Genomic DNA, 72089 nt, shown 5'->3' on the forward strand with positions numbered 1-72089 from the left:
GACAGCAAACATGAACATTTTATTTAAACGGTAGACAATATTAAATCAGAGTGCGATCATGAGCATTCAATCAGTGTAGTCATTAACATTCCATCAGTGCAACCATAAAACATTCCTTATTCAGAAATTTGACCATTACTCACTCACTCCCTAAACCACCTACTCTCGCAGTAGAGGCTCTATCCATCAGGCTAAGCTAATCCCATTGCTTATGACCTCTACCATCTCACACGAGGGAGGATAATGTAAAGTGGGGTAATCCACTTCGTAATACCTTCAACACACACACATAGTCCCCAGCATGCATTGGGGGTTTGATAAGCCCTTACCTTGCAAGGCATCCATCATGTATCTTATCTCATTTCATTTCATGAATCTAAGGTGCGACCCTCTATCCTCATTATGCAGGTTAGGAAATATGCAGTCATCACTGTCCTTACTACTGATGAGTGCTCCATCACGTAACAGGAGATATCATAATAGTAACTACTACCGATGAGTGTCCCACCGCGTAGTGGCCAATATCCACATGAGCGGTGGCTATTCATCACAATATCATAACAGTATCCACTACTGGTGAGTGTCCCACCGTGTATTGGCCAATATCGCGGCATCATATCATGCTCAAGCATTTAATTCATTCATGCTAAATCAGTGCCTTATGATAGATAATTCCAAGTTTCATCATGTAGAGTTTGTGTTTTACTCAAAACAATCCAGCAGTCACATAATGTCATGACACTTGGCAACACCCATTATATGAGAGCTATAACATTGCGTTTACGCTTGACAATCAGCATTAGCATTACGACACTTGTCATGTAACATTCGTCATGGAGCTATCACATAGGCATATCATTTATCAATTTTTACATAACGCATAGCCACATAGCACCGTTTACACAATACTATCGCATTTAGTATTCATCACATGAAAATTATCATATAGCATTCACGCTTATTACTTATCAAAGATAACATAGACGACTTTACACAGGCAGCATTACCCAGATGGCATTACACGCATGGTGCTACACGCACGACATTGTGTGCTTAACGTTGTGCGCAAGATGTTGCGTGCACGGTGCTACATGCACGATGTTACGTGCATGGTGTTGCGCACACGGTATTAAGCTTTCTGCTATAGTGAACCATGACATATCATCATATTTCAGGGAATAACTCTCAATCTATGGGAAACTTCAAAATGAGTTCAACATGCAACTTTGAGTACATTCAAAGATCTTCCCAATGGTAGTGATTTGAAGGTTTTTGGACATTGTTTGTTAGGCCCAAGGCGTGGCTCAACAAGGGTGGTCACGATTGCTGGAATTTACAGCGACTATGAGCAGTGACATGTCTCTACATTTTAGGCTATATCTTTTGGTATGTACGAGATTTATCATGACATAAAAAGAAAACTTGAAGTAGACATACATATCTTCTATTTGAGACCAATTTGGTCCCATTTGGATACTATTTGGTCACTGAACATTTTGTTGCAAAAACAGTCACAGTCCTAAAAATTCTTATTCTCAAGTTAACATGTTTTTAAAGAACACTTAAATGTTTCATGGCCAAGCTACCCTTGGGGCGGGGGATCTTGTTCATGTTAACAAGTCTCATAATGAACTATTTCATGAGTTTTCATGAATAACAAGATCATTTACGTGGTTGAATAAGTCATGGTATTAAGAAGCACGAATCTAAAATTTCAATCTCCCATCAACCCATTCATATATCACATTTTCATTCTATCATCCTACCCACCATGGATGCATAAGAGTTGGACCCCCTTACCTCGCCTCTCACGGTACCCTTGACCTTTCCTCACGACCTGTGATGACTTTCCTTAACTCCAAGCAAAGGCTTTCCAAAAACACAGTAGAGGCGGAGGGCTCATGCTTGAGCTTTAGAGAGAGAAAGCAAGAGTCGAGAAAGTTGAGAAAATGAGGGAGGCGGAGGCTAGAAGGGAGGGAAAGGGCTTAAGTACTCAGGGTTAGGTGAAGGTCACTATAGCTGACGTGTATGGTTTTCACAGGCGCAACGCTGACACGTATGACACTTGCAAGTGCGGCGCTGGCAGCGGTCACATCTTCCTTTTTCACGTGTAGCGTCAACCCTTTTCTACCTTCTCGCGTGACAATGCTTCAGTTCTCACATGACAGTGTTACGTCTCCCGCCTTTCATGCGCGGCGTTACCCCAATCGGCGATGCTCAACCTTCTCCGTTCTCTCTCTAAATCTCAGACAGTGTTATCTCATGCCGTGCACGGTGTTACTCGTTACGCTCGCGGCGATGCCTCCAATCACGCATGGCGTTAGCCTAGCCTTTGCATGGCGCTAACCCTTGTACTCGCGGCAATGCCCTCACTTGCACACGATGTTGCTTCCATGTTATATGGACTACACTAGGCCAAAACATGCAGACGATGCTATCCTTCCCTTTTAACATCGGGAGTGCGCTTCGTCCCTTTCAACTTCCTGCTCTCTACTGCGACGAGTGATCTGGCTCAATTGAATTTTGGTCCTTACATTAGCGGTCCGGTATTTGAAGTACCGGACAATAAAGAGCATTGCACTTAGAAATAGCCCCTTATGCGGTGTTTGCATTAAGGGACAAAGGGGCAACTTAGAAAAAAAAAATCATGCAGGAGGGAAGAGGGGTGATGCTTGTAATTTCGAGCAAATGACATCTTATTTGATAATTGACATCCCATTTGATAATTGAACCCCCCTCTCTAAAAGTGTCTGCATGTAGTTTGTTCTTTTATTTAAAAGCTACTTGACTGAATAATCTTCCACTGCATTTTTTATTATCTCTTAAAAGACATCAGAAAACTAGATGTCCCTTTTTTTGGTTTTTGGGATCTAATGGATATCCTCTTTTTTTTTTGGGGATATATGTTGGGGTATTTATACATAAGTCTTTTTTATAAGGGAAAATTATGTAAATATCTATTATATTTTTGAGAGAAAATTATGTATATATTCGTTATAGTTTTCGTTATTACGAAAATACCAAATAGTTTCAGTTATTACAGGAATGTCTATTTTTTTCACTTCATAACAAAAAAATTTAAAAAAAACTTTTTAACCCTCTTTCATTCTTTGAACAATCGAATTGGCTGGATTTTCGGTTGCCCAAAAACCAAAAATTTGGAATTTTTTGATTTTTGAATAACCGATAATTTTCCCGCGAAAACACTACACATATGAGCATAAAGGAGCCTTTTTTTTATTTTCAAATTTTAGGGTTATAAAAGAGTAATGATACTATGAGATCCTCTCACACCCATGTGAGTAGGACCCCAAAGGATTACCATTAAATTTTGACACAGATATCTAGAAAAGTTATCAATAAACCTATTCACCCAAGTTCCACACCCATGTGATAACTTTTTTATAGATCTGTGTCAAAATTTAATAGTGATCAATTGGTGTCCTACTCACATGGGTGTGGGAGGGTCTCATAGTGTCATTATTCTTATAAAAAATTTAGGTGTCCTAATACAGTATCATACGCACTTTTCTGTCCCCCAATATAATACCCCACAAACTTAAAGAGATTGGCTCTCTGTTTGGTTGTGTTGGTACCTTTCTTATTCTTGCTTTATACTTTTGATTATTTTTATCAAAATTAATACAATATTATATTTTTGTATTACTATTTGTTGTGTATTGCTGATTAATAAATAATATTTAGAAAATATTGTTGAATTTGTTTATTTGTATAATTATTTGTTATTCGTATTAATATTTGTTGTTTGTAAAATATGGGAAAATATCTTGATCCTCCCTATTTTTAAGTTTTATTTTACAATAGACCCAGGGTTTTAAATGATATCTTGAGGCATAAAAATTGTAGAATTGATTTTTTCTAATCCCCTGAGCTACTTTAAACTTGTTTTTTTAGGCCAAACAAATCTATAAAGACATACCTTTTCTAAAAGCTGTCCTCTCAAAGTTCTCTCTCTTGCTCTCTCCTTGCACCCCTTCTCTCTCTGTCTCTCCCATCTTTAAACTCTCACTCTCTCTCCTCCCGCTCTCTTTCTCTTCACATTTCTTATCATCTCCCCTCACTCTCTCTCCTCCCAAATACATTGTAAGTATAGAGAGAGAAAGAGAGGTGTTTGGATAAACACAAAAAGAGAGAGAGTATTTGGTGGTGAGAGGCTATTGGGAGAAGAGAGAGAGAGTTGTTTGGATAAGCACAGGAAGTGAAAAAGATGTTTGGATAAACACGAGAGGAGAGAGATGTTTGGTGGTGAGAGGTTATTGGGAGGAGTGAAAGAGAGGTGTTTAGTTAAACACAAGAAGAGAGAGAGGTGTTTGGATAAACATGAGAGGAGAGATGCTTGGTGGTGAGAAGTTATCGGGAGGAGAGAGAGGTCTTTGAATAAACATGGGGAGGGAGAGAGGTGTTTGAATTAACACGAGAGGAAAAAGAGAGAGAAACATGAAGCAAGAGATACAGAGAGAGAAGTTTGGTGTATATAAATGAAGAGAGAGAAAGGGCTTGGGTTTAAAAAGAGGATGTCTTTATCACATTTGTTTAGGTTAAAATATAGGTTTAAAGTGGCCAAGGGGTTGGAATATAGTTTTTGAATCCTTGGGTTTATTAAGAAATAAAATCTAAAAATAGGGGAAATGAAGATATTTTCCCTATAAATATTTATTGTTTTGGGTAGTTTATTGAACAATCGATTTATTTAGTAGTACATTATGTTGATATATATCGTAATACACTATATTGTATTTGTTGTTTTGGCTAAATATTATTCGACTTGTTTGTTTGTATTAATATTTATTATTTATTTGTGTTTGTTTTAATATTTGTTGATTTTTGTTGTTTATTGAATGATTGATTTCTTTAGTAGTACACTATTTTGACCTATTAAGTAAACTCACATTTTATGAACCCTAAATTAGTTAGATATATCCAAATTTTGTGTATTCCTTATTGTATTCATTTTTTGTTACACAAATTTTGGTACTCATTTAATACAGTAGGATTGACGATGGTTACCGAGGGAGTACAACTAGTATTTTGATATGGGGGGTCATTTGAGACCAATCCAGATGACAGACATATTGTTTATAAAAGGGGAAAATGAAGTACAATGGAAATAGTTCCTTAGAGGAACTAAAAAGTCATTGTGGAAATTTAACATCGTGTGATCCAAACAAATTGGCTATTATGTACCACAACACAAGTTTATCTAGTGGGCTTGAATTGATTGATGTAAGTGACGATATAAATGTATCGTTTATGTTGGCGTAACGCCCTTTTGCCTGATCAACATGAGAACATTCAAGTGGTGCCCGAGCCTGAGCTCTTACCAGAGCGTGATATTAAGGATATTGAACCATTTGAGAGCCCATATAGATGAGTTAGTAATGAGGTTCAATGAAAATTAGGCAATTTTTTGAAAATGTCAATGAATGTCGGTATGGTCTGGTTGATTTTGCTATCCACAATAATTTTGTTTTAAAGTTTGACAAAAGCGAAGGCGGACAGGTGTAGGCAAGTTATAAGTCAGAGGGATACACATGGCAAATACGATGCTTATGAGTTGGCAGTACGACATACTTAAAATGAAGTCAGTGGTTAAAGAGCACACATGTAATGGTCCAATAGGGAGGGTCCATTAGCCATTAGATCATAGTGACTGAGTGGCAAAAAACAACTAAAGCCCACATTATTGTCCAACCAAAAATTAAACCCAAAGACATCGTAAAGGATGTCCAACACGATCAAGGTGTCAGGCTTTCCTACATGCAAGCTTAGCGGGAAAAGAGGTTCGCTAGAGAGATGATAGATGAATCATATAAACAACAATGTCATGACCTCCCTTTATATGTGGAAAAGCTCTGAAGAACCAACCCTAGAACCTAAGTTCTCATCCGCACATATGAAGGCAGGTTCAAACGACTATTTATTGCTTTTCGTCTATGCATCATGAGTTTTATTAATGGATGCAGGCCACTAATGGGTATTGATGGGACCTTTTTAAAAAGAAAATATCAAGGCATATTATTGTGCTTCATTGTTGTAGATGCAAATATTGGGCTCTTCCCAATAACATTTGCAGTGGTCGAGAAGGAGAACTACCAGAGTTGATATTGGTTCTTAAGTATATTGAGTAAGCTACTGAATGAGTTTCTTAATCTGTCTGCCTTAACAATTGTATCAGATCGACAGGAAATCCTGCCAAAAGCAATAAAAAATGTTTTCTCACATGTTTTCTAGCATTCTGCATGTGATATATGGGAGAGAACTTCAAGGGCTTTATGAAGAAGTCAGCAAATACCGAAGTATTGCTAATGTTGGTTTGAAAGGCTGCCCGTAAAGCCACCATTGGTAGGTTTCAAAAAATAATGTTTGATATACAGTGTGTCGACCTAGAAGCATATGAGTGGATTAAAATATCACTCCAGAATCTTGGGCAGATGCCTATTTTCGAGGGGCAAGATACAATCATTTTACTTCTAACATAGCCGAGTCATTCAATGCTCGGATTTTATCTGCTTAAGATAAGCCGACTATTGCAATGTGTGAAGAATTAAGGATATAGTTGATGACCAGGTTTGAAGAGAAGATGGAGTTAAGTAATAGTTGCAGCGGCATGCTAGTATTGAAAGCCCAAGAATTACTCGACAAGATGACGACAAGATATTTACACACAGTTATATCTGCCACGGATACGCAATTTGAGATCCACTATCTGGGGAAGAAGTACGCTGTCGATTTAACTCATTGGATGTGCAGTTGTAGAAAATGACAACTTTGTGGCATACCGTGTCGTCATGCCATTGTGGCTATTAACCATATGCATTGGATCCCATTGCGTACTGTTTTCAGTATTTCACAGTGGAATACTCTAAAAGGACAATTTAAACTCCCTTTGGGCCTATCCCGGATGATATTGAGTTGACTGGTATGTTTAACCAGAAAGTATTGCCACCAAGTACGACATGCCTTCCCGATAGGCTGAAAAAGCAACGAAAAATATCCGAGGCTGAATAGTCCATGACCAAGCCTTTAAAGTGCAAACGATGCAGCACAGTGGGTCATAATAGGAGGACTTGCAAAGATCCGATAAGCCATCAGGGAGTGAATCATAATTTGGTATTTTTTATCGAATTATCATTTTGATGAATTAATGAAGATCATGAATTTCATATTGTCAATCTTCTGTTTTTTTACTTGGTTTTATATACGGATCATTACATGCATTAGACTTTGGCATTTTGTATCAAATTATCATTTTGATGAATTAATGAAGATCGTGAATTCCGTGTTTTCAATCTTTTATTTTTGCACTTGGTGTGATATAGGGATCATTACATGCATTATACGTAATAGAAAATGTGACATATTTGTTAAAATAGGTGGATATCATACTTTGGTGCTAATAGTAGAGGACATGCCCTTCCAAGTGTGGCCAATACACCTTAATATCAAGGAAGCCCTAAAGAAATTGTAGTAAAGGTCAATGGTCTCATTGTCAATGGATATGCAATCCACATATGAAAATAAAACATTTTCGATTGTTGAACAACCAAAAGTTTGACAAAAGCTTGGAATGTGCATTCTTATTTTTGGTTGTTCAACAATCGAAAATCGAACATTTTCAGTTGTTCAACATCCGAAAATGTCTTGTTTTTTATTGTTGAACAACCAAAAGTTTGACAAAATCTTAAAATTTGCATTCTAATTTTTTATTGTTCAACAAACAAGACATTTTTATTGTTGAAAAATAAAAAAATGCCTTGTTTTTTATTGTTGAACAACAACACCAAAAAATATCTTGTTTTTGATTGTTGAACAACCGAAAAAAGGACTACATATTCCAGAAGCTTGCTAGAATATGCAATCTTATTTTCGGTTGTTCAACAATAAAAAACATGACATTTTCGTATGTTGAACGACCTAAAATTTTATTTTTGGTTATTGAACAACACAAAGTTTGACAAAAGCTTGGAATTTGCATTCTTATTTTCGGTTGTTCAACAACGGAAAACAAGACATTTTCGGATGTTTAACAACCGAAAACAAGACATTTTTAGATGTTGAACAACCGAAAATAGGATTGCGTATTTCAGAAGCTTGCTGGAATATGCAGTTTTATTTTTGGTTGTTCAACAACAGAAAATAAAACATTTTCAGTTGTTCAACATTCGAAAATGTTTTGTTTTTGGTTGTTGAACAACCGAATGTTTGAGAAAAGCTTGGAATTTGCATTCTTATTTTTAGTTATTCAACAACTGGAAACAACATATTTTCAGATGTTGAACAATCGAAAATGTCTTGTTTTCGGTTTTTCAACAACCGAAAATAGGACTACATATTCCCAAAGCTTGTTGGAATATGCAATCTTATTTTCGGTTGTTTAAGACATTTTTCGGTTATTCAACATCCGAAAATGTTTTGTTTTTGGTTGTTGAACAACTACAAAAATAAAACAACGAAAACTTTGAAATTGATCAAATGTATATCTGTCCACCACTATAACGAAAAATTTAAAATGATCAAATGAATCAAATGTATAGACACCACTATACACCAAAAACTACGAAAACTTTAAAATATTGAAACTATATATTTGTCCATCATCATCATTATCATCTAAGCCGTTAAATTAACCTCTCAAAATTACATCATCATCATAATCATCTAAGCCTATTTAAATAAATTAAAATGTGTGTACACAAACTCAAAACACCCAAATATTGCCAGAAAGACTATTATATTGTTCAAGAGTTTAGTATAATATGATAACATTCCAATAGTAAAAAAACCATTACATTGTCAAAAAGATCATTACATCGGTCGCCTTATCTTGGGCTGCTACTGTTTCTTTCTCGTATCATGTCTTCTAGGCTCCACAACCGTAGGTTGTGTGGATGGAGCCAAGTCTTCTGCAGCTCGACTACCTTCACCTACTACATCTTTTCGGGGTTTGTCATGTGCAGCTTCGTGTTGTAAATTTTCCATAATGGCTTCTATATCATCTATGTCTATATGTACAAACTTAGACAACATTTCAAATGCGTTGTTAACGCGATTATAAACTTCAGGATACCACTTCTGTCTAAATGTAAGTGCCTCTGATGATTGTACTAGTCTGAACTATACTAACCTGCAAAAACAAGATAGGTAATTATAATATTTAAACAATTTCATGGAACTAATAGGTAAGTACAAAATTAAAACAATTTGTAAGTCAATATAAACATACTAACTGATCCTCAGATCCTCGAGGTCTCATTATATATCGTGCACCTCTTCTTTTTCCTGGTTAACAGGTTACAATATGTCTTTTAGTGGGTTAGAGACATTATGAATTATAGGATGAGGCACTCGTCTGTACCAGGCCTTGTACTCTTCTGAGGGCAACTAATTGGTAGTATCCACTTCAATGCCTGGTATCATGTGCTCATGTCAAGTCAACCAATGATGGATTTTGTTAGAACTTATCTTTCTCCAATCTCGCTGCCCACCTTGTCTACTAGACCTCTTACCAACATATATGGGATATTTTGGAATGCCTTATTTAGCTCCAAACTATCGACACACATGATCTGGCATATACGGCTCGAGAATATCGTCAAATATCAGGGTCATTAAGCACATTGCGGTTTCGAATGGTTGTCGCCTATCATCTGAAATGGGCTCATCAAGCTTGAAATATGGATTCCATATTACCTATTATATGATATGAAATCAAACATACGACAAATCAATCAATAAACAACTACAAATACTTAAATACAATTAAAATTAATCAATAATAAATATTGTAATATCAAATTAAACACTAACCTCATCAGGTTGAAGGTTATCAAATTCTGATCTAATGGGAGGCATCAAGTTATGTGGATTGCCAAAATAATTTTTTGGTGGCTTCCATCTTTTTGTCCTAGGCATATTTGGAGAGATACTATGTGGTATGAGCCTCATATGTATAATATGCTCATAAGATCAGCATTGCATTATATCAAGATATGATAAGTAATAATTTTTTTAAGAAAGTAGTCTATACTACTATGCTTATGTCAGATAAAATATAGTTTATTAAAACATTTTCGCTTGAAAGTACAAGCTTTTTCAATGGAACGATAAAGATATTCGAGAGCTGCAGCACCCCAAGCATATATGCCGGCTTCTTCAATATCCTTAAAAAATTGTAAATACCTCGTTAACACTGTTACAACCGATGAATCAGCAAAAATGGTGACGCTGATGAGGAAGAGCAGAAATGCTCGGGTATATCTAACAAGGTGGTAATGAGTGAAAGTTGTCCTCCAACCATGAGTGCTTGATAGCTATCAAGTTGCCTCCAGTGGGGACTATACCCAAATTGTTTTCTATGAACTCTTGGAGGTCACTAATAAGATGACATGTAATATGGTCATCATCCACAGCCATTCCCAATATCTAGTAAACATCAAATAATGTAGGTGTCATCTTACCAATGGAATGTTGTAATGAAATGAATTGGTATCAGAACGTCACCTCTTTATATTGGTTGCGACCAAAGGATGATCAATTTGACCTGATCGGTTAATAGATAGTGCACCCAACCCAGATGCGTTCACTAATTGAAGTTACTCATCGGTTAGCTGTAAATCATTTATTTGAAAAGTCTTTTCATCAATTCTAATTTCTTGTTTTTTCTGGAATACAACAAATAGACAACATATGAGTCACAATATATATACATGTACTTCCTGTATGATGTTTAAATAGACTACAATTTATTGAAAAATTACAAACTAATGGAAAGAGCAGATGAATATATGTATATATTTGTCCTTCCCATATGAAATGAGATGAATGTTCTGGATGAAGTTGCAGCAAACTAAGGTCCTGAAGACCTCATGGGTATCCCCCATCTGGATGGACACGATTTATATTCACTGAAACCCATATGGTCACCATGTTAATCATAATGTTACATAAGCAAAACTTAACTGAATAACAAATAAACAATAATGACATATTATTATATGGAAAAGATGGTTAATTTTAGACCATAACCTAGTGTTATGAAGCTCTTCAATTTAACTTATAGGTTCTAACACAAGTACTACTCTGTAAAACGAACATAATAATACAAAGAAATGAATATTGAGACACCAATAACTCATATCACATTTGCATATAGACAATGAAAGAATGCTAAATCACATATTAAACCTCCAAATAGGTGATCACAAATTTACATATCGAATGAGCTCTCAAATAAATCTAGTCACGGATTATTTTATCCAAAATATTGATGCCTATATGCATAAAGTTATTTATTTGCTATGTACCCCTAAAACCACAAGCATTTGCAAAATGGTCAAGGTAAATCTGTACTTGAATCATAAATCACACAAATTTTCATTTTAAGCCACTCAATTTATCAACAAGATAAATCAACCCTTTCCTAAGATATCACTAAATCTATCACAAATCTGTACTTAAAACTATCTAAGCGTATAAAAGTTAACACACAATACAATATAATGTAAAATCTGCCCAGCATTCAAAGCAACACATCAAATTTCGAGTTCTAAAAACAAAGCATTCAAAACAAAGCATTCAATCACAGTTCTATGAATTTCCTCACATTCACTAAGAAAAAAGTAATCAACTCAATACAACCTCTTGTAAAAATTTCGAATTCTAAAAGACCCCACAAATTTATAGTTCTCAAAAACCCCAAATTTTTAAATTCTTATACAATTAAAAAAAAAAAAAAACAAACTTAAGTCAATAACTCTTGTATAAATTTCAAGTTCTAAAAATAACTCAAATTTACAGTTCTTAAAAGCCTGAAAAATTTACACTTCTTAAAAACCCCAAATATCACTTAAATAAATTGTCATAGTTATAGAACTATGAAATCCATCAAATAAACCCTAAATCACAAGTGTCAAACCCTAAATCATAATCTTATACAATGTAAACTTCTAAAATCAAACAACAAATCATTTTATACATACCTTCACTGCTGATTTGAAATCTGTCAAATGCTTTCAAAATCTGTCAAAAACCTTGTAACCAAATCTAAAGAATAGGTTTTCTTGTGAGAGAGGTAAGAGAGAGAGAAAAATTTACAAAGAAAAGAAGGTGGACCACTGGGGCGCCGAAACTGTTGAACCAAAAGTTTAAACAAACCTTATTATTTTCGGTTGTTCAAGAACTGAAATGAGCTTATTTTTTGTTTTTGAACAACCAAAAATCTGTGAATTTGGTGGCTCAAAAACCGAAAAAGGTTTTTTTTTTTTAACTTCCATTATGAAACGAAAAAAAACTGACATTCCAGTAATAACGGAAACTATTTGGTATTTTGGTAATAACATAAATTATAACGAATACATACCTAATTTTCTCTATTTTTTATTATTATAAACATACTTGAAAGCATATATCTATTGTTTCACTATTTTTTTTTTAAAGATCGAATTGCCCATTTTCGATTTTTCAAAATACCAAATGTAGTTTTTTGAAAAACCTAATTTCTTAGCTAATTTTCCGTGTCCTCGCTATGAAGTAATGCGCACTCTTCCTCTTCTCAAATAACAATCCCCTCTCTCTCTCTCTCTCTCTCTCTCTCTCTCTCTCTCTCTCTCACATATCAGTCGAAAAATGGCTAAAGTCAACAATCTTGGCCTCCTATTAGCTCTCCTCGCCTTCTCCTCCTCAGCTCTCACAGTCTCCTATAAGTAAATCAACAACCTCATTGCTTTCACTGGCTAAGCAATGGACAGATCCACTCCGTTCCATATAAATCTGCTTCAATTCCAACCTTCCTCAATCCGCATTCTCTCCCTAACTATGCATCAAAAAAAAAAAAGCCAAACCAAAAACTCCTGACCATCAAAACCATAAGATAAAAATCTGCCTGAAAAGAAAGCCCTAAATCTCATACCAATCTCCATTTCCATTTTTTTCTTATTGTATGACGACTGTGTATGTGGTCACTGTGAGAACGAGCACAATCTTAAAGGGCGGCACTAACTTCATCATAAGTCTTGAGCTAAGCGACCCGTGGAACGAAACTACATCCATTCCGAACATCGAGTCATGAGGTGGGCTCATGGAACCCGGCGACAACTACTTCAAGAGAGGCAATCTCAGCATTTTTGCCGGTCGAGGCCCTCACCGCTGATGGTTCTACAAAAATCACGAAAACAGGGGAAAAGAACAGATTTTAAGGAACCCAAAGTCCCATTTAGATTTTTTAAAAAACCAAAATGGGAGTGTCTCCTTTGAAAAAACAGATATATGTGTAATAATAAAAATTTTCAGGTGTAATAACGAAAACATTAAGGTAGATATCCTTTCTTTTTTGTTTTTTAGGATCTATATGGATATCCTCTATTTTTTGGGTCATACATTAAGGTATTTATACATAAGTATTTGTTTCATTGTACTCAATATTTTTGGACATTTGATATCTTTATTCGACTATGTAGCACTGTTCGACAATTTGGCTGGTTCTAACTTGAACAGGCCAGTTAGATCGGAATCGAAACCTTACCGGCCACGATTAAACCCAGCTTTGAGAAGCTAGTAGGAAGGTAGACCTCCCTCCCCCTAACCACGAACCAGTCGGAGTTCTAATTAACCACATGGTTTAAGGCTAATCGGACCGGTTTCTGTTATAGCATGTTATAGGAGACTGTTATTTGACATAGAAGACCCTTATTTGATGCATAAATGAATCTATGAGTCACGAGTTAGATTTTGATTCGTTTTTCATCATTTTTCAAGCTTTTTCACCCTGCTACAATCAATTATTGATTGAAATAATTGATCTTAGTTATTGATTGAAATAATTGATCTTAGTGTTAAATCGACGAATTTACAACCAAAATAATACCAAAAAATTAAAATTTTGAGCCTGTTTTTTGTTCCTGATATTCAAAAGGTTTCGCCCAGATCGATTTTGGGCTTGTTATTGATTGTTTCTCAATCAAAATCTAGGCCTTTTGTAGATCACAAAGTTACTCAGAATATTGAAATCGTAATTTCGTCAAAAAAAAGCAATTTTGGTGCTCGATTTGTAAAGTTTAGGGCTACGACTCCTGTTTATTTTTTTAGTTGAGAAATTTCCATCCATCAATCAATTTTGGGTTCATTTTTTATCGTTTCTCAGTAAAAAATTGGGCCTTTTGCAGATCACATACTTATTCAAAAGATTGTAGTCCTAGTTTCGTCAAAAAAACCAATTTTCGTGCCCGATTTTTAGAGTTTAGGCATGCAACTCAACGTCTCATTTCTGAGTTGAAATTGGTTTTTTCAAAAAAAACCATTTAGTTGGGCCGCTTTTTATCAATTCTTAGGAAAAATTTGGCCCTTTTGGAGATTAGAGAGTGCATCACATAATTACAGTAGCAATTTGGTCGAATTGAGCAATTTTCGTGCTTGCTTTTGCTGGAAATAAGATTAAGAGAAGAAAACATTAAAAAATAAATAAATAAATAAATAAAAATCAGGTACAACTTTCTTGTGACTTTTTATGTCAATTTTTTTAATATATATTTTTAGCTACTCGAGTACTTGTTTTTCAAATTATTTTGGTGAAAAAAATAATTATGCAAAAAACTATTTTTAAAATTTGAAACAATTATCTGCAATTTTATCTCATTAATTTGCAATTTTTCTGGGAAAGAACTTGGATTTTTTAAATTTATCAAATAAATTTTTTATCTCCAATTTTGTTTTAATGCTATAGAGTCTAGACTTGTAACATGTGTGTATATATATATATTGTCTTAAATGATTAATCATATGATAGCATTTTTTATTTTCTCTTTTGTTAATCGCATTGTTTTTGCAATACTATTGTTAAAAATTTTATTTTAAATGTAAGAAATTATATTTATTCATTTACTTAGATGCATTAATATGCAATTGTGTACCGTTATGTTCTTGTAGACATTGTAAAAAATTGTATTGCCTGTATTGTTATTGACATGATCATAATGTTTTTGAACCTGAATGAAGATATTTTAATTCTCTCATGACCATGGCCTGTTGAATGTTCATCTCTAAGTATCACTTTCTTACATGAGGCTCATGACTATTATACATACTTTAGATGATGTTTTGTGACTTAGTGCAGGATATGCAATTCCATTGAATAATTACATTGACATGGGTGCATTACTAGGACTTTGAATCTGAAATTGGTTTTTAGTATTGACAAAGAAAATTCAAATTTGGTTGCAAATCCAATTTAGTTTGGTTGGGAAGTGAAGTCATTGGGTGCTTCAGTTGATTCGAATAAAGTATCTATGCTTTAAAAGTAAAATTCTAGAATTTAACATATATTTGACAAAAATGATTGAAAAACATAGTTTCAAAAAGTGTTGCGCGGCCCATTTGAAAAACAAATAAAAATAAAATAAAACCATAATCCCAATTATATATATAAAAAAAAGATAAAAAATCGAGAAGAGAATTTTGATAATCCATAAGACCATAATCCATATTTTCATACAATGCAAGAATAGTAAAACCATACAAGCATACATTGATAGTCTGATACACACAAAAGTTAGATAGTAGAATTAGAAACTAGAAGTAGTTTTCACAAAAATTACACCTTATACAATTTTTATCGTTTGGTTTTGAGTTATAACCATACTTTCAATACAGATCACTTCTTCTAGAAGTGGCAGAAATAGATCTATTCAAATGACAAAAAATTAGTTCTTATTTTTATTTTACAAAACTCATATATTGTTTAATCTCCTACTGATAGCTTCATAAACATTTTTACAATAGGCAACATCCCCCTTAATACCGGCAAGATGCTTTTTAAACCTGTTTATTCCTCCTTTCGTATTTTTTTTCACAAATTTGTCATTTGAATCCGGGTTATATCTATATTTCTAACCTGGATCTCCACTTCGACTAGATCTTGAAGAAGACATCTCAAAATAAAACAAGCAATCTAAAAAAATAAAATTTTCACTTACTTTGATTACTCAAACTCCAAACTCCCACCTCTGAGATGTTTTCTAGTGCTAAAATAATAAAAAACAAGCTATAATAGGATTATAAAACTCCAAAACTAAATCTAATCTACCTGGGTGATATTTGGATCCATTCTCCGTAACTTTAATAAGCACTTTGATTCAATGAAAGTCACAAAATTTAGTTTTCTTGATTCTTTCTCTCTAAAATGGGTTCTTATGGATTTAGGTTTGAAATGAACTTAAAACCCATCATTCAAACCTTTTATATTTTAATTAAAAAACCAATAAAACTAAAAAAAAACTTTCCACCCTTAGGTGGGGCAAAGGCCCTAAGCGGCCGGCTAGGTGGATGTCGTACTGCCTAGGCAACCGCCCAAGGACTGCCGCCCGGTTTGTCCACCTAGGCGCTTAACGGTCCGCTTTTCTGAATACTGTTGAAAAGTACTAAAAAAAATAGTTTTTAAAAAATGTTTAAAAAGTAGTATTTGCCAAAAATGATAAAAAAAAAAAAAAAAGTAGTAAAAAACAAATCTATTTGTGGAGTATTTTCTATAAAATCTAAAAATTTGTGAGACCCAATATTTATAGCCACAACACTTCCCAATAATTGCAAAAAACCATAAAAAGTTTTTTTAAAAAATATATTCATAATTACAAAACATCTCCAAAATAAATTTCAATTTATAGTTTTTAAAAAATTATTATCATTTGAAATACCCAATAAGCTTTGAAATTTTTATAAAATATTTATCATGGTTAATATATTAATTAGTGAAATTTTTTATATAATTGATAATAGTTTTACCATGGTAAAAAAATTGTGATCTTTTTTTTTTTTTTCCAAGATATTCAATTTTCTTAATTAAGTTTTAATTTTATTTTCAGGAAAATTTTCACAAAAACTAAAAGATGAGTAGGGAAGATGTGGTATGGCAATATGATGTAAAAGTCAATGACAAGGGAAAAATTAAATGTAACTTTTGTAATCAAGAAATGAGTGACAATATTTTTTACTTAAAAGAGCACCTTGCTAGGGTACGGGGTAATGTCACAAGTTGCAACAATGTGCCACCAATAGTAAAAGAACAAATGTTAAAATTACTTGCAAATAGAAAAGGAAAACAGTTGCGGAGGTAGAGAGAGGGTGTGAGTCTCATAGATGAGGTTGAAGATGAAGAAGCAAAATTCGAGACGCAAATAGAACGGGCAAAGATTGTTAGCCTCAAAGAGATGAACTATAAACAAATGAAAATTCAAGAGATGTATGGTAAAAGGAATGATGCCTAGCCGACAGCCTCAACAACTCGCAATGCCGGGTATGGGAGGATGCAAGCTTTCACCGCTTAGGTCCATATCTAGTAAACTAAGGCTACATCCCCTTGACCAAATCCACACATTGGGATTACTCGTTACTGGTTGATCAAGTTTGATAGATTCACCTTCAGAAACAAGAAGTTCCAGTCATGGAGGTATAATATCAACCAATTTATCTGGTTACCCATTATTTTGTAGTTGGTCATCTACTATACACCAACCTGAACCCGTAGATGTGCCATCAATGCCCTGCGAACCCTCGACACCCACATACTAGAATACCATCACAAAAAATTAAACTTAAAGGTCATGCTCTAATTTGGTAGCAAACTTTACAAAATGATCAGGTTCAACGTGGAAAAGAAAAAAATACAAACATGGTAAAAAATATAGGAGAAACTAACTACCCTTTTTCGTCCTTCTGATTACAATCAAACTGTGGATAAAAGGTTTCATCATCCAAAACAAAAGGTAGACCAAAGTATGGAAGAATACACTGAGGAATTCTATCAACTCCTAAGTCGAGCTCAAGTTCAAGAAAGTGAAGAACAATTAGAAGCTAGATATGCTAGTGGATAATGGCCTTAAAAGCTGAACAAAAACTGAAAATGCTTTCTTGTCGATTGGAGTGAGGGAACCCATCTAAGGTTTCAAAAGGTAAAGTTAACATAGGCACGCTACAAAATTCAAGCTTCCAAAAACCTCAAGTAGGGAACCAACAGACTGCAACCACCTCAAAGGCTGTTGTAAGAAACCCTTCTAACACTTGTTTTAGGTGTGGAGAGATGGGCCATAGAGCTTTTAAATATCCAAAAAAGGCACTCTATCTTTTAGACCCTATGGGAGGGAATGAACAAGTTGATGAACCAAAATCTGATGACTACAAGGATGACGATTCGTCCCCTTGGAATGAGCTCCATGCCAATGAAGGAGAAAAGTTGGTAATTGGGAGTGTCCTGACCACCCCTAAAAGCGAACCTACTGAGGACTAGTTAAGAACAAACATCTTCCGAACAAAGTGCTTTGCTTATAGCAAGGCATGTACCGTAGTCATTGACTCTGGATCTTGTGAAAACATGATCTCAACCGAGATAATAGAAAAATTAAAACTTAAGACTGAAAAGCACCCACATCCTTATAAGAATGGCTTAAAAGGGATTGAAGTTCTAGTTGATAGAAGGTGCTTGGTTAAATTTTGCATAGGGAAGCAGTACCCGGATGAAATCTGGTGTGATGTTCTTCCAATGGATGCATGCCAACACATTCTGGGAAGGCCATGGTAATACGACTGTGGTGCAGTGCATGATGGACAACAAAACACTTATTTGTTCATTAAAGATGGAGTCAAGGTACGTCTTTGGCCCTTACGAGATTCTCTCACCCCTCAAATTCTCAAAGACAAAAATGTCAACTTGTTTTCTTTTAAAGCTTTTATGAAAGCAAAAGAGGAAGATCTAATTAATGTATTAGTAGCCAAAGAACAAAAAGGAGAGGAGCACAATGTACCTAAGGTGTGAAAGATATACTTTACTGATGTGACCCCAAATGAGTTACCAAAGGGTCTACCTCCAATGAGGGATATCCAACATCAGATTGACTTAGTGCCAAGTGCAAGCCTCCCTAACTTACCCCACTACCGAATGAGTCCTGCTGAGCATCAAGAGCTTCAGAAGCAGGTTGATGAGCTCCTTAGCAAGGGATTTATCCAAGAAAGTATAAGCCATGTCGTTGTTCCTCCCTTGCTTACACCAAAGAAATATGAGTCTTGGAGGATATGCATAGATAGCCAAGTCATCAACAAGATCACAGTCAAATATCAATTTCCAATTCAATGGCTTGATGATGTGCTAGATGAGTAGCTGGTTCAAAAATTTTCTCCAAAATAGATCTACGTAGTGGATATCATCAAAATAAAATTGGCTCAGGAGATGAGTGGAATACAACCTTCAAAACAAAATATGGACTCTATGAGTGGTTGGTAATGCCATTTTGGCTATCGAACGCACCTCGTACATTTATGAGGCTAATGGTATAAGTCATGCGCCCCTTTATGGGAAAATTTGTGGTTGTATGTTTTGATGACATCTTGATTTATAGCACAATGAAGAATCCCATAAGGAACACCCAAGAAAGGTCTTTCAAGCCTTACGAGGAGCAAAGTTATATGTCAATCTGAAGAAGTGCTCTTTTATCGGCAGAAGGGATTCATGTAGAATCAAGATTAAGTTAAAGCCATTGTGGAGTGGCCAATGCCGAAATCTCTATCAGAAGTATGAAGTTTCCATGGGCTAGCCACCTTCTACTACCGGTTCATCAAGAATTTTAGTTCGATTATTGCACCAGTCACTGATTGCATGAAACATGGGGAGTTTAGATGGACTCAAGCTACTAAAGAAAGTTTTAAACTCTTAACACAAAAAATGATTGAGGCTCCAATACTAGCTCTCTCCAACTTTTCAAAGGTTTTCAAGGTGGAATGCGACACTTCACACAATGGCATCGGTGCAATCCCCAGCCAAGAAAGGCGACTAGTATCATTCTTCAGCGAAAAACTCAATGCAGCCAAGGAACGATATTCGACTAATGATATTGAATTTTAGGCGATTGTCCAAGCACTTCATTATTGGAGGCAATATCTGATTCAAAAGGAGTTTATGTTATACTCAGATCACAAAGCTTTACATTATTTAAATTCACAAAAGAATCCGAATTCCCGACATGCAAAATGGACATCGTATCTCCAAGAGTTTATTTTCACTATGTGTCATAAGTTTCCGTTGATGCAATTAGTCGAAGGGACTATCTTCTTCAGACTCAACATATGAGGTGATTGGATTTCAGAATTTACCTCAAAATTATGAAAATGACACCCCTATTTTCAGGAAATCCTGAAGAAATGTCAGACTCAAGGGACCTATCTAGATTTCATCCTCCACGAAGGCTTTTTATTCGAAGGATTTCACCTTTGTATACCTGAGTGTTCCCTTAAACTTAAAATCATTTCTGAGCTGCACGGAGGTGGTCTAAGGGGACATTTTGGCTAAAACAATACCCAAGCTCTTGTAGAAGAAAGGCACTTTTGGCCTAAATTGAAAAACGAAGTTGGAAGATTTGTTGAAAGGTGTGGAATCTGTCAGCATGCAAAAGGATGCACTCAAAATATTGGTTTATACATCCCACTACCCATCCCTACAAAACCTTGGGTGGATGTTAGCCTAGACTTTGTGGTGGGACTTTCGAGAACAAGGCAAGGGCTGGATTCCATATTATTCGTTATTGATCAATTTTCTAAAATGGCCCACGTCATACCCTTTAAAAAAACAACAGATGCTACTCAAACTGCAATCCTATTCTTTTGAGAGGTTGTGAGGCTTCATGGGGTGCCCAAAACCATAACTTTAGATTGAGACACAAAGTTAATTAGCCACTTTTGGAGAACATTATGGTGACTCATGGGCACTCAATTACAATTTAGTAGTGCCTATCACCCTCAAACTGATGGGCAGACAAATGTCGTCAATAGAACCTTAGGAAATCTCCTTCGAAGTCTTGTCGGAGATCAACCAGGGTCATGGAATTTTGTGCTTTCACAAGCAGAGTTTGCTTCTAACATTTCAAAGAATCATTCAACGGGCAAAACACCATTTGAAATTATATATGGGCGAATACCATTGCACATTTTGGATGTGACATCGATATCAAACCATGGACGGCTTAGTGCAAATACTTCTGATCTGACTGGTCATTTGAAAGAAGTCCATGACAATGTTCACTGCAAGTTAGCGGAGGCATATGAACAATATAAAGCTGCTGCTGACAAAAGTCACCGAGCAAAGGAGTACAATGCAGCGGGAAAATATATCATAAACTCAAACACAGGAAGATAGGACCATGTTGAATCCTGGGGCAAATTCCTATCGCTTCAAATTACCTAAAGGAATAGGGATCGACCCAATTTTCAACATTTCAGATTTATTCAAATATCATGGAGAAGCTAATACTATCACTTGGGACGAGGTTCGAGACAATTTACATGTGCAAGAGAATGAGTTACCTATGCAAGAGAATTGAGTGCATCCTTGACATGATTAATACCTAAAATACAATGACCAGTCAATGACAACTCACTCAATCCCTAATGCGATTGAAAGACAAACCTGAATCTGAAGACGCTTGGCTAATAAAGGAGCAATTGAAAGTGACTGATTTGGAAATAAGGGGTCTGTGTAACTCAAGGACGGGTTCTTTTGAAGGGGGGGTGACTTACATCCCTAAATCTAAAGGAAAGGTTCTTGAAAGTTCCAAAGAAACCTAGAAAAAAAAAATCATAATCCTATGAAATTTCCTAGAAACTTCGATGAAAATTTTCCCAATAAATTATTGTTTAAAAAAGTATCTAGGAACCTCCTCTAGAAATTTCTTGATAATCTCTTTAAAAATATCCTCCTTGGCCTATAAATACCCCTCAAAGGTGCCTATTCCAGCAACCAAGAATTGAGAGTTGCCTTGAGCTTTATTTGAGAGTGAGTAATTGTATTAAGGACTAGAAGTAATCCTTGGAATTTTTGGAGAGAATGTATGTGAGGATTGAGTGCCTTGCAGCCATCTATGCAGCTGTAAATTGTATGAATAAAATGTAATATGAGAAGTATTGATTTTTTGTTTTCTTATACCTTGGACTAATCCCCTATGTACTCGAAACTTCATACTCCTTTGCTTTGACCTCCTTTTGCTTAGATGCTTTGCTGAACGGCAATAGTCTCTACCCAAGCCTCATCTCTAATCACTCGTGCCAAGCTAAGCCCTTATCTTTAGAAGATGGCGCACCAGTTCTTTAGAATATTTTAGGACGATATAAACGTAGGTGAAACCGTCTTCAAGAGCAAATATATGGCCTAGTTCATGACTGTCATCTTGAGAAGTACTCCCACCTATATCATTAGTACCTACCAATCCCATTGCATGCACCACATAATCTACCAATGGATTCCAAAGTGGTACTTTACCTTCCCTAAAATCATTCTACCTTCCTACTATCTCCTCTTCCTTATATGTATCAACACCATCAATAAAATCCAAATCCAGTGGTTTCGAAGATTTAGACGAAACTGCTTCAACAAAGTTCCACTACTACCAGGGCGTTTTTTTTAAATTTGGCGGGTCCCTATCAGTGAGGCCTTGACTCAGAACATTTGTTAGCTTCTTGATGCCAAACCTCACACTGCTCAACACTTCCCTGTTATTGATTGGCTCCCACCAAAGTTAACAATGCTTTGAAAAACATCTAGGTTTCAAGCTTGGAAAGGAACCCCGCAGGCTCTCAGCCAAACAACGTCCACCGACTTGATTTCCAACATTCCGCCATAAACCACATTCCTTTCACTCTCCCATGTCTCTTTTGATAATGGGATAAGAGCTTTAACTCCCAAGTTAAAGTTTTTGAGAAATTCCAAGATTTAATTTTCAAAGATCCATTCTTCTAACCCAGAAATATCTTGTAATGGTGGAGAAAGGTTACCAACAAGCATAGACGTCAGAGCTTCTATCTTCTCTGAGAATACCTCTTCATCCACTCTGACAATGGGTACTTCTCCATAAAACCTCCCAATATCTCCTAAACCGATCAATCCCTTTTCCCAAAGCAAAATAGGATTTTCTCACAGCCATCAGCCAACAGTCATCCTTTCATGGGACACTCTGCTCGCCACCCTCTGCACCCTCTTTCACCCCATTCTCTCCATAAATCTATGTACAAACAACGGGCAAATAATTAGCAGCAGACTGGCAGTTTTTACTTTTCAACATGTAGGGCATAGGACGCTACTAATGGACATGAACTCTAGATATCATCATGGGCTTTTGGCTTGAGAGGCATGAGGGCATGAAGGGCAACGTTCGAGGGATTGGATGCATTTGTTAAAAATGAGATAAACTCCAAATAGTTTTTACCCAAAAACTAGTCTGCCATTTTGCTATATAACATTAGTCATCAAGGATGCTGGTTCCATTTCGCGTGATGTTTGGCATACCATTATGTCACCTGACTGTTGTAGGCTTTGTCGCGTAATGGAGGTGTTTGGGCATTCCATTAACAAAAGAACTAAATGATAAGGACATTTTTCTTGTATAATTTTCCCTTTAAATATCTGAAATACAAAACCTTTGAAATACTATGTATTCCAAATTGCTGTCGAAAAAACAAAACCTTGTTCATGTAACTTACCATTTGTAGCCCCTTATCATCAGGCACTTCAGGGACAATCAGCCAGCTTCATTGGTTGAGGCACACCAAAACTACGAATTTGGGCTCCAGAGGCAGGGAAAAGATGCAAATAAATGTCAGGTTTACTGGACAACGTCCCAACGCCATATTGTCCCGTCTTCACAGCAACTAAGTATGGTGCTGCATGTAAAACATAAAAGGTACATACATATTGAAGTCAGAACCAACATTATTTACATAAACAAACAGACAGACATATATATATACATACATACATACATACATACCTACACTACACACACATATATATGAGAGAGCGAAAGAGAGAGAGAGAGAGAGAGCACATAAATATTGCGGCCACACCTTCCATCATATGACATAGCTGTCTGCCTGATAGGAGACTTGCACTGAACATGTCCTAACCTGAAAACCGAAATAATTAGGCCCAAAATGAAGAAGAAAGAGCATATCAGTAACTCTTAATAAATAAAAAGCAGTAGACTTGGAGCTAAACTGACCGGGCTATGAGAGTCGGAGGACTCGACTGGAGTTCCCATACATAAATCTTTCCTTCCCTATTCCCTGAATAATAATAAAAGGGAGCTTCTGAGAAAGGTGTTGAAAGATGGGTCTATTTTAAAGATGTGAAGGTCCCTTTCACATATCAAATTAAAAATCTTTCTGAAGCTAATACTCTATGATTTGGGTTTTGCAGCTAAATAATGTGGCTAAATGGTTGGGAGTTCACTTGATTAAAATCAACCACAAAACAAAATCATTTTGACAGGTGGATGATCCGGTACTCACCAGAGAAGTCTGTAATAACTAAATTAGATATGTGTCAAATCCCCACTGTTTAGTGTGGCCATTAGTCAATTGTGCACTTAGGTTTGCATTTTCCCCCTGCTCTTTTCTGTCGCTCTAAAATACATGCTATCGAGCACGACAAATAAAGATAGAACGTAAGATTTTGTTCAATGAAATATTTGTTGGGGAAACACTCTACCTCTTAACACCGAGAAAGAAAGACAAATAAAAGATTTCATGAACGGAAATGAGATCTTTTAAAAAATGACAATCCATTTACTTTGTTAACGAAAGCAAGTTCGTCATAGATGTATTAAGAATAGAATATGCTCACACAGGAGTTAACAAACTGTCTTCCATAGTTTCATCATGCCTCAAATTTCTTTCTCGCCGATATCTTCATATTCTATCTTGAAAAGCAAGCAAGTTTAGTATGGTTTCAGATAATCAAATTCTATCATGGGATTGATGGAGTAATTTTAATTACCTCTCAATCTCCAAGGAGAAACTAAACGGCTACCAAATCAGTATAGCATTATGGGTTGTCCCCACTGCTTTTCAATGCATAGCATCGGAGTACATGATACCTTAGATCCTTTCAGTTTTCAGAGAGAATTTCTTTCTCAAACACTTTCAAAAACTTTTTCCTTCAGCATTCAACGTATGTGATACTTTTGATGGAACCCAACATTTCTTGGATGAGTTATTAGTTGCCACTAAGAGACAAATTCTCACATGTGAAAACATGTGCAAAGCTTTGCAGGTGTTTAACTATTCAAACTACCCGAACAGCAGGCACAGTTTCAGCTGATCAATGCTTACCTACTGCTGCAGCATTAAAGTGAAAATCACACGAAAACTTGATGAACCAAATGTCGCACTCAGGCACTGGGTATTTCTGTAGAATATCAAAAACTCCCTGAAAAAGTGCAGAGTTGAAGAAATGTCAAAATAACATTCAGTCCCAAAAGTTGTCATGACTCCAAGTAAACATTAACTTATTGTACGGCCCAATTTTGTATATGACCAAGAACAACCAAATTTGGCTGACCCTACACATGTTCATGCCTTTTGATCTGGCATTTGTACACAATAAACTATGTACATGACTTTTTTTATTGTGACAAGCAAAGCTAGCTTTCAAAAAGCTAGAAACACTTGAAGTTTTATTTAGAACTAAATCATATTATAGATGAAATGAAAGAAATATCAGAAACCAAAATATGCCATAAAGCTAATACTAAATGGCTTCATTCAGAAAAAAAGCATATTGCAGAGAGATACCGAACGTACCAGACAAAAGAAACATGAAACTGCAACAAAAGCTTGTGTACATAAATGAACTGGGAAGCATGTTATTTAACCTTTTTTTTTTTTGGGGAAACTTGTATTAAGAGATTTGATTATGCGACAAGCAAAGCTAGCTTTCAAAACGCTAGAAACACTCAGTGAAGTTTTATTTAGGACAAAATTACATATTAGATGAAATGAAAGAAATATCAGAAACCAAAATACGTCATAAAGCTAATACTAAATGGTTCATTCAGAAAGAAAGCATATTGCAGAGAGATATCCAACCTACTAGACAAAAGAAACATGAAACTTCAACAAAAGCATGTGAACATAAAAGAACTGGAAAGCATGTTACTATTTTTTTTTTTTTTTTGAAACTGTTGACTTTGTATTAAGTAAGAGAGATATACAAGTTACAAAAACTGCTGCCCACAGAACGGGAGTGATATTCAGCCACCAAGAGGTGGCCAAAACAAAAATTGCTATACAAGCATGAAGTTATAACACATTAACAAAAAGAAAGACATAGCAGTTGGTCTTCTAAGATATTGCTTGAGAAGCGCCCTCCTTAGCCAGTGTGTTGGCCACCTCATTGGCCTCGCGGCAAGTATGTCTCCATGAGACCTTTGTACACCTACAAATGTCAAAAATCTCATCAAAGACTGCTATAAGTCTCCAAGGGGGGGTGGCCTCTCTTGAGGCCCACGAGATAACATTTCTAGAGTCACCATCAACAACCAGGACTGTGTTCCAAGTGGGATTGAAATTTTAAGGTCTTCCAAGTGCGCACGGGCTTCCGCCGTTGTGGAGTCTGCTAGGCCAATGGGAAAGGCAAGAGAAGAGAATGATTCCTTCATGAAATCTGAAGATACTCCCGATACCTGCCTGGCCCGGGTTGCCAAGAGAGCACCCATTAAAGTTAAGTTTGGTTTGGCCGGTTTCCGGAGGTCTCCAAAGGGACGAGCGGGGGACAGGCCTGGGCTTGTGATGAAGAATGGTAGGCCAATCGAGATGTTAGTGGAGGAGAGGAGCTTGAAATGGTTGTGGTTGGTGGCCCAGAAGATCACCATGGACCTAAAGATTTCCTTTAAAGCATGTTACTAACTTTTATGGGAAGTATAGAACATTATCTTCATTTTCTCAGAAAAATAGAAGATATTTCACACTTTTCAGAGAAAAAAAGCACACTAGGCATATGTAAACAGAATTCTGAATGGGAGAAGCCAACAAAAAGTACTGTGTGTCACACCTTAACTTAGACCATACAAGCAGTGAAGCCTGTTAGCAGGGCCAAAACCTCCATTGCACGAAGTCATAGGATCCTCTGTGGTTCAGTGTTTTATTGAATGGTGTGCCATTTGGTTTCTTTCAGGCATATAGGGTTTAAAACAAGAAGACTCTTCCTTACCGGGGGGGTTCATCTGAGATGAGAAGGTTCTTAACATGAGTACTAAAGAGCCTATGGCCAATAGGAGGGTCTAACATCAATTATATGTTGCACTGGCCAGCAGATGTACCACTATCTCCCATCAATTTTATGTTGATGATGTTATCATCGTCACAAGAATTATACTAGATATCTACACCATCTGAAGGGTCTTTTGGGGAGTATGCGAAATTTTTAATCACAAGCTTCCTTTCGCACCTAGCCTGCAGATCCTCCTCTAGCATGGGGATCCCTTAGGACAGAATCCTACCAATAATCTTGGGATCCCTTTGGTCCTTGGTAGATGGTTTAGAGTCCAATTCACGATTTTCGAAGACTAAGTGTTTGGAAAGGGAATCCGTTGAAAGAGGCATGTTCTTGTCAAGATATTCTTTCTTATACTCCCGTATACACTTTCTTTACTTCTTGCTCCGAAGTCATTTTGCTGAGCTTGGAGAGCATTTTAAGCAGGTTTTCTTGGGGAAGCATGGATGCAGTTGAGAAGGTTCATCAGATTATTTGGGAATCATTTTTCCTTCCTAATGACAATGAGAGGCTGGGTATCCAAAGGATAAGTGACATGCTACCGCACTCCGGCTTTCGAGCCTACACTAGTTGGCTTTTTGCTCTTGCCCAAAAGCTTGAAAATGAGGCAGGGTGGAGAAGAGGAAATACAACAAAGCTGGGCTGATGGCTACTTACCACTAACTCCATGTCGTCTGAGTATGGAAAGTTCAAGTACATTAAGAACGGCCTAACAAACTGGTCACTTACTGTGAACTAGTAGCTTGAAGGTCTGGTGTGCTAAAGGTTTTGAAATTGTCCTCCAATACTCCAGATAGATCATCAGGTCAAGTATTCCTCTGGTCTCCGAGAAATGGTTCTATCAATATAACTATTTCTCATATAAGCAAAATGGCTCAGAAAGAACTGAATTCCAAGTTCTTCGTAAATTTCATAAGGGTGGTGTTCTCTAAGTGAAGAGTACAGATCTCTTTTTATGCAGACTAATCTTATTACTTCGATGGCCTGACTGATCAATAGAGACAGTAACAGAGAGACAAACTTGGTTGCAAATATGGGAACAGATAGCAGGCCAAGATCTTTTACTAGGGATTCTAGAATCCCTATTTGGAGAGAAATACCTAATTTGAGCAGAGAATTCTACCTTACGCAACTTACATTTTTCTAGTTTTAGTTTTTAAGTGCTCCCTTCATTTCTTCCCCTAAGCTCCATGTCATTACTTCTACCATTTTGAGTTAACAAAATTTATAACTTGCCGAAAACAAGTCTATGACATGGATAATGGGCACTACCCATGCCAACCAGAAAATGGAATTCATTAATACTTTTTATATTAAAGTATATCTATACTACATTATTAAGCCAGAGTTAAGGGGTGAACAAGTGTGGCGACAATAAGAAGGATCCCTAATTCTATAGAGATTGTAGGACACATTCCCATCTTTAGGGGAAGAGAGAGAGAGATATACATACCATATTGTCTCCATTTAAGTTTTCTAGGTATTTTTATTTTGACTTTTAAATTGTATTTATTTTATAATCGCTATTAACGATTAATTTGTAGGAACGTTTTTCTCTCGACTCTAATGGAAACATAAGCTTGGGATGCCCACGTATTTAAAATTAAGTTAGATATTTTCGAAATAGATAAATATTGAATTAGGAAGAATAAGATCTATTGGCATGAGCGCAATGAATTTGCTATGAGGACTTCTAGGAGTTATAAATTTTAAGAGTTCGGATAATGCTCCACGAGGGAATTTCTTATGGTTTTGAATTTTTTGAAAGCGCAAAGCAAAATTGGTGATGAGAGAGAGGGGTGTGAGAGGTGGGGTTAAGGCTTAACCATTAGACATGTTAGGGAATAGATAGAGATTGAGTTACAGATTTTAGGGGATAGAGAGATATATTAAACCAAAGCTTTTAGAAAAGAAGAAAATAAATAAATTAAAAAAAAAAACAATTATATATATATATATATAGGAAAACTCTTCCCAACGCCTATAGGCGAAAATGAACAATGATTTTGTGTATTCTCATCCCCATCCAAACTTCATTGCACGGTCATAGTTGTCTAGTAGTGTTTCAATTTTCATTTGTTTCTACAAATCCAAATTACTTGAAATTTGGAGTGTGTGTACATTTTAGTGAGGCGCACCTAATAAAAATATGAAAAAAATAATTTGTAAAATATAAATTGGCCAAAATACCCCTATAAATATTTGGGGGTATTTTGGTAAATTTATATTTTACGAATTATTTTATTCATATTTTTATTAGGTACGCCTCACTAAGATGTACACACGCTCCAAATTTCAGATCATTCCGATCAATAAATAAAAAATGAAATTTGAAACACTATCGGACAACTGTGACCGTGCGATGAAGTTTGGATGATGATGAGGGTAAGCGAAATCACTGTTCATTTTCGCCTATAGGCGTTTGTAGTATCTTCCATATATATATATATATATATATATATATATATATATATATATATACACATATATATCAAACCAAGGATTGCCCACGTGTACAGATAGAGAATAGCCAAATGGAGAGGGAACTTCTAATTTTGTCTCTATCCCAAGGAAAAAAAAGGAAAAAGATTATCATGAAAATATCGGTGTGTAGAAAGTCCATGTATTTAAGAAAAGTCTTTGAATCTCTCTACAATTTAGTAATTTACTTCCAATAATTCATGTGGGTGTATATTTTTTTCTCTTAAATCTCATTCCAACCATTTTGGTTACTTGCATATTTTACTCTTATCTAAAAATCTCCTTCCTATAGTTTTGTTGCGATCATTAGAGAGTACCACGTAGAGATAGAGTAAATTTTTTTTTGATAATGTTAACATATGTATTGCTGAGAAAGTGAGTTACAGTGTCAGTTGTATCTCCGGGAGAGCCCCTAGACAGGACTCCCGGGCGAAGAAGATCAAAAACCCCTGTACAATGAAAGGATTTTCCTCCTAAGAAAAAATTACAAAAAGAGGCTGGGACAAGGCTTATAAAAATGCCCCCCCTACAGATGATCAAAGACAAGGAAAACTAAAGAGGCCCAAAAAATAAACAGGAGTTCACTGGTCCAAAGCAAAAAAGAATGTGGACCCAGTTTGTACTGCCTGCCCTGTCTGCTAGCACCCTCCTTCACCAGTCGATCCACGAAGTTGTTGGACATCCGCCAAGGATGCTGCCATGAGACGTCCATAGCCCTGCAAAGTTGTTGAACCTCGTCAAAAACTTAGATCAAGTACTAAGTTGGATCACATGTCCTACTGGCCCAAGAGATGACATTCTTGGAGTCACCCTCCACTATCACGCTAGAGCCCCAAGAGGAGTTGAATTTTTTAAGGGCAAAAAGGAGGGTTGAGGCTTCCGCAAAGTTAGAGTCCCTGATGCTGAGGTACTCGGAGAAGGAAAGGAGGATATTGCCTTCAAAGTCTCTAAAAACTCCTCTAGCTCCTGCTGGGTCTCGATTCCCCAAGGAGCACTCGTCAAAATTAAGTTTGATTGCTACCTTGGTTCGAAGGTAACTAGAGACTTGGCCTTGCTGCCCCTGCTGGTTGATGATGAAGGATATTTCCCCAATGGGAAAGGAAGAAGGATCCTCGTATTCCGGCAAAGAACTTCATGTTGGAAGCCCAAAAGGTTACCAGGGTGGTTACCTTATGGAAAATGGCCGGAACTGAAAGCTTAGTCCCTAGAAAAATTCTGGAGTTTCTTTCCAACCATACTAGCCAAATGGTAGCAGCAACGGTTGCTTTCCAAAGGATTCTTCCAGCCTTTGGCCAGCTTGATTCAAAATTGAAGGTAAGGAGGGCTTTGACCGAGAGGGTAACCCATTGTAAGCCAAAAAGTTTTAACACCCTGCCCCATAAGTCAGAAGAGAAGGCACAAAGCAAGAACAAGTGAGAGTTTATTTCCTCCTCGCATTCACACATGACTCACCTATTCGGGATGGGCACCCCTCTTCTTTGTAGTTGATAAACTATGAGGGCCTTTTGAGAGAAGGCGAGCCAGTTGAAGGCCTGTACTTTGGGTGGACCGATGGTGGACCAAATTCTCGAGAAGTGTCCGGTTAGGGAGAGAAAGGAGGAGAGGTTTTTGTAGAGTGAAGCCACTGAAAATTTGCCCGAGGGGGTTAAGGTCCAAATGATTTCATCACTTCCTTGTGAAAAGAAGAAGAGAGGGTACAGTGAGTTCAAAAGTCGCTGGAAATCAGCCGCCTCGACTTCGTTTAGACTCCTTCTAAAAGAAGGATTCCAAACTCTGCGACCTCCCAAGGTGCTAAGCTCCTGGGCACAGAAGAGTCTTGGCTTCGAGCAAGAGAGAAGAGAGTTGGGAAGGCCTCACTAAGAGGGGAAGTCCTTAGCCATAAATCATGCCAAAATTTAACCCTTGACCTTTCTCTCGGGTGGAACCTGATGTGTCTCTTGAAAGAGGACAAGACAGTGAAGAGCGACTTCCAGGCCCCCGAGGTATTGTGGACTTGAGCTCTACCAGGGAGCCAATTTTCAGATGGAATCTTATACTTATATTTTAAGACCTGCGCACAAAGGGCATTCGGCTGGGTGGCTAGGCGCCACTACCACTTCCCAAGCAGTGCTGCATTGTGCTTGCACAGTACCTTAATCCCTAGACCTCCTTGCTCTTTTGGTTGGCAAACCTTGTTCCAAGCAACCAGGTGGTATCTCCTCGTCTTCCTGCCCAGACCAGAAGAAATTTCTCATGAGTTGATTCAGGCGGTGCGCCACCTGAGCAAGCATATGGTACAGAGACATGAGGTAGATTGGGGAGTTCGCTATGGTAGCTTTTATCAGGGTAGATCTACCTGCAAAGGAAAGATATCTACCCTTCCCCACCCTGCCAATCGACGATCGACCTTGTCCAGAACTGGGGACCAAAGCTGCTTTCTAGGTTTACCAACTCCCAAGGGAAGGCCCAAGTAGGTAGTAGGAAGGTTTTGGATCTTTACAGTCCCAATTTGGGATGAGATCCCCAATCTCACCAAGAGACAAAGCCACCCCCAGCATACAAGATTTTTCCATGTTAATCTTGAACCCAGTAGCAGATTGGAAACATCTGAAGAAAATTTGAAGATTTTTTGCCTCATCCGTAGAAGCTTCCAGGAAGACTAACATGTTGTTCGCATACTGTAAGTGAGTGATAGTGGGCCCCTGTCTACTAGTTTTGAACCAATAATAAGGCCAGCTTGGTAAACTTCAGCCACTATGTCGAATAGGAAGGGGGAAAGGGGGTCTCCTTGTACCCCTAGAAGAGGGGAAGTAGCCAACAAGGGTTCCATTGAAGAGGATGGAAAAGTGAGGGTTCGAATAGCAACCCCTCATCCATCTCCTCCATCTTCCCCCAAAACCCATTCTGACCATAGTTGCATCCAAAACTGACCAATCCACATGGTCATAAGCCTTCTCCCAGTCTATTTTGAAGATGAGGCCTGGTTGTTTTGAAATGTGTCTCGAAAGGACACATTTGTGGGCCACGAGGGCCCCATCCAGTATTTGTCTACCTTTGATGAAGGTAGATTGTGAGTTAGAGATGATGGAAGGCAAAACATGTTGCAATCTTGACGCTAAGACCTTTGCCAGAATTTTGTAGGAGTTGAGGAGACTGATAGGCTGAAAGTCTTTAATTTCCTCAACTCCTTTTTTGGGCACTAGGGCTAGGAAAGTGGCATTCATGGCTTTATTTAAAATGCCCCTATGGAAGAATTCCTTGAAAAATTTGACAAAGTCCAAGCTGACTACATCCTAATACTCCTTGATGGGGGCGATCAGGAAGCCATCCTGCCCAGGGGCCCTGTCGCTTGCTAGAGCTTTGACCGCTTTAAGAATCTCAGGTTCAGAAAAAGGTCGCTCTAGCCAAGCTGCTTGGCCTTCATCGAGAGTAAGGAAGTCTAAGGTCAAGAATCTGGGTCTGGGTTCAAGGGGAGCTGATTATAAGTTTTGAAAGCACTGTACGATGGCCTGATGAATATCACCAGGTTGGGTAAGGTAAATATTGTTGACTTTAGCCGTCGTGATAGCGTTGTCTTTGTGACGACAGTTGGCTATCCGATGAAAAAAGCCAGTGTTATGATCCTTTGCTTTCAACTAGGAGACTCTGGATCTCTGAAACCAAAAGATTTCTTCTTTTTTAAGGCTGGCGAGATACTCCATCTTAGTCTTAGACCTAAGATCTAGTTCTGAGACTTTTAAGGGTTTGGTCTCTTCAATTTCATCAAGGTTCTTGATAGTGTCCAATAAGGAGGACTTAACTTGCACGAAGTTCTCAAGGATGGTTCTGCTCCAAGATTTGATAGCTCCTTTGAGAAGCTGAATTTTCCTTTGAAGAATAAATCTCGCTCTCCCCGAGACTAGAGAATCGAAGGAAGTCCACCAAGATTGAACTAGGGCTGGGAGGTCCTTCTCAAGGAGCCAATGCAGTTCGAAACGAAAGGGTCGGGAACCCCTATTTACAGCATTCGTGTCGAGCAAGATGGGACAGTGGTCCGAAGTAGGTTTGGGTTGGGCTAAAGATAGCGTTCTAGGGAAATGTTCCTCCCAATTTGCTGAAATCAAGAACTTATCGAGTTTGAGAAGGTGGGAACAGAGCTGTGGTTGGACCAAGTATAATTGCTGCTTTGAAGAAGGACATCAATCAGCCGGTTTCGGTTTATAAAATCCAAGAACTGCCTCATTTCTTGGGTGATAGAAGATGAGTTCTCTCGTGGGACCAACGGGTCACATTAAAATCTCCCCCCATGCACCAAATAGGATGGGGAAGGGAGGCTATGTGATCCAACTCAGCCCACAATCTTTGTCTTAAGGAGTTTGAATCCGAGCCATAGACAGCCGAGAATTTCCAGGGGATTCCATCAGAAATATTAGAAAGGAGGAGGGTTCCCATATACCTCCAGAGGCTCCAAAAGAGGGCAGAGAGACCCACTAGAAAGGATTCCTACCCCAGACCCGACGAACAAGCTTAAGGTCAAGTTCAGGCTGTTTAGTTTCAAGGAGAGCCAGAACAGACGGGGAGAGTTTCAGGGTGAAGGCTTTGACAGCGCCTTTCTTGGAGTCCTGACCAAGGCCCCTAATATTCCAAATGAGCAGTTTCATTTGTGATCGATGGTGGCTGGGAGGAGGACAGTCTAGGGGACCTCCTCGGGTGACCAAGAATGGATGGGGAGGGGCTGAATTCAATAACTTTCCCTGGGAGGAAAAGAAAGAGAAAAGGTTACAAAGCTCTCTTTGGTCTTTGATTCTCACCTGCATTCTGCTATCAACATCAGCCATGATGAACTTGTGTGCTGGTCCTTTTGGTCCATTATACTCAAAACCCATTATCTTGTACATAGTTCTCATCCTATCTTCCTCTAAGTTAGGCCTGTCTTCTAAATTTTCTTCTGTATCCACATCACCCAGGGTCTTAGGTTCAACAAGAGTTTCAACGGATGAGACGAGAGGCTGGGCCACAGGGTAAAGATCAAAGGGTAGGGTTGGGAAAGGAGGGGAGCTAAAGCTAGAACTAGAATGGACGGGAGGAGAGAAGGCCAGCATAGGTTCAGAGACGGGAGGCGAAGGATGGAGGGGAGGCGGGTTAGCAACCGGGGTGTTATCCATATCCTGAACAAGAGGAGTAGTCGGATAAGACGAGATAGTGGCATTATCGGTAGGAAGGAGATGGTTGGAACATAGGTCAGGAATTGGTAAGTTTGGATGGAGGTGTAAGAGGACAGGGAGTAAGGGGAGTCTAGGGGCCAAACCTAGTGGATGGTCTGGGTTCTATGGATGTGGACAAGATGAGGGGTAAAGGAGAGGTGGGGGGCCAGGATGTCAGCGACAGAAGCTGGATCAGGAGGGGAGGGGTCCAAAGAAAGGGCGGTGACAATGCCAACGGGGGAGAGGTCGTTGTCCATCTTCAAAGGGGGGAAACGCTTGGAACCCTCGAGATAGAGGGAGTCAAGGTTAAGCAGATAGAAGGAAAGGGAGAGGAAGGTAGGGTGGGGCTGAGAGCCAGCCCTCCACGCAGCAGGTTGGGACGTAACAAAGCTGGGTTCGAGGAGTTGCACCGCCCCATAATCGCAGGAAGGGATGGAGGTAGTAAGGGCGTCAGGCCTTGGTTCAGGGTGAGGAGGTTAAGAGGGGGGAGAGAAAGGGGAGGAGACTAGTGGAGAAGCAAAGCCTCCTGAAGAGCTCTCCGCAGGGTTCGTCAATACTAATCGAATCGACGGAGTCTTCTCGAACAGAGGCTGGATGAAGGCCAGCTGGCATGGGGCAAGCGGTAGACGACCAATGGGATCAATCGTCCCTTGTAGCGGGCCCTTCTGTAGGGGGTGAGAGGGGGGAAGGGCAAGGGAAGGCGGGTCGGGCTGAGGCTCGCCACCTAGGGGAAAAGGATGTGGGTTAGGTGAGGGGTCATAAATGCCAGAAGGGGACACCTGGGGGAGAGAGGGTGAGGGGGCAGTTTGGAGCACAGACAGGTGGCCGGCCTCGGGTTGTACCTTCTGCGGCAGAGGGACCTCAGATACCACGCGGGAGGAGGCAGGCGACAAGGGCAGCCGCATGGGTTTCAAGGTTTGCAGCAGATGTGAGGGGTTAGGTGAGGGAGTGGGGCACGTGGAGGCCCCTTGAGAGGAGAGAGGGGAAAAGTGAGAGGGGGAGATGAGAGGGTCGGATGGGTTGAGTAGAGGGTCCTACCCAGAGACTTGCAGGGGTGAAAGAGGGGGAGGGGAGGACGATGGGCCGGGTTGGTCGTCAAAACCCGACGAGTTTTGAGGCTTGAAATCCACGAAAACTTCTTTCCTCGGACGTCGAATCAATTCAGCTGCAGCACCCACTTCTACCGAAGGGCTTGGAAACCCCATTGAGTTCAACACCGGTTCCTGGACGGTGAGCGAGTCAAACCGAGTTTGGCCTACTTGTGAGTCCCTAACCAGGAAAAATGAGGGTTTCTTAGCCGTTTCATGAGGATTCGGCCATCGTGGGTGCCAAGATTGCCGCTGCTACTTATCAGGGGGTCTCCAACGAGATCTCAAATGCTTGTGATTCTTCTTAGTCACCGCCACCCACTGCTGGGAAGAGATATCCGGAAGAGATTCCCCGATAGGTTGATTAAGGAAATCTGGTGAGGAAGACGAAGCAGAGGACCATGAGATCGAAATAGGGTAGAAGAGTTCATTAACATCCAGCCAAAGAGTGCTCGAAATCTTTGTAGTGTCCAGGACCTCGAACAAGAGGCGAATGGATCCTAAAGGCAGGGATGGAAACTAGTTTACCACAAGATGCCACCAGTATTTTGAAGGTTGCAAGAAACCAAGCATGCAACGAGATATGATGAAGGGTAAGACATACCCTCTGCATCCTGTAGAAACTTTCATTAGGAGACCAACGGCACAGAGAACAGGGAACACCTTTGAAGGAAGGATTAGGCTCTTTGAGTAAGGCCTGTTTAGCCTGTTCCTGCGATGGGAAGGAGAACAAGTAGCCTTCATTAGAGAGCCATCTACTGATAAGATTGGGCTCCCCTCACATATCGATCCCTTTTGAGTCATTTCGCACCAGGTTAAAACTCTTGACCAAGGCAACCGAAAGTTTCCTGGTTAGTCTATTTGTCTCCTCAGGACTTGTGGTGATACAGAAAGGTAAAACGAGGGAAACCTGAGAAGACACGGATGGGGAGACAGGCTCCTGCTGCTTATGCTTCAGAAGGACAGGAGAGGGGCAAGAAGCAACACAAGCGTCGGACAGAGGTAAGGGCCGAGGTGGAGGCGGAAGAGACTTCGGGTGGGCGGTGCGACGGAGGGTTATAGGGTATAAGGCGTAAATTTCTTTCTAGGAGAGATGGGGGGGACAATGGCGATGAGGGAGACGCTGGCGACGTCGGGTCATGGCCTGGAGCTTCTGCAAATCATGCATGTGATGATTCCATTAGAGGTAGGGTAAAGTTAAGAAATTTGTTCCTAAAACTGATGAGTGTAAGATTCTAAGAATATTGTGGAGAGATGAAGATTTGAGTTTTATAGAACTTTTTTTGGTGAGTCAGTGGGGAAGAAGACCCCTACTTGATTTTAAATTTCTAGTAATAGATTATATGTCCATATCAGCAAGGTAAGAGGTCTTGATGAGGGAGCTGTATTAATGAGAGAAGTTGTTTAATGGTGTGATGTACTTGAGTTTTTTCTTCTTTTTTTAAATTATTTGTCTTATTGCAACGTGCAACACACGTAAATCTACTAGTATAAATAATCTCATGACATATTACAATAAGACACTAAAAAGAGAAAACATATATCAAAAATGTAAAAACAAACGGATCTATAAAGCTATGTAAAAATCAATAGACAATATAAAAGAAGTAAACAAGTTTCTTGAGATGTTTGAAGAATCAAACATTTGGATCCTTGTTGCACACTGGTATAATGAACGAATGGTTACAGGCTCACAGCATACATAATAAAGTCTCATTTTGTTTGTATGATACATCAATTGATAGATTAGATTCCTTAATTTTTCTTATGGCACATAAATTCCATAAACAGACATAAATTAATGGCTAAATGTTAAGTATAAATAAAATCTTAGACACTGAAAATCTGGTGTCTGGAAGGGCAAAACAGGAAAACAATGTAAAACTTAAAAGAGAAAGATCCATGGAGGAACTAAACTAAAACTTTTTGCTATTTCTTTTTTTGTTTTTTTGTTTGTAGATCAGAGTCTTATTTTCCATCTTCTTTGTTTTTTTAAAGACCTTACTCATAAAATGAGTCCTCATAGACTATAAGAAAAGGAAGGGAGGTGGAGGCGTGTACATACATGCACAAACACATGCATGCACCAATCTGTCCCTTCAAAACCAAGAATAAAAAAGGTTCCAACCCTGGCTTGGGTAGAATGATGCCCGTTCTTCTAGAGTTCTTAGCAAAGCCTATGATAGCTCAAGCTGTAGCAGGATCCCTCTAGGGAATGACTACCAAGGCTCCATGCTGTATTTCTTTGTCTAGAGTCAATGACTCAGCACTCATCTAGGTTGAAAAGATGTGGCAAAGTTTTACCCTGGCTGTCCTACATAACACAACCCTCCTCCTTTATCCAGGCTTAGGACCAGCATGACCAGGTTGGGACCAGCCATGGCGGAGTTAGGTAGTCTTTGAAAAAGAATTGCTTTCTTTAGTCATCACACGTGTGATGACCACATCATGTAGATGAACAACAAAAGCTTTTTTCAGTAGTTACGAGGACCACATCATGTAGATGAACAACAAAAGCTTTTTTCAATAGTTACGAGGACCACATCATGCAGATGAACAACAAAAGCTTTTTTCAATAGTTACAAGGACCACATCAAGTAGATGAACAACAAAAGCTTTTTTCAATAGTTAAGAGGAAAATTCCATCCAAAAGTTTAATGAGATAGCAAAACCTTCTCAAGAGATGCAAGAGAGGTCAAACATAATTCAAAAATTATTTCAACCTAAAGCAAAAGTGAGAAAAACCATGACATATCAGTAACAAAATAGACAAGGCAAATATCAATAAGAAGAAACGCACCTCACCAGAACTCTGCTCCTTCATAGATGGTTCCCACAAAACTATTTCATTATCCACACTCTGTCATAAGTAGTAAATGAAATATTTAGCTAGTTATCAAGTCATGAACTGACTAGTAAATGAAATATTAGCTAGTTATCAAGTCATGGACTGAGTAGAAATAAATGCAAAACCTCTCTCCGAAGCATGTACCAAAGGTCCAGCATTGAAACTTCGTGTGTTTTTGCGAACTCATAATTCAATAGACAAAATACCACCAAGAAATCCAAAAAAAGGAACAAAGAAACTTGTAGAGAAAGCAGAAAAGGAAGAAAACAATAAATAGAAGAATGCATAAACAATAAAGTTACAACTGACACTTCTTGCAGGTCACCATGTCACAAAGGAACACATGTATTCTTTTTTTGATCGTTTTTCTTTCTTAATTGATCTGATGCTGTTATACTTTTTTGCTATCTCATTACCTGCATTTATACTCAAACTTTATGTGGCACATGACCTCTATATGTTCTAAACCATGAATTTCCTGAGTAAATCACATATTTTTAGTGGTGGCTAACAGGTTGGGTCCCTGTCCACTTGACCTGGCCCCAAGTTGACTTGGGTCAGTCACAAGGTCATAGATATATACGACTTGGAATCGAGATTCTCACTATTCTGCAATCGATATTCTCCTTATTCAAGAATCGTGCACCAATCCCCTCCGGTATATGAGAGAAGTATTAAGAAGATATTTAAGTTTTATCATTATTTACAAGATTGAATTTTGGTCTACATATATTTAATCCAATTACCAATGGCAATCACATACAATGGACTCGGTCTACCGACAACCCTTCGCCTACCAAAGGCCCTGCACTTGGTCTAAGGCATACAACTAGGGAGAACAAAGGTGCGATCCCTTTATCTCTTTCCCTATAATTATAAAATAAGTTAATGAAATAGGAATTCTCCTTCCTTATTAAATGTAGTTTAGAAATTTGAGTTAAATCAATTTTAATTCAATTTCTGATATTTAAAGATTAATTTAACCTAAAACACCATATGGGATCACCCATCATATATCTAACAAAACTACATTATCCACAACATCTACCAAAAACTATTAAATTTAAAGTAACAATTTTTTTTAATAATATTTATGCTTGTTAAGAGTTGTTAAAAAGTATTATGGATTTCGAGTACAAGGATAGAAATTAGAAGAAAAACGAAAATAAAAATTTCAAATATTCCCCAAATTTAAAACTTGATTCAATGTTGATCGGAACATTGTTCACTGCATTTGTGAACCATGCTTTTTAATGATAAGGAACTTGCTTCAAAACAACATGGATTCACAATTCCTAAATAATTGGAATCAACGTATCGCACACGTAGAATGGCATTATTGTGCAGCTAAGAATCACAAATTCTGCAATAAGGAATCTTGATTCCAGGCTTCCAGAAATAGAGATTCATATACTAAATTGAATCGCATTTCTAGAAACTTGGAAACGTGATTCCTTTCTTCCAGAATCAAGTTTCGTCCCGAGAAACGTAGAATTGAGATTCTGAATCGGAATCATGACCTCAGTGGGCGATTCGAGTAACTATAGGTTATATTGCTTCCTAAACAAAATAAAGTTTACAAAACGAAAGGTGAGAGCCTTAAGAAAATAGAGTGTGGAACATGGCTATGCTGCCTAGAGTGAAAAGCTCAGATGGTTACAATTGAGTGTATATGGTGAACTTCAAATCTAAACTTCCATTAAAGCCTCCCTTGTTCCACAAACAAATATGGAGACAATACAAAAACATTAACATTTGCGCCCATGGCAAAGATAAAATCTATCAAGGAGATCTCTTTCTAAAGAAATTTGGCTGCCAGCACTCAAACTTTATGGTACCCTATACCAATGCCCATTCTGGCAACTAGGAATGCTACAATGAAAAGAAGTCCAAACTTGTCAAAAAATGAGAAATGTTGTCTTCCAAGCCCAACCACCCCCCCACACCCCCACCTTCTCCCCCCCAACTCCCCCAAGAGGGTCTCTATAGGAATTAAAAGAAAAAAAGGCCCAACCCAAAACAACCCACGATAAAAAGAGTAAAATTTCAAAAATGCAGCTTTCCCTTTTTTGGACCATTTTATTGTTTTAAAAATGTGGGACGCATCTTCATACATTTTTCTTTTATTTCGAAATCCGATCAAGATAAACTTTGGAGGGTGTGTGCACCATATTAGGCTGCACCTATAAAAATATTTCAAAAATTCAAACAAATAGACCAACCAAAATACCCCTCAAAGTTTTAAGGGTACTTCAATCATTCCAATTTTTACAAAATATGTTTTTTTTATACTTTTTACACATGGGTGAGATTGAGAAGGAAATGAACAAAAATTTCATCTCAATCCCACATACATAAAATGATAAAAATAGAAATACTCGGACATGCTCTCAACCGTCTAATCAAGAGTGGATGCATGAGATTGATAGACTATAATGTAGAGTTTCGGTGGTATTTCAATCATTATATTTTTCCAAAATATTTTTATATATTTTAATAATTGCGTGAGGGTGAGGAGTACAAGTTAAAAAATAATCTAGGGCAAATTAAAGATGAGAAAAGGAGAGGAAAATAAAATCAAGAGATTAGAGAGTTGTAATAGAGGGAGAAAGAAGAGAGAGAGAGAAGCATGAGAGAGAGACAGGAGAGTGGAGTGATGGTCTGAAATGACTAGCATGTTCCTCATTTTATATTAATAAAAGTAACCAATTACAATACTACCCATGGCACAATGAATAGGACATATAAGTCCTAAGAAAAAATAAAGAGACATTTATACCCCTTAGATATAATGATAATTAATTATTTCCAACAGTCCCCCCTCTAGCTGGTGTATAGTTATCCATCACGCCTAGCTTGCTTGGGATATCTTGTAGTTTATCCCATCCAGCAGCTTTGGTGAAGATACCTGCAAGCTGATCTTTAGACTTCAAGTAAAGAGTATGGTAGATCTTGGCAGCAAACTTCTATCTAATGAAGACTTCAATGTATTTACTCCTTCGTGAAATATAGGATTCTCAGAGATATGAATGGCAGCTTCATTGTTACGGTACAAAGTCATGGGAAGCTTAGCTTTAACCCCCACATCATATAGAAATACAAAATACTTTTGACGCACATTACTTCACATGTACCATGAGCAACAACCCTATTCCACTTCAGCACTTTTGATCTTGCCACCACATTTTTTTTCTCGCTTTTCCAAGAGACCAGATTTCCTAAACCAAAGGAGTAAAGCCAGTTGTGGATCTCCAATCAGTTCGCCCTTGATTGGAGTGTGATACCCTTGATTGGAGAAAAATATCCCTCACCCTGAAGTAGACTTGAGATATCTCAGTATCTGATACACTGCATCAAGATGTGGTTTACGTAGTGCATATATAAATTGGCTAACCACTCTAACAACATATGAGATGTCTGGTCGTGCGTCAAGAGCTATATGAGCTTGCCCACTATTCATTGATACTGGTTGTATTTTTGAGTAACTCTCCCCTTTCTCTATGAAGTTTATGATTGACTTCTATAAGAGTATCAGCTGATCCAACTCCTAACATCCCAGTTTGTTTAATAGGTCAAGCACATATTTTCTCTATGAGATGGCTATCCCTTACTTTGATCTTGCAACTTCAATTCCCAAAAACTACTTAAAAGGAACTAAATCTTTGACATCGAACAGCTTGCATAGATATGATTTAACATCTTCAATATAGTTCACATTATCCCCTATCATAAAAATATCATCAATGTACACTATAAAGGCTATAAAACCAGCACTATTCTTCTTTACAAAAGAGCATATGATCAACTTGACTCCTTCTAATCCCAAATTTTAACAATGCCTTACTGAAATTTTCAAACCACACTCTCAGAGACCGTGTAAGTCCATAAATCACCTTCTTTAACTTGCACACCTTTCCTGTCTTCTCCTTAATTTGTAAACCTAGAGGCATGACCGTACTTAGATGTCTCCATGGAAGAATGCATTCTTTACATCTAGCTGGTAGAAAGGCCAAGATTTATTAGCAGTTAAAGAAAGAATGATCCTCACAGTGTTCAACTTGGCCACAGGTGCAAATGTTTCTTAATAGTCTATGCCAGTAGTCTATGTAAAAACCCTTCACAATCAATCTAGCTTTATACCTTTCAATAGTGCCATTAGCCTTATACTCCTAACGACATCCTACGACCTTCTTCCCTTTAGGAAGGTTGGTGATTTCCCATGTCTTATTTTGCTCAAATGCTTCATCTCATAACCATGGCAGCCTTCCTTTTGGTTGTGAAAGTCCCTCTACAACACAAGACGTATTCAAAAAAGAAGACAGGGCTTAAGAAGAAGACAGAGTTATAAGATACAAAGTTTTCTATAGGACGCGGAGTAGAAGAACACTTACCCTAGCATACAACAATGGGTAAGCCCACATTAGGACTATCAAAGGTGAAAGAACTACCTATCAGGAATAGTTCCTGATTTCGGGTTAGCATACGGGGTATATAATCGTTCGGAACTTCAGGTTGTACCTTCTTTCTCTTGGTATACGTCTTCAGCTCCTTTTCAAGGTATACACCATTCTTTTCAAATGCACCATTCTCTTCAGATAAAAATGGTGTGGGAACAGGAAAGAGAACCATACATGTGCTCTCTCCACTAAAATGTATCTTATTGCCCCCCCTAAAGATGTGCACTCATGACCAGTAGACGAGAAGTACGCAACAGATTCAAAGAAAGTAACATACATGGAGACATAATGGACTTTGTTTAAAGGACATAAACTCAAATCCTTGTCGATGTGATGGATATCCCAAAAAAACACATTTGACAGCTTTAGCATCAAGTTTGTCCCTCTTTGGACCAAGAATGTGGACAAAACATATGCAACCAAATACTTTGGGAGCTACAGGAAACAAGGGAGAATTTGGATAAATAATTTAAGCAAGAGATCTGCCCTAAAGAGCATGAGGGGGCATTCGATTTATTAAAAGGCAGTAGTGAGAACTGCTTTAGACCACAAAATTTTTTAGGACCCTTAATGCCTAGCAAGAGGGCTTGGGTGACCTCCAATTAGTGCCTATTTATCCTCTCAGAAATACCATTTTATTGAGGCCTATACGAACACGTTGTTTGGAACTCAATCCCTTGATCATAAGTTAATCTCTGAGTTGGTGGCACACATACTCACCCCCATTGTTAGAATGCAAGGCTGTAATTTGCCCATCATATTGAGTTTTAACCATTTTGTGACTTGATATAGATTAGCAACTTCATCTTTGTGTTTCATTAAATAAATAGTTGTTAATTTAGAACAATCATCCACAAAATGTAACAAAAAAAATTGGAAACCAAACACAAAGGCAACTGGAGAAGGACCCCACACATCAGAGTGCATCAGAGAAGCAATATCACTCTTTTTATTAATGTTGATTGGAAATGAAGTTCGACAATGTTTCACACTGAAATTGTATTCGACTCAAAGACTAAACATTTTGGGAAATCAAGAACGCTATGTAAAAGATGACGCATGATCTAGGCCGGTGTGCCACAAATATACCCATAGAAGAAGGGGACGCAGCCAAGGCAAGATCAGGAGCCTCCAAAAGGTACAACCCTCCATCCTCATGACCACGCCCAAATGTTTTCCCCTAATTAGAGAGCAATAAGAGAGGCAAAGAGAAGAGAGAGGAGAACAAAGAGAGTGAGAGAGAGAGAGAGAAGAGAGTGGCATGATGGTCTGGAATGACCAGTTCACACCTCCTTTTATATAAATAAAAATTAACCAATTACAATACTACAGTGCCTATGGCACAATGAAATGGGACATATAAATCCTTTAAAAAATAAAAGACATTTATACCCCTCAAATATAACAATAATTAATTATTTCCAACGGACATAGACACCTAAAATTTTAATTCAATCCGTTGTATTCCAAAAACAAATTTAAAATACTGAGACATGCCCCCAACCATTTTTGAGGGTATCTCGATCTTTTTTCAAAAATATTTTTTATGCATCTTTTACAGGTGCATAATGGTGAGAAGTGTAGACGCACAAAAGTATAGCCCAATCTGATGTATGGTAAAACTTGGAATACACAAACATGCTCTCAACTCATCCAAAATGTTTTTAATTTTTATATGATCTAGAGAATCTATTTCATTAGACCTACCTTGGATGAGCTATGATTTTGAAATATCATTCATTAAAAATGACCCTGTAATCAATGAGGACTTCAATGAACAGTTAAAATTAGCAAATTTCAAGATCTTTAGGCTTACAAAATCCTAGGTTAATTTGAAAACAATTTCCGTAATCACATAACCAAACACAACATTTTCCATTAGCACATACTCAAATTTCCGAATTCCATATTTCACATTGGGAAATTTCCAATTTTGATTCCACCTTTCAGTTGCCAAATACCCCCATTCTTATCTATTGATAGTAAGAATTTTATTAGTATTTAAAAAATTTATAAATGAGAAACAAAAAGTACAATCTATTAAAGAGATTCCAAGGCAGCATCTCTAACAACCTAAAAAAGAAACTCTAACAATAACAATAACTACTCAACATCTCCATTTGCAAGTGTGTCACTTCAACATTGGCTTCCCTCCAAATATGCTATATCAAAGAAGATTTAGTCAGCATGAATGTGGCTAATATAGTCAAACATCATCATGTAGTGCTAAGGAGTACTCCACTATCCCATCTAATAATCAATCTTTTAAAAAATGCTAGCGGCACACAAGTAGCCAAGGGGATTGGGAGCCTCGGTACAGAGCGGAAGCCCAAGTCTTAAGGCACCCCTCAAGTCTCCCAAACATACAGATATACATATATGTGAGTGCCAAAAACAAGTATATGCGTATATATATATATATATATATATATATATATAAGGAAAAAGATTTTCTAAGCTATTAGCTATAATGAATAGTATAAGCTACTAGCTCCCAGCCGTCAGATCTTCATCAGGTGGTTCAAAATTCATATCACAAGCTGACTTTTAATTCTTTTCTCTAAAAATCAGATCGTAATGAAATTTTGGACGTGTGTACTAAAAAATATCGTGCGCAATAGTGTTAGGTATATTCATCCAAAATTTCATGTTAATCGGATTTATAAAAAAAAAAATTAAAATTAAAATAGTGATATGAATTTTGAACCACTCGATGAAGATCTGACGGTTGGGAGCTAGTAGCTTAGACTATTCATTATACCAGGTAGCTTAAGAAACCTTTTTCCTATATATATATATATGGCAGTGATTTCATGCAACTATTGTATCATAGTATAATGCAACCACACTTCTAGAAAACCATGTTTGTGGTATTTGTATGACCCAAAATTTTGCACACACACTCTCATAATCTCAATAATCAATCCCAAAAAAAAAGTTCAATTTGAACCCTAGATATGGTCAAAATAAGTCCCCTCCAACAACGAATCTAGACCATTCATTTGGTGAATTTCAAGATCTTAGCCTTTACAAACTCAAAATCATTTTTTCCTTTTTTAACATTGTTCATCTAATGATAATAAAGCCATCTAAAAAGACTGGAAAGGAAAAAATCCTTCTAAGGCCTACATCTAGGCATCTCACCAAAATGGACAACCTATGTTACTTGGGCTAAAAAATACTTTCTAGGTTGCATTTTCATATTTTTCTTTTTTGTGATTGTTCATTAGAATGAAAAGAGTATATATTTCAAAATTTGGATCAAACAAATAGCCTTAACATCTTTTTAAAGGTTGTTGCATCATACTATAATACAACCGTTGCATGAAATCATTGCCCATATGTATATATATACACACACACACACACACACATACATACATACATACATATAGGAAAAGTCTTAAAGACGAAAATGAATAGTGTTTTACCCCACCACAGACTTGCTATGTCCGTGGTGGTTTATTGAACGAACGGCGCAATGTCTGTGATGCTTCCGTGTAAATTTTTTACCATCATGGATCTAGCATGTCTGTACACCATCTGATTTCTTCAGACGATGATGAACCCATAGGCGAAATCACTATAGCATTTCGACTATAGGCGTTGCTTAGTCTCTTATATATATATATATATATATATATATATATATATATATATATATATATATATAGCACCACGCAACGCCCATAGGTTAAAATGAACAGTGTTTGTACCTATGGGCTCGCCGCCGTCTGATTTTTTTGGACGGCATGGAAAAATCGACTTCACCCGACATATTATGTTTGTTGCGGTACCGCAACGGATATAGTATATCCGGTGCGGTTGATTTTCACACGATACCGCAATGGAGAGCTATTGTGGGGAAAAAACAATGTACACTTTTGCCCCATGGCGTTTTTTAGAGTTTACATCTATATACATACATATATATATATATATATGTGTGTGTGTGTGTGTGTGTAGGTATGTACATAATATCAATCTATGTATGTATGTATGTATCTTTTATATGCGTGCGGGTCTCATTTGTGCCAAATCTTTAATCTCATTATTTTGGTGTTTGGGGTGATCTTAAGCTGAATGCGAGAACAGATGCGTAAACAACTCAAGACAACTTCAAACAACACTCTGATAGGGTATTTTGGTCCCATGAGTTCCAAGGTACTCGTAGGCACCTTGTTAATTACATTCACTATCTCGTACAGATTCACTATCTCATAAAATGGAGAAGCGAAAAGCCTCTATTTAATCGATCACTGATGGACTTGATAAAAATACCGCCTTTGTATTCAAGGGTCTTCTATACTCTCACACACTACCGTTGTATGTTTCTGAACTTGCTTTTATACCTCGACCTATGAGTGTTCTCTTCTCGACCTATGTATGTTACAGGCATTGGGCATGTTCGGTAGTTTCGAGAGTAGTGGTGGTAGTGGTACGTGTTGAGCTTGTTATGTGCCACATAGGCTCTGCACAATCGTCATATTCTTGAGGAGGTTCTAGAATGTTGATCCTATTTCGAACGTGTGCCGCCACATCATACCTTATCAAATACAATGTTCTAGAAGGATTTAATGTTTCCATCAGTAGTGACTGAGGAGGAAGGAGGGGGGGGAGTGCATATTTTTGTTTTGCCCCACCGGTAAGTATAAAGTTGTTTCACTGGAATACGTTTACATGCTCCAGGAAGGGGACAAAAGAAGAGGTGTTTTTGTCAACAATAAACCTTGAGGTGGATAATAGGAATTTGTGTATTCTATGCACCGCAGCATATAAATATTTTTGGGCAAGGTATGTTTGACATGAATATGCACCAGAGTGCAGCGTAACAGAGAGTGAATACATCAGTTCCGTAAAAGGGGGAATCAAAGTCAATGATGCATATGAAAAGGTCAATGATGCAAACTAAGGGGGTCATTTTTTAGATGTTATCCCTATGCTTTTTAGAAACGCCAAAGTATTGAACTTTGTTTATCTAGGTTCAACACTTAGTCTGAATCTAGCATATATTGCGCTTGACCTAAGCAAGAAATGATTTTTCTCATTAGTGCATTATGACGAAAGTTTAGGCCATGTAAAAAGCATACCGAAACATGTGGATGGATATCAAGCTCTAGACTATTCAAACATTCCTCCTATAACCTCTCTTGATAGTCGGAAATTGTAATCAAATAAGGAAAAAGTCTCAAACTTTCGAAACCTTTTTTATTCCTTTTTTTAAAAAAAACCCCTCTATTTTTGTCTTCGTAAGAGGAACCATAGAGCACACTTTTTTTTTCTAGGTTGGAGGGGAGAGAGAAAAAGAAGAGAAGAAAGGGGGAGGGGAGTTAGGGGTTAATACCCAACATGGGGAAAATGATGAACTTGCCTCTTGCCTAAGGGCATTTTCCGCCCTCGGACAAGGTTTACACCACCTAGGAGGGTCAGGGGAAGGGTCATCTTAGGCAGGGTAGGGCGGTGTGGCTGCCTAGGCACTAGGTGCCCTATTTTTTTAACAGTGCTGACGACAATTAGGCAATCACCCTTCATGATCATAAACACTTTCACCCTTTGAAAGCAAAGGAAGAAACATACCAACAATGCAATAGCCTCGTCAAAAGAGGAACCACATAAATTAGGGGCTAAGAATGATAAAATACTCTTCTCTCAGGGTTTCACAACAACACCTCACCTTACCGGGTCCCGGATTTGCCTCTTTATCAAAATTAAGATTCACAATCCCTCGATTAAGGGTGATCGTCAAGGCTGATTCTCTCTCTATACCAAACTTTAGATTTCAAAACTAAGGTTGATCCTCGAATGATTCGTAGTCTGATATCTAGTTGTATTGAGTCCCAATGATTCTAATGTATGGACTCAAGTTTCTTTAAATAGTTTCTTATCTATTTTCCCCAAAAAAGAAAAGTTACACAATACCCATGGAAGGAAGGAAGACGTCACACTTGTCCTACCATTCACGCCAATGAGCATACTAGCATCCTGCAATAATTGATGAAATCCATTACCCAGGATCCATGAGAATCTGCTACAAATAGCCCCATAGATGATTTCTTTCTTAGTTGCTGATAAGAATTGCCCTCTAGAACTGGATTAAGAATGCCTTCTTACATAGTGACATGCAGGGCAATGCCTACAAGTCTCCTCTGACAATTCATGGGTGTAGCCATGGCATGACAGAGATTAGTTTACATGAAGTAATGCACATTATTTTGAGTTCACAGAGGAAAAGATAAAAGGAGCAATTTATTATTCTTTAGGTCAATATTGACGATATCATCCTCACTAGAGATGATATTGAGGCATCCGACGTAATAAGTGCCCAGCAACCTATGCTGTCGTTTTTGCTTTATTTATATTGTGAAACTCAATGCACGTAAAAATATCCAATAGAGAAATTTGTTTCTTATTAATCTCATTGTGCCCTCCCTGCACTTCTATCTCTCAATTACTAAGCCTAATCGTTATCAGAAGTGGCTCAATATTGTTGGAAAGTGGCACAGGACAAGGCACTCAATGTACTTGAAAAAAAAAATGTGGAGGCAGCACAAATTAAAGCTAAAGACTGATGGGACAATTTGCATGTCCAAGGTTTGATTTGTAGCCAAGAGGTTCACTGTCTGCTCAAGAATATGAAGCATATTTTCTTCAGACCCCTGCCTACTTGCCAAAATATCAGTTATCTAGTCTTGTCAGTGGTAGTCTCAAAGAATTGACTGCATTCCAAATAGATGATAAGAATACTCTGTTGCATGGTGACCTACAAAGAGGTTCATATAAATCCACCAGCTGCAATTTTAGGTTAACAAAACCATGGAATAGCCTGCAAGATGAGAAAAAGAACTTTGTGGATTCAAGCAAGCACAAAGTGCCACTCTTATATACAGCAGAGACAAGATTGACATGGTTGCATATTACTAATACTCACTACACATTGAGAAGATATTGAAGGAATTTTGTAATGCCATTTGCTAATAACATATTAAATGCAAGAGGAGTGAGGATCAGAGGGCCTTGATGTAGGATGAAGAAGTCAACAAAAATTGGAGAGCTTTTTTAAAACATCATTAAAAGATAAACACAATGGGAACACAACGCTAGGAGGAACTTTGGTATAAATGAGCGCGTAGGTCATATATACATTCACAGGAGTAAGGTATTTGAAGTGACAGAAAAAGAGAAAGATGAAGATAGGAAAGGCTTTAGGATCAAATGACATCCCAATAGAGGTTTGGAAGTGTATGAGGGAGATTGGTACATGCTGGCTGACCAAGACACTCAACAAGGTGTTGAGAACACAGAAAATACCAGACAAATAGAGGAAAGTATTGTGGGACCAATTTACAATAACAAAGAAGACCTACAGAATTGTGCAAACTATCAAGGGATCAAACTTATGAGCCACAACATGAAGCTATGGGTGAGAGCAACTGAGCAACAACTAAGGCATGACACGAGTGTATGAAAAAATCATTTCGGTTTTATGTCAGGAGGTCAATAATATAGGCCATATTCCTACTTAGGCAACTGATTGAGAAGTTCAGGGAGAAGAAAAAAGACTTCCACATGCTCTTTATTGATTTAGAGAAAGCTTACGAAAGGGTACTTGGAGATCTAATTTAGTGGTGTTGGAAAAGAAAAGAGTCTCCAAGTGCTATATTGACATGGTGAAATATATGTATGAGGGAGCGCTAACTAGTATGTGCACAACTAGTGAGATAAGTGTGTTCTCAGTGATAATAAGTCTACATCAGGGTCAGCGTTGAGCCCATATCTCTTTGTTTTAATTATGGATGAATTAACTAGGCACCTACAAGATGAGGCACCTACAAGATGAGGTAGTGTATGTTGTTCGCAGATGACAGTCTCGATTGATGAGACTGGAAGGGGCGTCAATGAAAAATTAGAACTTTGAAGGGATACTCTAGAATCTAAAAGTTTTAAAATTAGTCAGACTAAGACAAAATATATGAAATGAAAGTTTAGTAATAATAAGTGTAGACACAAGGAAATAGTTAACATTGATGGCCGAGAAACACTTAAAAGAGAGTACTTTTGATATCTCGAGTTGATAATCCAAGAAAATGGAGAACTTGAAGAAGATGTCCTCTACAGAATTAGAGCTAGGTGGGCGAAGCGATGTGCATCTGAAGTTTTACGTGATCGCTGCAACCAATGAAACTGAAGGAGAAGTTCTACACGACAGTTGTGAGGCCAGCTTTGCTTTATGGGATGGAATGTTGGGGGATCAAGAAACAATAAACCCATAAGATGTGTAGCTAAGATGACGATGTTGAGATGGATGAGTGGCAATACAAGAAATGATAGAATTTGAAATGAATATATTCGAGGGATCTTAGGTGTGGCTTCAATAGGTGATGAGGGAAAGTAGACTTATGTGGGCTGGCCATATCCAACGTAGACCTAACATAGCATTAGTTAGGAGATACAACTTGATTCAAGTGGAAAGCTCTAAAAGGCAAAGGGAAGGCCCAAACTGACATGGATGGAAGTAGAAAGAAAAGATATAGAGACTTATGGCCTTACTGAGGGGTATGACCCAAGATACAGCAGAATAAAGGAACTGGATTCGTATAGCCAACTCCAAATGGTTGCAATAAGGCTCTGATGATAATGATTTGCTAATAATGTAATAGTGACTTGGGATGCTACACTCAAGATCATTGACCTTGGAAACTTAGAATACTTCTAGGGGAATGTAGTAAGGTTATCCAAAGGATATCTAGACAAGAACACAGTTGGAAGTCTCTTATACCTCACACTAACCCGAGGTACAAGACCAAATTATCCTTTATAGTTTGGATAAGTCAATCGACAAACAATACGAAGCAGTTACTAAGGATATTGTGACAAATCAATCCATGTCCATGGAAAGGGATGCTGCTTTCTGCCTCTTCATCATTCCAAGTGATCGTGCCTATGTAGAGAATATGTGATGGAATCACAAGAATATTATTATTAGATTCGTACTCTTATTGCCGCCAACTTGGATACTTGAAATATGCACAGACAAATGGTGATATCAACCTTGAATACAATCTAAAGTTTTGTACATCAAGCTCTGTTTGCCACTGCCAAAGATACTGCTAAGACTTAATAGACTCTTCATGGAAATTGGGGTTTATGTTCCTCTTGTGCCAAACATACTCATATGATGGCTGTAACTGAGATGAGGATGTTAAGATGGTGAGTAGCACGACAAGAAGGGATAAGTTTAGGAGAACTTAGGTGTGGCTCCAATAGGCAATAAGATGAAAGAAAGTAGACTTAGGTGGGCTGGCCATGTGCAGTGCACACCCATTTCGGCACCCGTTAGGAGGTGCAAGTTGGTTCAAGTGGAAGGCTTAAAAAGAGTAAGAGGTTAGCCCAAAAAGACATGGTTGGAAGTGGTGAGAAAAGATGTGGGGACTTATGGCCTCACTGAAGAATGGTAGACCATGATTCGTGTAGCTAACCCCAAATAGTTGGGAAAAGGCTATGGTGATGATGATGGTGTTTTTTTTTATAATGTTAACATTGTATTACTATAACAAGAAGGAGTACAAAAGATTGACGAGAGAGAGAGCCGAGCATGCCCTCGAGACAGGTATCTTGGTAAAAAATTAAGCCATAACCCCTATACAAACTATATACTTTTGGAGAGACTGTATACAAAAAATGGGCTTATTGGCACACCCTTTTACAAGAAGTCACAAAAGAAATTTTGAGTACTAGAGACCTCTTGTACGACAATGAGTCATGACCATGATGATGATGATGATGATGTTCCTCTTGTACGACAATGATTCATGACAACAGAAGTGCTTTTCAATTTTTTTTAATTATCAGAGACAAAAAAAGGAAAGAACTTTTTCATGAATGCACAAAGCATATTAAAGTCCATTATAATCACATCAAACAGAAGGTTTATGAAGAAATAGTCACTACTCCCAGTCTTAATAGCGGGACAATTGCAGATCTTTTCACATTTGGTGGTGGGTGGGATAAAGCTAGAAGTGCAAACGTCTCTAAGAGGACATAAATTTAATAGACATCTTCTTTTCCAAATGTCTACTAGTACATAGTTTTTCACGTGCACTTAGTTTTTCACGTGCACTTATACTATCATGTATATTATAAAGGTCTTATTACATTTGTCTACAACATACACATACATACGTATGTGTGTGTGTGTGTGTGTGTATATATATATATATATATATATATATATATATATTTATATTAGGATCTTGAGATGATGAGAATCTGCGCCACCATGTGGTGCTTTTCTCTTCAATTTACTTCCTACCATGGAAATCATGATAGCATTGCCCTCAAAACCAAGGGCAATCGAATCATATCTAACATGCAACGGAAATAAAATGATTTTAAGGTATCATAGAGAAATCATCTACAACCCACAAAATCTTGCGTCCACTAAACTCACTTCAAGTAGCCTTTTCAAAATCAAAGTCGTTCTCAGTACAAAGAGGTTCTGCTCCAAGTTTCCACAGTTTCCTCAAAATTATCCTCAAAATCAATATACTTAATAAAATGAGGTTATTTGCATGGTATGCACATCTCTCATTCGTTATTTGAGGAATGCAATAGTTTCTACCTTAGATGAAGATGAAATATTGTGAAGTAATCGGAATGTCAAGCTGTTTTATGAATATTACTGTGAGGATATGGAAAATAAATGCCTCCAAACAGAGAGAAATATGGATCTTACAACATGCCTCCCTATGTTAGCAATTTGAATTGCATGAATCAAGAGTATTAGCACAAACACTACTCCGTTTTTTATAAATGTTCACCGTTTCATGGATGAGAATCAGACCTACTGTAAATACATAACTGCATTCACTCTTGTGATTCATGAGTAAAAATCCCATAATAGCAACAATTACACATAACAAGACAGTTTTTTATATTGTTGCTATTGTGAAGATTTTCCTTTATAACTTAATCCGGTATGAATGAGGCCAAGAAAACTTTTCCCAGGAACAAATACACTCAATGAATACCATGTTCATGCATGCTTAATTGAATGCAAGATATAAATAAAATGAGTAAACCAATATTATAAATGCAAAAGAATGCCTGACCTTTGATAAAATGAAATCTCCAAGCCATCTATTGCAATCAACATAATTAGAATGAACTTGAGCAAGGAATACCTGCCCAAACCAAAAAATTACCATCGATAAAACATTTCCTCATTATTTTATAATAAAAATTTCCAAGTGCATCAGTTAATTGAAAAGATACTCACAGGAAATTGCACATATTTCGTTGGAAACTTAGATGGTAGATCACTCCACGTGAAAGACTTCTCTACATATGTCCAGAACTCTGCACAATTTGCCAAAGTCATGATAAAGGACTTCAATGCATTTTCAAAGAAATAGAAATCTATATCTCTTTTCTTTCGCATTTCACTGAATAATTCCATGATGATCTTCCATTCATGTAATGGAACAGTCGGCAAATAAAAAATCCCTCAAGGAAACAAAAGTACTAATATCCAAGCAGTATTATCTGTCCGTTCTCAATTTATCTCTCCTAGACACATTATATGTCTGCCAATATTTCAATGAAATTTTAATCATAAAATTGGTAGGCAGGCATAAACATGTTTCCAAAAGAAAAATTTCAGAAGCAAGTATCATTGTAGAATAGCACATTCACCTAGCATTTTTCCCTGTTTTTACATATTTCCTGTTTTTATCAATTGTTCCCCAATGTATCCCTAACATTTTCCCAAATTGACCAGGCATTACAGGAGTGATTCCATTGATTTTCAAGCATTTCTTACCATGTATTTCCTAATCCCATGCCTAGCATTAGTGATTAAGCTTCTACTAATTACGAATGACAAACATCTATGGGGGCCCAATAATGAAAATAGTTGTTCTCCCATGAGCATATCTCAGTAAACCTCCACTCTCAGTAGGTCCTAAATTACTTTTGAGCGCCCCCATTAAAGATCAATTTCAGCAATTCATTTGGGGTGCCAACCATATGAGGTTAGGCCGTCTACTTTAATTAAGGAGAAGGTCACTGTCTTTCAGTCTCTTAAAAATCGGATAGCTGATAACATGTGAACTCTAGTGCAAGTAGGGCCCATATAATCACCCAGTCTCGAATTTTCTCCTGAAAACTTACCTCCCTAATACTCTTTTACTAAATATTTATTATTATACTCCCACCATACCCATAGGATCGCCATGGGCATTCCACAACTCAAGTGCCCTGTTAAACTTGTACCATATCTGAGAGCATAACAAACCCAGATATCAAGGAGGCTATAGCTATTTACCCATAAAAGAGGGAGGCTAAAGATACTGGGGTAACCCATATCAAGCCAAAGAGGTCCGCAACCAAAGACAAGATACAATGAATAAGGAGGTAGACTCATATATTACAGATTTGCAATTCCTAAAAGGTGGTCGACATTAAGACTGCTGTGCTTGGGGCCAGTATGCACCAAACTAGTCGTCATGGAGACCCCCACCTACATCTCTCATAAGGTTAATAAATTGATCTAGATAAGAGCACCTATAAGCATTCTGTAATCAACTCATCTTAGGGAATATAAGTTCTTCTAGATCCGTATACTCCACCTCTAGGTCAGTAAGTTCCCTCTTGAAACAGAAACCAGACCACCTTACCTCCCACCTCTCAATGCACTCTACCTAACCATGCCTTAGGGTTCTGGATGCAAATCGCATCAAGGGGTTAGCTAGGCTGCAGTTGATATTGTTGAATTTGAAGTAGGAATGTTTCTGGAATTGTATTACGTGTTAGGTTCGTCATGTTGGAACTGTCTTAGTTGTTAGGTATGCTTTTGTAATTTGTCATTAAGGGGTTATTTTTAGGTTTTAGTTGAAAGTCAATGATAGAATAGAGTGTTGAAAAGCCCCTATATCGTCAACAAGTCAAAGTAGTATAGTGTTGTTTTGAGTTCCCACAAGTTCAATGATGTAGAGTTCATATGCATAGAAATTGGTTGCATGGATGGGGAATTGCAACATTGAAACTTGGTTGCATTAAGGTTGCATGCAAGCTGATTTTATTTATGGGGAATAGGGTATAGGGGTAGTTTAGCCAGTTTCCTACTTTGTTAAGGGCATTTGCTCATTGTCTAGGGCCCATGAGTGGTATCACATATATTGTACATTGATGTAACAGATACAGTATCAGCAGCTATTTTGATTGATGAAATTGAATTCCCTTCTGCATTGGTGTAGTATTGAAGACCCCTACTTTGTTTAGAAGTACAACCGTACTTGGAGTAGTAGCATGGTTCAAGCTAGAAAGACCCTTAGTCCTTTCCCTTTCTTGACAGTGATCAAGGAAGGTTTCCTCTTGTTGATCAACCAAGAACAACTGATTTTTGTTGCTGAATTGATCCCAGATCTCTCCTTTATGGGTGCCAGTTTTGCACCATTTGGTATTAGAGCCAAGGTTGAGAGTTACGTCGAACATGATGGCCGGTCGTGATGGCGTACATGGCCATATGTAGTCCACTCATGACCTGGACCAGATGGTGGAAAGGATGAGTAACCTATAGGAGTCAATAGCCTTGCTGATGTGTGATCGGTTGGCTTAAAAGGTGGATAATCTAAAGCACACAGAAGCCTTGTTGATGCATGATCAGGATCAATATAGGCATGCCAAAGGAGAGATAAGGTCAATGACGATGATATATGCGCCTCTTTGACAAGCACCATGAGCTGGAGACCAAGTTAGTGTTAGACGGGTCAAATTCATGGTCTGATCATAGTCAAGAGTTTGGTGCACAATGTCATGGAATTTATGATGATTTGAGCAAGTGTTATGGAACTCAATTCAAGGACGACCATGGTGAAATTTTTGTTAAATGATTCCCCAAATCAACGAGTCTTAAATGTTGGAGTTATGACCTTTCAAGGCCTTGACTCTGTTGTTTCCTAATAGTCCTTGATCACCGTGGAAGTGAATTGGAATGCTGGACTTACCGGATTTTAGTGAATTGCGATCTGGAAAGTCCGAATACCTCAAGTCATAAAGCATTTCCGGATGGCTTTACTCAAAACTGAGAGGTTTGAGGGTCTCCTCTAGTCAGGGTCAGTATGCGAATGCTTCATGAGTGCGTTAGCCAGGGTAATAAGAAAGGATTGAGGACCAAATGTGACATAGAGAAACTTGCCCTGTGTGAGAAGACAAGGCTTAATGAGGACATAAGCCTAAAACCCTGGAATCGAGCCTCCTCACATCATTTACATATGACAGTCAAAAACGAACAACTCTGATAAGTTGATCCACTTAATCAGAGCACATGTGCAAGAGAGAGGACCCCGGTATCTACAAGAGTGTATATCCTTAGGAGTGCACCTATAATCCACTGAACATCTGGAAACCAGGAACATATTGGGTTTGCTTTAATAGAACAAGCATGCACCCTTGCTTCAGACTGTGGGGCATTGGTTTGTTGGGTTAACTTGAGAAAATGGCATAGGGCTCCGAAGCTTGTCCAGTGGAGTACCATACAGCCCAACAATACCTCCTAAAGTATCCTTCTATACCTTTCATTGACCAGATCTTAACATACCTTTCATTGACCAAATCTTAACATTATTATCCATACCACAACTTAATTGAATGAAACTGGATAACATACCTTTCATTGACCAGATCTTAACAGTGTTATCCATACCACAGCTTGCAATTCGGTATATGTCAGAGGGATGGAAGTCCTATGAAACCAAAATGACCCTTAATCAGATACATATTGTCTTAAATGTACCAAAGGAGTTTGAATTATTAGAAGAGATCTATCACTATGGTTAACACAACAGGGAAAGTGAGGTAGTGTAATGAGCTTACGACACTCAAAACTTCATTTCGATGGCCTCCAGCTCCAGCAAATATCAAAACACAAATCCCAGTTTGTACATTCCACAGCCGAACTGATTCATCCTGTTATTGAGATTAATCCAAATATTACCATAAGTAAACATGCAAATATAATTCATAAGCAGCAGAAAAAAGAAAAAGGAATGCTTACTTTGCTGGCTGAGACTATGAGGGATGGCTTCAATGGTTGCGTCCTGATCTCATTGATGGAGTCTCCATGGCCAACAAAACTCTATACATGTATAAGCATCCCACAAATATTCAAACTTAATGAACAGAAGCAACAATGTCATTCTCAAACCTCTACTAGAGAATTACTCGTATAACCAGTATGAATAAACAATGACCCTGCACCTTGTGTATCTTTTCACTGCCAGCATCAATAACACGAATAATTCCATTGCTTCCACCAGAAACAAGGAATGGAGTCCCATCCAAATCACATGCCCAGCTTAAAGTGTAGAATGACTCATCCTTCTGAATAGGGAGGAATATTCCATTATTAGATATATTTTGTTCTATAAGAAATCCCATGCATGCACTGAATCAAATCAGAAGAAGTTGATACATACATCTTCATCAACATATGCTTGCAGCACAGCAACAACGCCTCCATCCAGGCATTGGTAAATTGTCACCTGAGGGAAAAAACATCTTCCGATTAAAACAGAAGTAGGACAAAAACGCATATAGATAACACACAAGTGCCTCCGGAAAGAGGAAAACAGACTTTGACCCATGGCAAATGCTACGCTTCTCAGAAGATGTCGTTATATGTGAGAATTGAAACAAAGCACATGGAAGTTGTTAAATGACATGCGAAAAGCCACCGTGAGTGATGTTAGGCAATATATTTGACCCATTGAGTGCATACACACATATTGCTGCCAAATACTGACACCTTGAAACATTTGAAGCACACTAACCAAAGAAGCATTTTTCTGAATTTCTACTTTATAATGTATCTAATGAGTAACCTTAAAGGTACTCATGAACCTTATGAGTACCGAGTGCTATCTACTTTGATTTTGAGCAGTATCTGAGGTCTTCAAATAATTTCACAAACTTATTATTTCCCTACTAGAGGCAAACCGAAGAGGTTTTTATAAATTTGATAAGGGGACAGAATTGGCAAGCAAAGAATGCTACAATACCTTACAACGATGAAGTTATGCATCAGATGTCTTAACACCCATCCAGAGCAAAATAGGGTCACAGAACACAAGAACCAACAGATAAACAGACTACTTCTACTTGCTACAAAAGTTCCTACTGGTCCTATGACATGCTGATGTGCATTAACTTATTAATTGTGGCTAGGACTCCCCTTCTTAATAAGATGAAAGGTGCATTAACTTATTAATTGTGGCTAGGACTCCTTTTCTTAATAAGATGAAAAGAAACAGAAACAACACTCCACCTCTCATTATTCATGTTAATCCTTTTTAGTATGCTTATTCATTGAATAATGCCTAAAATAAGTTGGACAAAAGGTGAAAACTACCTGTTTGGATTGATTACTAAGGATAAGGAAAGATTATACATGTCAAAGTAATCCTTAAGGGAATGGTTCCAAAACTTCAGCAAAGTTGTCTTCAGAGACTTGGTTTTAAGAGTCTACATTTGTTAAGATGAGGGGATAAATGATGATCAAAGATTCAAAATACTAGCGTATGTTGACAACATTTGATTCAAGAGGTAGAACGCCATGGGAAACCTACATTACTCCATTCCTATAAAGATGAACAAAAAAAGGTACTTCTCAGAGTAAGAAATTCAAGATGGAATCCAGATTGCATTGACCTAACAAACTACAACAAAAACACAAAATGAAGTAGAAAACTCAAAATTTTCAACAATAAACCATATATATATATATATATATATATATATATATATATATATATATATATATATATATTTCTTGCTTGATGTATGCATACCAGAAAAAGAAGATGGAAATGATGATTCAAAGGAGAGGATAAATTCATAGAAAAAGAGAGAAGTTTATGTAAGGCAAGGAAAGAAGAAGACCCTGTTACCACCAACGGTGGAGAAGATGTTGTAGTAGCGGGCGTCAATGAAGTTGAAGGCGATGGCATAAAGGGGTCTCTTCCCTTCCTGAAGCCTGTTTGTGACCTTGTACTCCTTCCTCTTCTTCGACGAACACGTCAATAAGCCCACTGCTGGTTCACAACCGAGCTGCCCACTCCTCGCCATTCATCAAGTGAATTCAACTACCCCCTCCTTCCCTCTCTCTCTATATATATCTCTCCCTATAAGAGAGACCATAGTTTGTCCTCAGCACCGCCGTACCGCAGGTCGACCGATGCTTTTCTTGGAACGATGAAACGATATTTTGTCAAAGGGATGGAATCCTTAATTTCCTTGCAAAGGAAAACGTTAAAACCACGATTGAAAAAACGGTCAAGGCTCGTCATCCCCACTGAACCACCCCAAAAAAAAATTTAAAAATTCAAATAAGGCCAAAATTCATAAAAGACAAACAGAATAAGACTCGTCGCAAAATTTATTGAAAATTATGATTTCAGAATCAGATTCATTGAAAATTATAGTTATGATACAAGAAAATCTTAAGATCGATCATCTGGATCTTGGTTATTATGATGGTAATTTTTCAAGTAAAAAATAACACATTATCTAGACTGTTCATTTTTAAATGTTCATGGATCCATAAGATTTGTACCAATTTTTTAGCGATAAATTTCATAATCGGTGGTAGAAATAGATTTTAAATTCATCTTAGAGATTTTCCATGCTCAAAGCATTTTCCAAACAAAAATTTAGAGGTAAGGCTTTACTTTACAGAAACTGCATCCATTTGTAAATTGTTGGTTGTGAAATATACGTACCGGCTAATAGAGAACACTATGTTGAGATGTGGCCGGATGCCCTGGACCAGACCAATTGGACCACCCCTAAAAGAATAGGGTCTGGTCCACAAACTGTGGCCCCAAGGGTTGGGCTAGGGCACGGCCAGCCCATTCGTCCCGGCCCTCCCCTCTTTTTTCTTTATTTTTTTTATTTGGTTCTTAGTTATTTAGCCTGGCCCAACTCGGCCCGACCCCGCCCCACCCAGATAGTGCTAGGTAGCTCCAGGGCCTCTTTGGCCCAATCAAGGTCGGGCTGAATGGATGAGGTCAAACTTTTAAAATTACCACATCTTAGAAAATTGTGCTTGGTTTTTAATCTGGGATTTTGTAAACTTCAATGCTTTATTTTTAACCAAACTAGTATTGAAAATTTTCATTTATGAGAAGATAATGTTCATTAAATAAGTGAGATTTCAAAATCATTGCTCATCCACAATGAGTCTAACAAAAATAGATAACTTAGACCAAATAAAAATATATATACATTGCGATAAAATTTTTAGCATCTATTCTTCTCATCCTCACACACGTAAGAATATACAAAAAAATTTAAAAATATAGTGAGATGGATACCCTGGTGATGTTTGAGTATTTCTAAAAATAATGCAGATCGAAGAACTAAATGAACATGATAAATACTCCAAAAATATATATTTAGAATGGACCATCTTTAAAATCAAATATTGTTACGACTAGACTGGTGGTGGAACAAGTGAAGTTAAGACTTGCCAATCCAGATCAGTCGAATAAAACAAACAATTACAAAAAAATAGGAAAAAAGGGGAAAATGGTTAAAATACATTAAATTAGAGAAAATTAGAAAAGCTATGGGCACAAAATTAGAATGATCTATCTTTAAAATCAATGTTGTTGATACTAGACAGGCAGTTGAATTGGTAAGGCAACAGCCTAATTAGACTAGCTAGTGTGCAGCAGTCAAATAAGTTGAAAATTAAAAAATTGGAAAAAGAAAAAGGGGAAAAGGGTCAAATAACAAATTACGAAAAATAAAATATAAAAAAGAAAAATTTCAAAAGATTATCAGAAACAAAATTAACCCTTTAAACAATAAGTCCGTACTCAATAACAACAAAATATATCAAATAACTATGGGTGTGGTTTGTATAAGGCCGAGACCTTAAACAGTCAAAATGTGGTGCACCTTTAAATAGTGTTGAAATATGTTGTTCTAATATTAGAAATCTTTATGATGGCTGGAAAATTTATTTTTATTTCTAATAATAAAATTTAAACTTCAAAATAGTGTAGATTGAGCAAATCTATGAGCATTTGAAAATTTTTAAAATTGACGGTCTAGATGTACCATTGAAAACTTTTTTTTTTCTCATGTCCATACATCTTGAGGTTGAGATGATCAAAATGAGGGTTTTTCAGTATTGAAACAACCTTTTTTAATGAATTTTTTAGGTGCAACGTAATTTGATTGTTTAGAGCCTCGTACTTATATTTCATGATATAATATTAAAGTCGTTACTCATAAGTCAAGAACCAAGAAATGGTAGTCTTCATGTATAAATAAACTTACCTCAGGCTTGAAATAGGGTAACATGATGGCTAGAATCCCTTAATTTGCTGGATGTTTTTCCAAGAAATGGTTCTTTTCGTGTATAGAGAGGGAGGGCTAAAATCAGCAAAATAACTCTCTCTTTCTTTCTCTCTCTTTCTAAAAATCCACTTTTTTAGCCCAAAATCATCCCTAAGATAAAATATTATTAAAAAGGTGCAGTTGGCTACGGATGCATCCGTAGGTGTAGGATAAATTTTTTACGTTATCAGGACCTGCATGTTTGGTACCAGAGATTAGAAAGGACAGTGCACCTATCTAGTACCAGTTTAGTAGACCTATAATCCTATGGGAGTTGAAGATAATGAAACAAATGGGCCCCCTAATTTACTGATTTCTAGTTTGAAATAGCTTGTGTAGTCCGGTCTTAACATCATTATTTTAAATTCAAAATACAACATTTTCTTTTCCTTTTCCTTTCAAATACATGTTTGTGAGAGTCGAGATTATCCTCTTGTTAAATTTTAGGTTCAAAGTCCATCTTTAAGATAGATTTTTTTATGTGACCACATTTGAATAGCTGTATCGGCTGACCCTACCAAAAACCATCATATTCATTGTATGCGAGCCCAAGCTCTTCATACACAAAAGTGGCATCACAGGAGGATAACAAAGCTTTTACCCAACAGAAGGAAACACATTATATTCTATTTTTTGTATTTCAAAATATTTGGTTTTATTAATGTAATATTTCCTACGAAAAATTTATTATGTCATGGTGTAGAAACATAGATTTTAAATCCCATATTAACAATTTAAAAGGGAGTCTAGTTGATATAGATGTTTTTTCTTCTTTTTTAAAATTTTTTACCAAACTACCACTAACTTATCATTTAATCATTTCAACTATTCCTAAACATGATTATGTGTATTTTGACGAGCTTCTTATGATTAAATGAAGCAAAATGGTTAAGATGTTAAGTAGCTCATTGTTGACATCTATGGCTATGAGGTCTTACGTGTCTTAATCTACATTTGTGGGAATCAAATATATCCAACGATCATATGATCCAAACGTCCATATGAACATAACCCCTCGTTTTTTTTTTTAGAGATCCAACGGTTACCCCTTCTTCTCCCTATAAAATGGGAAGCCAGAGAGAGGATGTGTACAACAAGAAAAAGGTGTACAGTTACGTAAAATTATTCTCTATCTAAAAGTAAAAGGATAGAAAATCTGGGCTCTGCGAAAACAAAGGGCTTCCCTGATCTCCAATGGGTGGCTTCCCTAATCTCCAATGGGTATCTGAGAAAAAAAAAAAGAGGGGTTAAGTTCATATGGACGTTTGGACCATATGACTGTTGGATATATTTGATTCCCACAAATATTGGTTAAAACACATAAGACCTCATAGCCATACATGTCAACATCTCCCATTTGGCTATGACGGTCGAACATAATGAGTCACATGCATATTCCCACTTTTGAGTATGACCTTTAAAAAAATATCTTGTTATGAAGTTTTTCTCACACTTTTGCAGATATGCCTCTCATAACAAACGTCTATCATGAGTATTTTCATGCTAATGCTGATTTGTCACTCATGAAAACTGACTGACTTAAACATTTTTAAGTCTCATTAAGCGAGTGTGCTTAGACATTAGTTCAACACTTAGACCCCTTGTTAATGGATCAGTGATCATATCAAGTAACGAACAGTTACTTCACCTTTCTCAACTACATCATGAATGTAGTGATATTGGACATCTATATGTCTTCTTTTGGAGCTATTTGCTCCACTTTGAATTAATTTAATTGCGGCTTGATTATTACAAAATATTTGGAACGGTCCGTCCATTATTTGCAGTTTCAAGTGATCTATGAAGCGCTTTATCCAGACGGCAAAAGTACAATCAGTGCTACATGCAATGTATTTTGCTTCATGTGTGTACCGAACTACACACCATTGTTTCTTGCTAGACCAAGAAATAGTTGCCCCTCCAAAGAGGAAAATATGTCCTGAGATGGACTTACTATCATCTTTATCCCCAGCAAAATCTGCATTTGAATATCCTATAACTTCAAGCTTATCTGTTTGAAAACACAATTTTAGATGCTTTGTTCCCTTAATGTACCTTAGAATTTTTTTTACTGTTTTCCAATGAGCTATGCATGGATTACTTTGATATCTACTAAGAAGTCCTATGGAATAACTCAAATCTGGTATTGTACATCTTATTGCATATACTAAGCTACAAATAGCTTGTGCATAAGGAACGTTCGGCTTTTCTTGTCATTCTACTGTACATATATTCATAGACAACTTTACTCCATTTTCAACAAGAGTAGACAATAGTTTACAATTTTCCATTTAAAATATTTTGAGGATAGAGTCAAGATATCTCTCTTGGCTCAAACACAACATTTTTTATTTTCTGTCTCTAGTTATTTTTATACCTAAGACGTAAGATGCTTCTCCTATATCCTTCATCTCAAACTGAGAAGAAAGTCATGACTTAGTCTTATCAATCATTTTTAAGTCATTTCCAACTATTAGGATATCATCTGCATATAATGAGAGTATTGTGAATTTACTTCCACTCTTCAAGACATATACACATTCCAATTTTTAAAGAAATTAGAACCCCTGCTGCCATCTAAAAAAATGTTGTGGAATATCAAAACTGATCTGGATTTTCACAATCCTAGTTTATATAGTTTAGCGAGTTCTCAATAGACATCTCAAAGAATAACTAAGTTTAACACTTCGAAGTTGTTGGTTGTATGGGGTCTCACCACGATTTACCAAACATCATGGTGGATAGGAACTCCAAAAAAAAAAAAGGATAAACAAAGCAGGGGATCTGGAGGCATGAGAGGAGCTCACTTTCTTCGAAATGTTAAATGCCCTCATCTTGGTAAAATTCGAGGTGCAAACGGGTCTTGACGAGTACACTTCCTAGGATACAACCAGATCGAAAAATAATTCCTGAGTCTCTGAGTTGCATATTCATGAAACCTGTATAAAACCACAGTCACAAAAATACTGATATGTCTTTCCAATTGGTATAGTTTCAAAAACATCAATTGGAAACAAACTTATCTCTCTACAAAAATCATCATCCAATCGGTACAAAAGAAACATCGATTAGAAAGGCAAACTTCTCTCTCAATACAAAATATATCATCCAATTAGTATACTACAATAAAACATTAATTGGAAACTTCATTTCTCTCACTAAAAATTAGTCTTCCAATCGATAAAATACAAACATCGATTGGGTACAGAACACATGAAAAAATATTTTATAAAATTATATTAAGTTAAAAACCTTACCAGATGACAACAAAGCCATACATCAGAGAGAGAGAAAATAGTAATTGCTTCTGTCAAAATTAGTTAGACAAAGAGCCTACGAACTAAGAGAGAACTCACTGTGAGGCTTCTTGTTAATAGGAAGCCCTCTATTTTTAACCCATAGAGAGAGAGTCTTCTTCTTGTAATCAAAACAACAGGAAGCTCACTATTCTACAATGAGAGAGTACGATAGTACTTTTAAGAGAGAGAGAGAGAGGTAAACAAAAGTAACACCTTATGAGAAGGTGTCAAAAATCCATAAATGAGGGTTGCAAATTTGCCATGAAGGTGGCAGAACAACCACCTCATATTAAAAACAAAATGCAAAAGTGAGCTTAAAGGAAGGGTGGTCCCTAAGGACCACAAAGCTTATATGGTCCAATAAATAAAAAAAATAGTCATTTTGAAACACTTTCTTTGAAAAAAAAATATATTTGGCATTAAGAACCCTTCTATTAGCAATTTGAGAAAATTGAACCAGTCCCTCTTTACACTGAAAATCGTTCAATTGAATGAAACAACTAGTGTCCGTCACTCTATAGACCCTTCTTGAGTAAATCCCAAACAATTTAGGCTCCTTCGATTGGGTTTTTCGTGAAACCCTAGTCATAGAATTCTCTGCAATAGAAAGCCCAGGATCCCTATCCCATGAAACCCTTTCCCTAGAATTCATCTGTTCTATCTCTATAGGAAACGGAAAAAATTGCATGAATCATACCTCTTCTAGGGTTTCTTTGAATGGAAAAAATGGAATAAATCATAAGAATAAGAGCTTGAAGAGGGTAATCAAGCAACATTACACCGCCATTGTCGCAGTCTTTTGTTGAATTCAACAAAAATTTTACTTTTCCTACCCAAATCAATTATAAATTCCACTAGAGTGTTGTCCCACAGTCTTATATGTACTTCTAATTCGGAGCACACCTTCTTGGTACTTGAGTTTGTTCAGTGCAAACGCCATAGAAGCGTGAAAAGACATGAATGGTAGTAAGGCTCGTGTTCTTGGGGGCTATGAACTGACAAGATAGATGGGCACGTTTCCAAGGGGCATGCCCAAGTAATCTATCTCAAGTCAAGGGGCACGTGATAGGGACGCAATAGACCACCAGAAATAAAAATATTCTCTCTCTCGCGTAATTCCCTTCAATTGCAAGGAATGGGGCTAGTTTGCTCGTAAAAAAAGTAGGTAGTCAATCCCATATCACACAGTATCATATATCCATATCTCAACTTATCAGATAAAGTAAACAACAGAACCGTAACAGGAGCCAAATCACCCTCACAATTCAAACTCTAAACCAAAACCCATAAAAAATGGGATAGAGGTGATCTGAAATTGATTAATACAAAGGGAGTGCACGCATACTTATCCTTTAATTAATTAACACTATGAACCAAGATAAGATCGCATCAGGTGATATTTTGAAGCACGATTTATACACAAAAATTGGGCCTAGTATATGTAGAGAAACAAATCACATAATCTTATATCATTAAAAATTCAAAGTAAAAAAAATTGGGAAGATGGAAGCTGGTCTCTATGATACCAATGTTAGTAAATTTAGTTGGAGCGTGGATGAGATCAAACCCGAGATCAGAGAAAGAGTGTCGTGAGGTTGGTGATTGCAGAGCCCGGATTTTCTATTCTTTCACTTTTAAAGAGAGAAGAACAGTATGTAATTGTACACCATTTTCTTGTTGTACACATCATCTCTCTGGCTTCTCATTTTATAGGGAGAAGAAGGGATAACCATTGTATTTCTCCAACCGGTCTCTGAGAAAATGAAAGGCTTCCCTGATCTCTAACAGGTATCTGAGAAAAAAAAATGAGGGGTTATGTTCATATAAACGTTTAGACCATATGACCGTTGAATATATTTGAATCTCACAAATGTAGATTAAGACATGTAAGACCTCATAGCTATACATGTCAACACTCATTCCATAGATGCATTTTTTTTTTCCTTTAACAATTCATGGACCAAGGTAAGAAAAGGCCTAGCAAAGCAGACAAAGCATGTGACACATGTGGATAGGCACAATAGTACTTGAGGCTCACTTTGTGTTTAAACTCGAATTGGCACAGAGGCACCTTGAGCTTGTCCATCAGTCGGGTTTGTGATTCGCTTATTTTTTGCTCATCATCCTTTCTTTGAGAGGTCAGGGAATCACCTTGAAGGGTGATAAATCCTTGAGTAGTAGGAGGTTCATCATAGTAGATTGGTTCAGTGTGACGAATCAAATTTTGGAACCCGAAAGTCAAATTAAACAAGTGTGATTGTTGAGATCGAAGTATCATAATTGGCGTCCATTTCGTGACTAACAGTTAGAAAACAGAGGGTCATAACTCTTCATTTTCTGTTACACAAAACAGTTGTAACTTGTAAACTTGAAAGGGTGTTTTTTTCCTCTATGTTGTTGGACTAAAAATATCTCTTTTGTACTTTGTTTTTCATATCATCCTCTTTTCTTTGCAAACTCTATCTTTAAAGCTAAAGACAAATATGGTGCTCTAGATCTTACTATTCTCGAGCATTTGAATAGACCAATGTTATATATTTTGCTTCTTCTATCATGGGGACAAAATTCTCCAGAGAACCTTTATCATACTTATTTGCTAGTAGTTGCAAATATTGTCTTCAGAAAGTAAGTTTTCGTGCTTGAAAATTAAAAAATCTTGTGTACATTAAGTGTTTAACATATTATTTCATTTACTAGCTGCCCCATTTCACCTGTTATATTCATAATAAATCCATTTGTCTAGATGATGTAATCCCTAGGCAAGGTTGTTGAGCTCCGAGGCATGCTCCATGGATTACTTATACGAGGGTGGAAATTGAGATCACTTCCTATGAGAATTACGTTTTCTCTAAAATGGTCAAGAAAACAAGGAATTTAGTGCAAGGCCTTTAGAGAATAAAGTTTATGATTTGTAAAAGAGAATGTGGTGGGAGGCATACTTATAATGGATAAAGTTCACGATTCGTCCACTAATTGTACTAATAAACATTCAAACATAATGCTATATGGATGTTCAAGTTTGTAATCGGCTTTCTATTATGCCTTTTTTCCCTGACATATTTAGGATAGACAAATTATTTTGAAACAGGTGAGAGATCATTAATTTTGAAAAAATTTGGATTTCCAAAACAATTTTCATATCATTTTAGATTTCACCATAGGCATTGACTTTGATTGTTGTGGAATCATTCACCATATTATTTGAGGAAGTTTGAACTACAATCCAGTTCCTACGAACTAGAATAAAAACTATAATAACAAACTTGGGGCTGTTTAAATGCTTGCAGTAGTGAAACTAGTAGTAATAAAGTTCACCTATAGTCAGGAGCGTCTAACCACATCGAAGTTGTTTAACACAACTCTATGATCGATAATGAGTATGCGGCAGCATTTGATGTTGAAGGATCATGATTAGGGTCATAGACCAAAACTGTAGGATTTAAATGTGACCTAGTATCCTAAAGATCATCGGTGTCCAGAGAAACTAACCATGATAAGTGATGAACCACAAATCTATAGATCATGCGGAGTACATTGCAGCTAATATGGATCAACTACGGTCTCTAATTACCATACTTGGATTGTAGAAAAAAGTTGTGGAATATTACATTTTTTTTTGGATTATTTTTAAAGTTTGCTACAATCTGGGTGGCTCTGACTGCCTTGGATCAAAGAAGTTGATCCAGACCATGATGAAGGACAATTTCGTTAATTATTTTAGTAAACTCTCTTTCTCTCTCTCTCTCTCTCTCTCTCTCTCCATACACCAGTCATCGCTAAGAGTACACATGTTCTTGTTCCAGCTGGTGAAGAGGCATGTGCAAGTCTGTGATTGAATACCCATCCCTTTGCAATGCCACTTGGTTATTTTATGAGGTGACACAAGAAAGACATCTGGCAAGAAAAATTCATTACGGTCACCCAAAGCCCCTATAAATACGTCTTCACTGTTTTGGAAATTTTTTTAAGTTTTTTCCATTTTCTAATGGGAAAATATCTCCATACCCCCTCTTTTTAGGTTTCATTCCACAATAGATCCAAGGTTTTAAAAGATATATTGAGGCATAAAAATTGTAGATTTTATTTCTTCTAACCCCCTGAACTAATTTAAACCTGTTTTTTTAGGCCAAACAAATATAAAAAGACATGATTTTTCTAAAAGCGATCCTCCCAAACTTCTAGAGAGAGAAAATGACTTCATGGAGGTGAGAGCTTATCGGGAGGAGAGAGAGGTATTTGGAGAAACACAGGAGGAGAGAGAGAGAGATACGCATAAAGAGAGAGAAAGAGAGAAGTTTGGGATATATAAGTGAAGAGAGATAAATGGTTGGGTTTAGAAAGAGCATATCTTTCTCACATTTGTTAAGGTTAAAAAATAGGCTTAAAGTAACCAGGGGGTTAAAAGATATCTTTTGAAACATTGGGTTTATCAAGAAATGAAACCTAAAAATAGGGGATATGGAGAAATTTTCCTTGGGTTAGAATTGAAAAGTTTATTTTATTTTAAAAGATGAATTTATTAGGAAACTAAAGAGAGAAAATTAGTAAGATTAGGATTGGAGAGATTTATTGGAATTGTGTGAGATTGTAAGAGAAGAAAATAGAGAATTACTTGAGATGAAGAGAGAGGAGAGAAAGGGAAAACATTGGGAAGAGAAAGGTTTTTTTATGGGTTTTTAATTCTATTTTTTTAGTTAGTTATTTTAATTTGTATTTAAAGGGAAGATGTCTATTTTTAAGAACTAGTCAATTTTCAGAAGAAAGAAGTTTTTAAATCATGTGAAGAGATCTGTGGGTAAACTCCTTTGTTGAACTTGAAAGAGGGGGGATAATCTCCCAACTATTTATTTTTATGTTTATTATTTTTATTTATTACTTCTCCCTACATCAGGAAGGCTTGCCACAATCAAATTTAAACTTGCAATTTCCTCATTTTATTCAACCTTTTTTTATTAAATTGTTTCAAATCGAAACCTAGTGTGAAACCTACTAATTTGAAACCCAAAATCAATAAAAACAGCTATGATTATAAAGAGTTTATCAAGAGTGCAATTTGGAACCACATAGTGGTTCACCGAGCTGGATGTATCCTTGGGGTATACTCCCCCGAATTTAATTGCATCTTGGTTTTCTCATCAAATCTGGGGCATTCAATACTTAAAAGAAAGGAAGACCATGTTATGCCTCTGTACCCAAAATTGTATGTTGATTTTCATTTTCTTAAGGTGATATTTCGTCAAAATTTTTAAATCAAAACGTCTATTTGATATCTGGAACCCAAAAATTTGTTCGAACTTAGATACACAAAACTTAGTTTCATCCAAAATAATGAAATTCTCATGCCAAAACTACTCGTAGTAGAGGGAAAACTTTGTCGAATCGATTATAAGAGTACCCCAAAACCAACATCTCTTTGTAGCATCTATCATTTTCTTGGACAACAATGATGCATATATTGATCTTTACATACTTCATAGGATTAAAGTATACTATCTCACATGGGAGACCTCCATTGCTTGAGTGTTGACCCCTTGAGGTACTCTAGGACTGAGTATCATTTTATTTGTTGAGAGTCATTGCTGACTCTTGCACACGCTGGAGGGGATGGGCCGGACGGCAAAGGCGAAAGCTATATTAGACCTTACCACTTTGGTCTCGAGGACCAACTTAAAGGTATTGGATTTGTTAGGGTCTTTAGATTTAAATTAGTTTGTTAGTAAGTCAATATTTGATTTATATGGAGAGGAGATAGATATTGTGTTTCTTAATTTTGTATTAGATAGCTCCAAGATTTAGGTAACGATTGATTTGGTTTATCCAAGCTAGGAAGTATCAATAAAATTCAAGGTTTGAAAATTCAATGATCTGGATCGAAATCGTACGATCGGATAAGGAATCATTGATGGCAATTTGAATCCCCCAATATATCAGGATATGGATGACTCCCCTCTTGAACCAGCTTGCTCTTTGACAGAAATGGTCGGTCTTATCGGTAATTAGCAGGTTTTGTTAGATCGCTAACAATAGGTTACCACTTGTTATTAGAGGTTTTGAAACTTTTTTGAAGCTTGTGCAATTTTTTTTAATTTTTTAAAGAAGAATGGTGGCAGCCCCACTAAGCTTTATGGGAATCTGTGCACTTACTAATGTCACCCTCCAAATTTTCCCTATGTTGTGTGAGCATCCCAATGTTGTGTGAGCACAACTCACCATCTCGCACACGTGGTTACTAAAACTACACACTTTACATACAGCTAAA

At 37.2% G+C, this 72089-nt stretch overlaps 1 protein-coding gene and 1 long non-coding RNA gene across 4 annotated transcripts; both read right to left on the bottom strand.

Annotated features, from left to right (window-relative positions):
- Positions 1-8735: 8735 nt before the first annotated feature.
- LOC148783183 (uncharacterized) lies at positions 8736-9711 on the bottom strand. The gene is made up of 2 exons (XR_016050522.1): positions 9245-9711; positions 8736-9145 (listed from the first exon to the last, which is right to left on the bottom strand). It is a non-coding gene; the product is annotated as an uncharacterized LOC148783183 (long non-coding RNA).
- A 13644-nt stretch (positions 9712-23355) lies between these two features.
- FIE (Transducin/WD40 repeat-like superfamily protein) lies at positions 23356-60337 on the bottom strand. 3 transcript variants are annotated; one of them, XR_016050520.1, is made up of 14 exons: positions 60066-60337; positions 58604-58669; positions 58386-58508; positions 58183-58263; positions 58002-58094; positions 57796-57871; positions 54406-54485; positions 54239-54310; positions 38626-38685; positions 24665-25249; positions 24331-24456; positions 24042-24105; positions 23887-23946; positions 23356-23703 (listed from the first exon to the last, which is right to left on the bottom strand). XR_016050520.1 is itself a non-coding variant. In XM_011622017.3 (13 exons), exons 1-13 carry the CDS (start codon positions 60249-60251, stop codon positions 23646-23648), a joined length of 1116 nt encoding a protein of 371 aa, XP_011620319.1. In that variant the 5' UTR covers positions 60252-60337; the 3' UTR covers positions 23356-23645. The 3 variants fall into 3 exon arrangements, 1 of the variants encoding a protein (XP_011620319.1); XM_011622017.3 differs by lacking the exon at positions 24331-24456 and having other exon boundaries at positions 25153-25249; XR_016050521.1 differs by lacking the exons at positions 23356-23703; positions 23887-23946; positions 24042-24105 and having other exon boundaries at positions 24354-24456; positions 24665-24736; positions 24818-25249.
- Positions 60338-72089: the final 11752 nt, after the last annotated feature.

The sequence above is a fragment of the Amborella trichopoda genome, chromosome 2, assembly GCF_054954075.1.
Source record: "Amborella trichopoda isolate Santa Cruz 75 chromosome 2, AtrichopodaSantaCruz75HAP2 v2.0, whole genome shotgun sequence".
NCBI classification, from domain to species: Eukaryota; Viridiplantae; Streptophyta; class Magnoliopsida; order Amborellales; family Amborellaceae; genus Amborella; species Amborella trichopoda.

What these genes read in the sequence shown, in the direction of transcription:
- FIE (XM_011622017.3), bottom strand. Translation starts at nt 60,251, where the DNA reads ATGGCGAGGAGTGGGCAGCTCGGTTGTGAACCAGCAGTGGGCTTATTG. An exon ending in TAAGATCTGGTCAATGAAAG is followed by an intron (nt 54,486 to 57,795) that starts GTATGTTATCCA and finishes CAAATTGTGCAG; the next exon opens with AGTTCTGGACATATGTAGAG. An exon ending in GCTATGTCATATGATGGAAG is followed by an intron (nt 23,704 to 23,886) that starts GTGTGGCCGCAA and finishes TTTTACATGCAG; the next exon opens with CACCATACTTAGTTGCTGTG.